This window comes from Mesoplodon densirostris, chromosome 8 (genome assembly GCF_025265405.1).
Source record: "Mesoplodon densirostris isolate mMesDen1 chromosome 8, mMesDen1 primary haplotype, whole genome shotgun sequence".
In the NCBI taxonomy this organism is placed as follows: domain Eukaryota; kingdom Metazoa; phylum Chordata; class Mammalia; order Artiodactyla; family Ziphiidae; genus Mesoplodon; species Mesoplodon densirostris.
In genome coordinates, this window is record NC_082668.1 from 11485945 (window position 1) to 11558033 (window position 72089).

Sequence of the window (72089 nt, forward strand, 5' to 3'; positions counted from 1 at the left end):
AATGAGGTGGAGATAGGCAACCTTCCAGAAAAAGAATTCAGAATAATGATAGTGAGGATGATCCAGGACTTTGGAAAAAGAATGGAGGCAAAGATTGAGAAGATGCAAGAAATGTTTAACAAAGACCTAGAAGAATTAAAGAACAAACAGAGATGAACAATACAATAACTGAAATAAAACCTACACTAGAAGGAATCAATAGCAGAATAACTGAGGGAGAAGAACAGATAAGTGACCTGGAAGACAGAATGGTGGAATTCACTGCTGTGGAACAGAATAAAGAAAAAAGAATGAAAAGAAATGAAGACAGCCTAAGAGATCTCTGGGACAACATTAAGCACAACAACATTCATGTTATAGGGGTCCCAGAAGGAGAAGAGAGAGAGAAAGAACCCAAGAAAATATTTGAAGATATTATACTCAAAAACTTCCCTAACATGGGAAAGGAAAGAGTCACCAAAGTCCAGGAAGTACAGTGAGTCCCACATAGGATAAACCCAAGGAGAAACACGCGGAGACACATAGTACTCAAATTGGCAAAAATTGGGCTTCCATGGTGGCGCAGTGGTTGAGAGTCCGCCTGCCGATGCAGGGGACACGGGTTCGTGCCCCGATCCCGGAAGATCCCACATGCCGCGGAGCGGCTGGGCCCGCGAGCCATGGCCGCGGAGCCTGTGTGTCCGGAGCCTGTGCTCTGCAACGGGAGAGGCCACAGCAGTGAGAGGCCCGCGTACAGCAAAAAAAAAAAAAAAGAAAAAAAAAAAAAAAAAATTGGCAAAAATTAAAGACAAAGAAAAATTATTGAAAGCTGCAAGGGAAAAACAACAAATAACATACAAGGGAACTCCCATAAGGTTAACAGCTGATTTCTCAGCAGAAACTCTACAAGCCAGAAGGGAGTGACATAATATACTTAAAGTGATAAAAGGGAAGAACCTACAAGCAAGATTACTCTACCTGGCAAGGATCTCATTCAGATTCGATGGAGAAATCAAAAGCTTTACAGACAAGCAAAAGAAAAGAAAATTCAGCACCAACAAACCAGCTCTACAACAAATGCTAGAGGAACTTCTGTAACTGGGAAACACAAGAGAAGAAAGGACCTACAAAAACAAACCCAAAACAATTAAGAAAATGGTCATAGGAACATACAATCGATAATTACCTTAAACGTCAATGGATTAAATGCTCCAACCAAAAGACGGAGACTGGCTGAATGGACACAAAAACAAGACCCATATATATGCTGTCTACAAGAGACCCACTTCAGACCTAGGGACACATACAGACTGAAAGTGAGGTGATGGAAAAAGGTATTCCATACAAATGGAAATCAAAAGAAAGCTGGATTAGCAATACTCATATCCGATAAAATAGACTTTAAAATAAAGAATGTTACAAAAGACAAAGTAGGACACTACATAATGATCAAGGGATCAACCAAGAAGAAGATATAACAATTATAAATATATAGGCACCCAACAAATGAACACCTAGATACATAAGGCAACTACTAACAGCTATAAAACAGGAAATCGACAGTAACACAATAATAGTGGGGGACTTTAACACCTCATTTACACCAATGGACAGATCATCCAAAATGAAAATAAATAAGGAAACAGAAGCTTTAAATGACACAATAAACAAGATAGATTTAATTGATATTTATAGGACATTCCATCCAAAAACAGCAGATTACACTTTCTTCTCAAGTGTGCACGGAACATTCTACAGGAGAGATCACATCTTGGATCACAAATCAAGCCTCAGTAAATTTAAGAAAATTGAAATCATATCAAGCATCTTTTCTGACCACAACACTATGAGATTAGAAATCAATTACAGGAAAAAATATGTAAAAAACACAAACACATGGAGGCTAAACAATACATTACTAAATAGCCAAGAGATCACTGAAGAAATCAAAGAGGAAGTCAAAAAATACCTAGAGTCAAATGACAATGAAAACACAATGATCCAAAACCTATGGGATGCAGCAAAAGCAGCTCTAAGAGGGAAGTTTATAGCTATACAAGCCTACCTCAAGAAATAAGAAAAATCTCAAAAAACAATCTAACCTTACACCTAAAGGAACTAGAAAAAGAAGAACACACAAAACCCAAAGTTAGTCGAAGGAAAGAAATCATAAAGATCAGAGCAGAAATAAAAAAAATAGAAACAGAGAAAACAATAGCAAAGATCAATAAAACTAAAAGCTGGTTCTTTGAGAAGATAAACAAAATTGAGAAATCATTAGCCAGACTCATCAAGAAAAAGAGGGAGAGGACTCAAATCAACAAGATTAGAAATGAAAAAGGAGAAGTTACAATGGACACCGCAGAAATACAAAGCATCCTAAGAGACTACAAGAAACTCTATGCCAATAAAATGGACAACCTGGAAGAAATGGACAAATTCTTAGAAAGGTATAATCCTCCAAGACTGAACCAGGAAGAAATACAAAATATGAACAGACCAATCACAAGTAATGAAATTGAAACTGTGATTAAAAATCTTCAACAAACAAAACTCCAGGACCAGATGGCTTCACAGGTGAATTCTATCAAACATTTAGAGAAGAGCTACCACCCATCCTTCTCAAACTCTTCCAAAAAATTGCAGAGGAAGGAACACTCCCAAACTCATTCTATGAGGCCACCATCACCCTGACACCAAAACCAGACAAAGATACTGTAAAAAAAGAAAATTACAGACCAATAATACTGATGAATATAGATGCAAAAATCCTCAACAAAATACTAGCAAACAGAATCCAACAACACATTAAAAGGATCATACACCATGATCAAGTGGGATTTATCCCAGGAATGCAAGGATTCTTCAATATATGCAAATCAATCAATGTGATACACCATATTAACAAATTGAAGGATAAAAAACACATGATAATCTCAATAGATGCAGAAAAAGCTTTTGAAAAAATTCAACACCCATTTATGATAAAAACTCTCCAGGAAGACGGCATAGAGGGAACCTACCTCAACATAATAAAGGCCATATATGACAAACCCACATCAAACATCATTCTCAATGGTGAAAAACTGAAAACATTTCCTCTAAGATCAGGAACAAGACAAGGATGTGCATTTTCACCACTATTATTCAACATAGTTTTGGAAGTTTTAGCCACAGCAATCAGAGAAGTAAAAGAAATAAAAGGAATACAAGTTGGAAAAGAAGTAGTAAAACTGTCACTGTTTGCAGATGACATGATACTATACATAGAGAATCCTAAATATGCCACCAGAAAACTACTAGAGCTAATCATTGAATTTGGTAAAGTTGTAGGATTCAAAATTAATGCACAGAAATCTCTTGCATTCCTATACACTAATGGTGAAAAATCTGAAAGAGAAATTAAGGAAACACTCCCATTTACCACTGCAACAAAAAGAATAAAATACCTAGGAATAAACCTATCTAGAGAGACAAAAGACCTGTATGCAGAAAACTATAAGATACTGATGAAAGAAATTAAAGATGATACAAACAGATGGAGAGATATACCATGCTCTTGGATTGGAAGAATCAATACTGTGAAAATGACTATACTACTGAAAGCAATCTACAGATTCAATGCAATCCCTATCAAATTACCACTGGCATTTTTTACAGAACTAGAAGCAACAATCTTAAAATTTGTATGGAGACACAAAAGACCCCGAATAGCCAAAGCAGTCTTGAGGGAAAAAATGGAGTGGGAGGAATCAGACTCCCTGACCTCAGACTATACTACAAAGCTACAGTAATCAAGACAACATGGTACTGGCACAAAAACAGAAACATAGATCAATGGAACAAGATAGAAAGCCCAGAGATAAACCCACACACCTATGGTCAACTAATCTATGACAAAGGAGGCAAGGCTATACAATGGAGAAAAAACAGTCTCTTCAATAAGTGGTGCTGGGAAAACTGAACAGCTACATGTAAAAGAATGAAATTAGAACACTCCCTAACACCATACACAAAAATAAACTCAAAATGGATTAGAGACCTAAATGTAAGACCGGACACTATAAAACTCTTAGAGGAAAACGTAGGAAGAACACTCTTTGACATAAATCACAGCAAGATCTTTTTTGATCCACCTCCTACAGTAATGGAAATAGAAACAAAAATAAACAAATAGGACCTAATGAAACTTAAAAGCTTTTGCACAGTAAAGGAAACCATAAACAAGATGAAAAGACAACCCTCAGAATGGGAGAAAATATTTGCAAATGAATCAACAGACAAAGGATTAATATCCAAAATATATAAACAGCTCATGCAGCTCAATATTAAAGAAACAAACAACCCAATCCAAAAATGGGAAGAAGACCTAAATAGACATTCCTCCAAAGAAGACATACAGATGGCCAAGAAGCACATGAAAAGCTGCTCAACATCACTAATTATTAGAGAAATGCAAATCAAAACTAGAATGAGGTATCACCTCACACCAGTTAGAATGGGCATCATCAGAAACTCTACAAACAACAAATGCTGGAGAGGGTGTGGAGAAAAGGGAACACTCTTGCACTGTTTGTGGGAATGTAAATTGAAAGAGCCACTATGGAGAACAGTATGGAGGTTCCTTAAAAAATGAAAAATAGAACCATATGATCCAGCAATCCCACTACTGGGCATATACCCAGAGAAAACCATAATTCAAAAAGACACATGCACCCCAATGTTCATTGCAGCACTATTTACAATAGCCAGGTCATGGAAGCAACCTAAATGCCCACTGACAGACGAATGGATAAAGAAGATGTGGTACATATATACAATGGAATGTTACTCAGCCATAAAAAGGAACGAAACTGGGTCATTTGTTGAGACGTGGATGGATCTAGAGACTGCCATACAGAGAGAAGTAAGTCAGAAAGATAAAAACAAATATCATATATTAACGCATGTATGAGGAACCTAGAAAAATGGTACAGATGAACTGGTTTGCAGGGCAGAAGTTGAGACACAGATGTAGAGAAAAAACATATGGACACGAAGGGGAGAAAGCCATGGTGGGGTGGGGATGGTGGTGTGATGAATTGGGCGATTGGGATTAACATGTATACACTGATGTGTATAAAATTGATGACTAATAATAACCTGCTGTATAAAAAAAATAAATTAAATAAAATTCAAAAATTAAAAAAAAAAGAATCTGGAAAAAAAAGAAGAAAATACTCTGTATGATACCATAATAATGGATTAATTTCATTATACATTTGTCCAAACCCATAGAATGAACCCTAGTGTAAACAACGGACTTTGGTTGATTAGGTGATTATGATGTGTCGATGTAGGTTTGTCACTTGTAACAAAGGTACCATTCTGAGCGGGATGTTGATGGTGAGGAAACCTCTTTGGGGTGGGGGTGGGGATGAATATGGGAATTTTCTGCACCTTCTTCTCAATTTTGCTATGAACCTAAAACTAAAAAAAAAAAAAAAAAAAAAAAAAGTCAATATAAATAAACTGACAGAAACCTGGATATGATGAAAACGTAGGAGAGTAGGGTGACCATAAAAACACACTCTAGCTGTACACATATCCCTGATATTGTCAGAAACCCAGGTGAAGACTGCAGACCTTGGAGAATCCCACTGCAGACTGAGTTAGAACCTAAGGAACAAAACAATCACTGGCTCACACCATATAATACATGCACTGTGGCCTATGGTTAGTGAATGAGGGTTGGATGTTCTGCCTATAGTGTAAACTGTGTGGTTTACAGGGCTGGACCAGGTCACTGAGAAGTATGAATTTCATTCATACAGTATAATCATCCCCTTTCATCACACAGGTCAAGGAGCATAGAAATAATGACTTCTCAGAGCTTTGAAACACTCTCTCTCCTTTCTTTTGTTTCTTTTGTTTATGTCCTGGGTCTATTGGTTTGCTTCGCACTTTGAGTGCGATCCTCATTGCTCTGGGGGTCTCAAGGAGCAAAGTCCCAAAAGAAGAACCTCAATAATGACCTCGAAGACCTCACAGAGGCCTTCATCACAAAGAGGAGAAACGTTTAAGGGTAGACTTAACTGAAAAGCATCCCAACATGGGAAAGGAGGAAGGCAACTTACAGACAACCTAGCCAAATCCTTTGCTTTATAGTAAGGAACCCAAGGTTAAAGAAGGCAAGTGGCTGACCCCGAGTTGGTCAGCTGGTTGGAGTACAGCCCCACTTGCTGATCAGCCCTGAAACAACTCCACTCACCTACTGTGAAACATGCATCCACCTCCTTCAACAATTCCACCATGTTCTCTAGGACTCTTTCTGACATGGAGGGAATTAATACTCCTCCAAAATCCAGCAGCCTTTTTCTTCAGCTGAGTGTGTTCCCTGCACAAGCTCGTGTGAGCAAAACAGAACTTTGACAAAGCCCAAAGTTCCATGGACTCGTGATCAATGGGAAAAAGGAGTTCCAGAAATGAGGAAACGCTAAGGAAAACACCTATCCTACAAGGCTGGCAGAAATTACCAGAAGTCATCATGACAGTGCCAATTGTGATGATACATAAAATTAAAATGTGAAGTATAATAAAAAGCTGCTACTCAAAATGTATTTTCAGCAAACAAATGTTTTGTTTACTAACAGGTAGAATTCCTAAAGAATTCTAAAGGAAGCATTTTCTCTGACCAAATAACACTTCCTAAAGCTAAAACATTTGCTTTTGGGGTAGGTCTTATATTTTGCAAATATTTTCAGAGCTTTTAAGTTTTCCTCCTGGACTAAACAAGATCCCCTGAGTCATCCAGTTTGACTAATATCAAAGAAAATGTGGTGTGGTCTGCTGAATAATGGCCCCAAAGATGTTCGGGTCCTGATCTCTGGAACCTATGAATGTGACCTTACATGGCAAAAGGGACTTTGCAGATGTGTTTTAGTGTTTTGAGATGGGAAGGTTATCCTGGATATCAGGGCAGGTCCTAAGTGTAATCTCAAATGGCCTTATGAAAAGGAGGCAGAGGAGACTTCACTACAGAGGAGGAAGAAAGTGATGTGACCATGGAAGCAAGAGGTTGCAGTGATTCCAGGAAGGGGTTATAAGTCAAGGAATGAAAGAGGCCTCCAGAAACTGGAAAAGGCAGAGAAGTTGATTCTCCCCCCAGAGCCTCCAGGATGACCCAGCACTGCCAACACCTTGATGTGAACCCAGTGAGGCTGATTTCAGACTTCTGGCTGCCGGAACTGTAAGAGAATAGATGTGTGTTGTTTGAAGCCAAGTGGTTATTTGATACAGTGGCAAAACTTGTGCAAATACAGGTGCTAAACCTAATTAATCTCCACAGGGTGAGCCAAGGCGTGTTTTCTTTTTCAGTTGAAATATAGTTGACTTACAATGCTATATTAGTTTCAGGTATACAACATCATGATTCAATATTTTTATAGATTATACTCCATATAAAGTTACTATAAAATACTGGCTATATTCCCTGTGCTGTATATTACATCCTTGTGACTTATTTATTCTATTCATAGGATTTGTGCTTCTTAATTCCCTTCGCCTATCTTGCCCCTCACTCCTCCCCTCTCTCCACTGGTAACCACTAGTTTGTTTTCTGTATCTGTGAGCCTCTTTCTGTTTTATTACATTAGTTTATTTTTTAGATTCCACACATAAGTGAAAACATACAGTATTTGCCCTTTCCTGTCTTATTTCACTAAGTATAATACTCCTCAGGTCCATTCATGTTGCTGAAAATGGCAAAGTTTTCATTCTTTTTTATGGCTGAGTAATATTCCACTGAGATATATACATATATATTTCACATCTTTATCCATTCATCTCTTGATGGACATTTAGGTTGCTTTCACCTAAAGATAAATAGAAACAAACTTTTATCATGTAGGAACTAACAGAACAAAGTAGGAACAAGGCACAGAGGAATTCCACATCTCTGGACTGGCCCGTGAAGCCTCACTTAGAATCCCTTTGCACAGACTCCAGGACATATTTCTCCCACTTCTTTTCTAGGTTCCCTAAGAAAGTTTCCAGGACTTAAGGATTTCCAAATTAATAAATGAGCACAGAATATAATGTTACTGACAAACAATAAACAACAGAGGAACAATTTCCTAGCCACTCCCTTTAGATACTGTTTGAAATAATGAGAAAATTAAAAATATCAACAGTATTCAGCAAAAGCGAATCTTCCCATGAACTTTAGCAGAAAAAGTGTCAGAAAATGGCACTGTTCCACATTTTACTATTCCAGAACTTTCTTTTGAAAGTCGGATATCAGATAGTCACCCCTGGGAGTGAGGCAGTCCGGTCCTGATCCATTAACATCACAAGAGAATCTATGTTTAACCAGGCTCTCACCTCCAGCCCACTCTCTGGTCTCTACCTCGGCTCCCAGGACTCAGACTCCAGCCACCACCAGCAGCCATGGAAGAAAGATCACTCCCTTTAGGAACAATGTGGAGGTGTAGTCACGTGAGTGTTTGTCAGTGGCAGGAGAGTTCGTTTCACCTCTTTATTCTGCTACTTAATTTTTTTAACACCTTTATTGGAGTATAATTCCTTTACAATTGTGTGTTAGTTTCTGCTTTAAAACAAAGTGAATCAGCTATACATACACATATATCCCCATATCTCCTCCCTCTTGCATCTCCCTCCCACCCTCCCTATCCCACCCCTCTAGGTGGTCACAAAGCACCGAGCTGATCTCCCTGTGCTATGAGGCTGCTTCCCACTAGCTATCTATTTTACATTTGGTAGTATATATAAGTCCATGCCACTCTCACTTCATCCAGATTACCCTTCCCTCTCCCTGTGTCCTCAAGTCCATTCTCTATGTCTGTGTCTTTAATCTTGTCCTGCCCTTAGGTTCTTCAGAGCCTTCTTTTTTTTTTTTAGATTCTATATATATATATATATGTGTTAGCATACGGTACTTGTTTTTCCCTTTCTGACTTACTTCGCTCTGTGTGACAGACACTAGGTCCATCCACCTCACTACAAATAAGTCAATTTTGTTTCTTTTTATGGCTGAATAATATTCTATTGTATATATCTGCCACATCTTCTTTATCCATTCATCTGTCAGTGGACACTTAGGTTGCTTCCATATCCTGGAAATTGTAAATAGAGCTGCAAGGAATATTGTGGTACATGACACTTTTTCAACTATGGTTTTCTCAGGGTATATGCCCAGTAGTGGGATTGCTGGGTCATATGGTAGTTCTATTTTTAGTTTTTTAAGGAACCTTCATACTGTTCTCCATAGTGGCTGTATCAATTTACATTTCCACCAACAGTGCTAGAGGGTTCCCTTTTCTCCACACCGTATCCAGCATTTATTGTTTCTAGATTTTTTTATGATGGCCATTCTGGCTGGTGTGAGGTGATACCTCATTGTTGTTTTGATTTGTATTTCTCTAATGATTAGTGATGTTGAGCATTCTTTCATGTGTTTGTTGGCAATCTGTATATCTTCTTTGGAGAAATGTCTATGTAGGTCTTCTGCCCATTTTTGGATTGGGTTGTTTGTTTTTTTGATACTGAGCTGCATGAGCTGCTTGTAAATTTTTGAGATTAATCCTTTGTCAGTTGCTTCCTTTGCAAATATTTTCTCCCATTCTGAGGGTTGTCTTTTCGCCTTGTTTATGGTTTCCTTTGCTATGCAAAACCTTTTAAGTTTCATTAGGTCCCATTTATTTATTTTTGTTTTTATTTCCATTTCTCTAGGAGGTGAGTCAAAAAGGATCTTGCTGTGATTGATGTCATAGTGTGTTCTGCCTATGTTTTCCTCTAAGAGTTCTATAGTGTCTGGCCTTACATTTAGGTCTTAATCCATTTTCAGTTTATTTTTGTGCATGGTGTTAGGGAGTGTTCTAATTTCATTCTTTTACATGTAGCTGTCCAGTTTTCCCAGCACCACTTCTTCAAGAGGCTGTCTTTTCTCCATTCTATATTCTTGCCTCCTTTATCAAAAATAAGGTGACCATATGTGCATGGGTTTATGTCTGGGCTCTCTATCCTGTATCATTGATCTATATTTCTGTTTTTGTGCCAGTACCATACTGTCCTTGTTGGGGTTTTTTTTGGTTTTTTGTTTTTGTTTTTTGCAGTACCCGGGCCTCTCACTGTTGTGGCCTCTCCTGTTGTGGAGCACAGCCTACAGACGCACAGGCTCAGAGGCCATGGCTCACGGTCCTAGCCGCTCTGCGGCATGTGGGATCTTCCTGGACCGGGGCATGAACCCGTGTCCCCTGCATCGGCAGGTGGACTCTCAACCACTGTGCCACCAGGGAAGCCCCATACTGTCTTGATGACTGTAGCTTTGTAGTATACTGTGAAGTCCGGGAGCCTGATTCCTCCAGCTCCATTTTTCTTTCTTAAGATTGCTTTGGCTATTCCAGGTCTTTTGTGTTTCCATACAAATTATGAAATTTTTTGTTCTAGTTCTGTGAAAAATGCCATTGGTAGTTTGATAGGGATTGCATTGAATCTGTAGATTGCTTTGGGTAGTAGAGTCATTTTCACAGTATTGATTCTTCCAATCCAGGAGCATGGTATATCTCTCCATCTGTTTGTATCATCTTTAATTTCTTTCATCAGTGTTTTATAGTTTTCTGCATATAGGTGTTTTGTCTCCTTAGGTAGATTCATTCCTAGGTATTTTATTCTTTTTGTTGCAGTGGTAAATGAGAGTGTTTCCTTAATTTCTCTTTCAGATTTTTCACCATTAGTGTATAGGAATGCAAGAGATTTCTGTGCATTAATTTTGTATCCTGCTTCTTTACCAAATTCATTGATGAGCTCTAGTAGTTTTCTAGTAGAGTCTTTAGGATTCTCTATGTATAGCATCATGTCATCTGCAAACAGTGACAGCTTTAATTCTTCTTTTCCGACTGGATTCCTCTTATCTCCTTTTCTTCTCTGATTGCTGTGGCTAAAACTTCCAAAACTATGTTGAATAATAATGGTGAGAGTGGGCAACCTTGTCTTGTTCCTGATCTTAGTGGAAATGGTTTCAATTTTCATTGTTGAGAACAACGTTGACTGTGGGTGTTTCATATATCGCCTGTATTATGTTGAGGTAAGTTCCCTCTATGCCTACTTTCTGGAGGGTTTTTATCATAAATCAGGGTTGAATTTTGTCAAAAGCCTTTTCTGCATTTATTGAGATGATCATATGGTTTTTATCCTTCAGTTTGTTAATATGGTGTATCACATTGATTGATTTGCATATATTGAAGAATCCTTGCTTCCTGGGATAAACCCCACTTGATCATGGTGTATGATCCTTTTATCGTACTGTTGGACTCTGTTTGCCAGTATTTTGTTGAGGATTTTTGCATCTATGTTCATCAGATATATTGGCCTGTAGTTTTCTTTCTTTGTGACATATTTTTCTGGTTTTGGTATCAGGGTGATGGTGGCTTCGTAGAATGAGTTTGGGAGTGTTCCTCCCTCTGCTATATTTTGGAAGAGTTTGAGAAGGACAGGTGTTAGCTCTTCTCCAAATATTTGAGAGAATTCACACGTGAAGCCATCCGGTCCTGAGCTTTTGTTTGTTGGAAGATTTTTAATCACAGTCTCAATTTCAGTGCTTGTGATTGGTCTGTTTATATTTTCTATTTTTTCCTGGTTCAGTCTTGGAAGGTTGTGCTTTTCTTAGAACTTGTCCATTTCTTCCATGTTGTCCATTTTATTGGCATAGAGTTTCTTGTAGTAATCTCTCATGATACTTTATATTTCTGCAGTGTCAGTTGTTACTTCTCCTTTTTCATTTCTAATTCTGTTGATTTGAGTCTTCTCTCTTTTTTTCTTGATGAGTCTGGCTAATGATTTATCAATTTTTTTTATCTTCTCAAAAACAAGCTTTTGGTTTTATTGATCTTTGCTATTGTTTCCTTCATTTCTTTTTCATTTATTTCTAATCTGATCTTTATGATTTCTTTCCTTCTGCTAACCCTGGGGTTTTTTTTTTCTTCTTCTTCTTTCTCTAATTGCTTTAGGTGTAAGGTTAGGTTGTTTATTTGAGATGTTTCCTGTTCCTTGAGGTAGGATTGTATTGCTATAAACTTCCCTCTTAGAATTGCTTTTGCTGAATCCCATAGGGTTTGGGTTGTTGTGTTTTCATTGTCATTTTTTTCTAGGTATTTTTTGATTTCCCCTTTGATTTCTTCAGTGATCTCTTGGTTATTAAATAGTGTTTTGTTTAGCCTTCATGTGTTTGTAGGTTTTACAGATTTTTTCCTGTAATTGATATCTAGTCTCATAGTGTTGTGGTCAGAAAAGATACTTGATACAATTTCAATTTTCTTAAATTTACCAAGGCTTGATTTGTGACCCAAGATATGATCTATCCTGGTGAATGTTCCATGAGCACTTGAGAAGAAAGCGTATTCTGTTGTTTTTGGATGGAATGTCCTATAAATATCCATTAAATCCATCTTGTTCAATGTATCATTTAAAGCTTGTGTTTCCTTATTTATTTTCATTTTGGATGATTTGTCCACTGGTGAAAGTGGGGTGTTAATGTCCCCTATTATGATTGTGTTACTGTCGATTTCCCCTTTTATGGCTGCTAGCATTTGCCTTATGTATTGAGGTGCTCCTATGTTGGATGCATAAATATTTACAATTGTTATATCTTCTTCTTGGATTGATCCCTTGATCATCATGTAGTGTCCTGCTTTGTCTCTTGTAATAGTCTTTATTTTAAAGTGTATTTTGTCTGATATGAGAATTTCTACCCCAGCTTGCTTTTGATTTCCATTTGCATGGAATATCTTTTTCCACCCCCTCACTTTCAGTCTTTATGTGTCCCTAGGTCTGAAGTGGGTCTCTTGTAGACAGCATATGTATGGGTCTTGTTTTTGTGTCCATTCAGCCAGTCTCCGTCTTTTGGTTGGAGCAGTTAATCCATTTACATTTAAGGTAATTATCGATATGTATGTTCCTAGTACCATTTTCTTAATTGTTTTGGTTTTGTTTTTGTAGGTTTTTTCCTTCTCTTTTGTTTCCTGCTTAGAGAAGTTCCTTCAGTATTTGTTGTAGAGCTGTTTTGGTGGTGCTGAATTCTTTAGCTTTTGCTTGTCTGTAAAGGTTTTAATTTGTCCATCAAATCTGAATGAGATCTTTGCTGGGTAGAGTAATCTTGGTTGCCAGTTTTTTTTACCTTTCATCACTTTAAATATGTCCTGCCACTCCCTTCTGGCCTGCAGAGTTTCTGCTGAAAGATCAGCTGTTAACTTTATGGGGATTCCCTTGTATGTTATTTGTTGTTTTTCCTTTGTTGCTTTTAATATTTTTTCTTTGTATTTAATTTTTGATAGTTTGATTAATATATGTTTTGGCATGTTTCTCCTTGGGTTTATCCTGTATGGGACTCTCTGTGCTTCCTGGACTTGATTAACTATTTCCTTTCCCATATTAGGGAAGTTTTCAACTATAATCTCTTCAAATATTTTCCCAGTCCCTTTCTTTTTCTCTTTTTCATCTGGGACCATTATAATTTGAATGTTGGTGTGTTTAATGTTGTTCCAGACGTCTCTGTGACTGTCCTCAATTCTTGTCATTCTTTTTTCTTTATTCTGCTCTACAGTAGTTATTTCCACTATTTTATCTTCCAGTTCACCTATCCGTTCTTCTGCCTCAGTTAATCTGCTATTGATTTCTTCTAGAGAATTTTTAATTTCATCTATTTTCTTTTCCATCAGTTTGTTTGCTCTTTAGTTCTTGTAGTTCCTTGTTAAATGTTTCCTGTATTTTCTTCATTCTATTTCCAAGTTTTTTGATCACCTTTACTATTATTATTCTGAATTCATTTTCAGGTAGACTGCCTATTACCTCTTCATTTGTTTGGTCTGGTGCGTTTTTACCTTGCTCCTTCATCTGCTGTGTGTTTCTCTGTCTTCTCATTTTGCTTAACTTACTGTGTTTGGGTTTCTCCTTTTCGCAGGCTGCAGGTTCGTAGTTCTCGTTGTTTCTGGTGTCTGCCCCCAGTGGCTAAGGTTGGTTCAGTGGGTTGTGTAGGCTTCCTGGTGGAGGGGACTGGTGCCTGTACTCTGGTAGATGAGGCTGGGTCTTGTTTTTCTGGTGGGCAGGTCCACGTCTGGTGGTGTGTTTTGGGGTGTCTGTGACCTTATTATGATTTTAGGCAGCCTCTCTGCTAATGAATGGGGTTGTGTTCCTGTCTTGCTAGTTGTTTGGCATGGGTTGTCCAGCACTGTAGCTTGCTGGTCGTTGAGGGGAGCTGGGTCTTAGCACTGAGATGGAGATCTCTGTGAGAGCTTTCGCTGTTTGATATTACATGGAGCTGGGAGGCCTCTGGTAGACCAATGTCCTGAACTCAGCTCTCCCACCTCAGAGGCACAAGCCTGACACCCGGCCAGAGCACCAAGACCCTGTCAGACACACGGCTCAGAAGAAAAGGGAGAAAAAAGAAAGAAAGAAAAAAATAAAATGATGTTATTAATATTTTTTAAAAACTAATTATTTAAAAAATTGAAAAAGAATAAAAATAAGGAAAATAGAAAGAAAGAAAAAAGAGAGCAACGAAACCAAAAAACAAATCCACCAATTATAACAAGCACTAAAAATTATATTTAAAAAACTAAAGGAAACGGACAGACAGAACCCTAGGACAAATGGTAAAAGCAAAGCTATCCAGACAAAACCACACAAAGACGCATACACTTACACACTCACAAAAAGAAAAAAAAGGATATATATATATATCGTTGCTCCCAAAGTCCACCTCCTCAATTTGGGATGATTTGTTGTCTATTCGGGTATTCCGCAGGGTACCTCAAGTGGATAGTAGAGATTTAATCCTCTGCTCCTGTGGCTGCTGGGAGGGATTTCCCTTTCTCTTCTTTGTTCGCACAGTTCCCGTGGTTCAGCTTTGGATCTGGCCCCGCCTCTGTGTGTAGGTCGCCTGAGGGCGTCTGTTCTTCGCTCAGACAGGACGGGGTTAAAGGAGCAGCTGATTCGGGGACTCCGGCTCACTCAGGCCGGAGGGGTACGGATGCGGGGCGAGGCTGCGGCGGCAGAGGCCGGCGTGATGTTGCACCAGCCTGGGGCGCGCCTTGCGATCTCCCAGGGAAGTTGTCCCTGGATCCCGGGACCCTGGCAGTGGTGGGCTCACAGGCTCCCCGGAAGGCGGGGTGTGGAGAGTAACCTGTGCTTGCACACAGGCTTCTTGGTGGCGCCAGCAGCAGCCCCACCATCCCGTGCCCGTCTCTGCGTTCCGCGCTGTTAGCCGCGGCTCGCACCCGTCTCTGGAGCTCCTTTAAGCGGCGCTCTTAATCCCCTCTCCTCGCACACCAGGAAACAAAGAGGGAAGAAAAAGTCTCTTGTCTCTTCGGCAGCTCCAGACTTTCCTGGACTCCCTCCCGGCCAGCCGTGGCGCACTAACCCCCTGCAGGCTGTGTTCACGCCGCCAACCCCAGTCCTCTCCCTGCGCTCCGACTGAAACCCGAGCCTCAGCTCCCAGCCCCGCCCGCCCCGGCGGGTGAGCAGACAAGCCTCTTGGGCTGGTGAGTGCCGGTCGGCACCGATCCTCTGTGCGGGAATCTCTCCGCTTTGCCCTCCGCACCCCTGTGGCTGCGCTCTCCTCCGTGGCTCCGAAGCTTCCCCGCTCCGCCACCCGCAGTCTCCGCCCGCGAAGGGGCTTCTAGTGTGTGGAAACCTTTCCTCCTTCACGGCTCCCTCCCACTGGTGCAGGTCCCGTCCCTATTCTTTTGTCTCTGTTTATTCTTTTTTCTTTTGCCCCACCCAAGTACATGGGGAGTTTCTTGCCTTTTGGGGGGTCTGAGGTCTTCTGCCAGCATTCAGTAGGTGTTCTGTAGGAGTTGTTCCACGTGTAGATGTATTCCTGATGTATTTGTGGGGAGGAAGGTGATCTCCGCCTTAATCTTCCGCCATCTTGAAGGTCTCCCCCTATTCTGCTACTTACTAAATAGAAATAGCTGAGTAGTAAGACTGAAGAAAGCTGACAATGGTTAAAGGCATTTGTTAGAGAATAATCAACCAGTGAGACTCCCATGTCGTATGAAAGCTCTTTTGAGGCCTCCCCTATTGTACCTGAAGGCAATAAAAATTAATGTCTTATAACTGGGGGGAGTAATGTGAGAAGAGGAAAAATGTTGATATTTCTTGACATTTGAGACCAATACGTCTCATCACTGGCCCAACAATCTGCAGTTTGTTCCACCCACTTAAACAAAGGTTCCCACGCCACCCCTGGTATAAGCAAACATTGTTATTTTTCAAAACCAGTGGAGAAACTGAACCAAGCAGCGTTCTAAAACCACAAAGCTTATTTCTAGCAAATGTGAGCTAGCTGTGCCTTACCCACGCTGCGTTGCTCGGTTGTTCATTACATCAGGCACACAAGAGTGTCTTTCTCTTTAAAGAATCTTCATCTTTAATTGCATCAGCCTTCTAGACATTAACCTGTGGTTTTTCTACCTAAAACTGGTATCCCAAAGTTGCAAACTCTTCTTAAACATTGGCTTTGCCCCAAGGAAAGAAAGTAATGTATTAGAGTCTATGCAAGCTTTCAATGCATGAAGAGTCTGTGAATTCCTATAAGGCAGTTTTCTCTCTGTCCTTCAGATCCTCGTGTGTGTGAGTGTGTGTGTGCGTGCACATGCATTTTTTTTCTTAAGAATCATTACATATACATATGTATATATACATATATAATGGTTCTCAAGAAAATGGTTCTCAACAGTCAGCCAGGGGTTATCAGTTAGGGGAAACAGCTCACTTTCACCCAGACAGCACAGTGGGATTTTAGGGGTCAGGAGGGGATGTATCTCCACCTGGGCTGAGACTGTAGTCAAAAGCTGCTGGACAGAGTGAGGGGTCTGCAGGCATCCTGGAGAAGTGGTCCTTCCCCCTCCACTCACCCACCCACACACCACAGTGCATCTGCAGCACTATTCTTAGAACTGCCGTCTGTTTTCTGGCAGTTCACTGCACAAATGGTGGAGAAAAATTCATCTCTTGTCAAGAATCCATCCAAAAGTCAGGTGTAAGAAAGGATTTTTCTCCTCTTAGATCAGTTCAATAAGTGATTTTTAAGCACCTGGCCTAGTTGTCCTGGAGGAGTAATATTTACTGCACAGTTATGGCTTCCCACTGGTGTTTGGATAAAGGCAAAATTCTTAACAAATCCCCAAGCCCTGGGTGGCCCAACCCCTGCCGACTCTTCCAGGCTCATTTTGCTCAAGCCCCACTCCTGCCTCTGTCCTGAAGCCATGTGGTCTGTGGAAGAAAACAACTATCCCAGGAAAAGCCATCTTTTAGTCACTGACTGATGCTGTACTCAGATCAGGGGGTGGCAAACTTTTTCTGCAAAGTGCCAGATAGTAAATTTTTTAGGCGTTGCAGGTCATAGGGTCTACGTCGCAACTACTCAACTCTGCCATTGTAGCACAAGAGTCCACAGATGACAACCGCCTGAATGGGAAACTCTGGGTTCCAGTGAAACTTGATGACACTGAAATTTGAATTTCATATACTTTTCACATCAAAAAATATTATTTTCCCTTGATTTTCTTCCAACCAATTAAGATGTAAAAACTGATCTTAGCTCATGGGCCAAATAAAAGCAGGTGACAGGTCAGATTTGGCCCATGAGCCATGGTTTCTAACCCTTGCTCTAAATGACCTGCCCTTGCAAACTCCGGATGAGGTCTTGACACTGACAGAAAAAGGGTTAATGGCAGTAAAGCTCCCTAAGCTACCCCATCAATGGGATAAAATGTTAGGCATTAGATGACCTAGAGTCTGTCAGAGAAACTATTCACATTATTCACTCATTATCACTGTGAGTTATCATTTCACAAAGATGCCTGTATTAATTTGCTTGGGCTGCCATAACAGAGTACCACAAACTGGGTAACTTAAAAAACAAAAATTTATTGTCTCACAGTTCTGGAGGCTAGAAGTCTAAGATCAAGGTGCCAGCGTGGTTGATGTCTGCTGAGACTTCTCCCAGGAGCTGGCAGATGGCCACCTCCTTACAGTGTCTTTACATGGTCTTTCCTCTTGGGGTATTGTGTCCTAATCTCCTGTTCTTAGGACACCAGTCATATTGGATTAAGGCCCACCCTGATGACCTCATTTAACCTTAATTATCTCTTTAGAGATCCTATGTCCAAGTACAGTTCATTCTCAGGTATTAGGGTCGGGACATGAATATATGAATTTTGTGGGGAGGACACATTTCAGCTCATAACAATGCCTTACAGTCATCCTTTTGTCAAGACCCGAGACCCAAAACACTTGGGGATAATACGCACAGGAAATGACAAGACTGGTCATTCTCACAGGTCAACTGGTATTGACCCTTTGGCTCCAAAAAAGACCTCCCTGATCTAATCCCACCCAGAGCACCCAGTTTCCTGTCTTGGCCAAAAACTCTTGTCAAGGCTACTGATCCACGTGTCCAAACTTGTTGGCCTAAAATAACCTCGTGGAACTTTCAGGCTGGCAGCACATGGACTCTCAATGTAAGGTTCCCCCTGGCAGCCCCACGTTAGCCCACCACACTGCACACTCCTCCGAGGAAGCAGGGGAAATAGAGCAAGTGTCACCGAGGCTGCAGCGTGTCTGTGACAAAAGACAAAGGCTGGGGGTCCTGGGGAGGAGGGTTGATTCTCTTCCCTTCACATCCCTGGTTTTCCACTTGACAAAGCTATATGACACTAAGAATGGGCTCTTTCTCTCCACATTCACGTGCACATTTTCCAAAACGGCCTTCTGTGCACTGGTAACCCCAGTATCCCAACCTCGTCAGGAAGTTCTGAGACCCTGTGGGAGGGCCGGTTTCGCTTTCAGTCCTAGAAATATACAAGGATCTTCTCCCAGAAGAAAAGGAAAAGATGGGCAGATTTGTCATGTTACCCACGCACGGCGCCTTGACTGTAGCCTTTGTGCCTTGCAGTGTGTTGCTGCCTCTGCCTGGAATGCCTTCCAGCCCAACCTTCCTAATTTCTGCTTCAAGGTCACATCCTCCAGGGAGCCTGCTCTGAAGTCCCGAGGCGGACTGGCGGGGGCACACCTCTATTATTGCACTTCCCAACTTCAACCACAAGGTGGCAGCACAGGGCTGTGTTTGAGAGCCCAAGCTGCCTAAATTCAACCACCAGTTCGGTCAACTACTAGTTAAATGACCCTGGGAAAATCAACTAACGCCTCTCTGTGCCTCATTTTTTTTTTGGTCTGAAAGATGGACGCAAAACAGAATCTGCTTCATAAAATCGTTGCGTGGATCATACGAGTTAATATGTGAAAAAGGCTCAGAAAGTCCCATGATAAATGCTCAGTAAGAACTAACTGTTAATTTCAATTTTCTATTGAGGTATCTGTCCCTCCCAGCCGACTGTGATTAGTATTTCATGTTTAAACATGAATAGGAGAGAATCTATTTCATAGGAGCTGCTTACTTCTATCCTAGGGGTTTCACATTTTCAAATTACTTGCGAATTTTCTTGGCCGGTTATAATTACCCCCTCTTCTTCCCCTCCCCCCTGCTTCCTTCCACCCTCTGTGAACTGCTTGGTCAAACACTTTGTTTTTTTATTTCCTCATCGGAGGGAACTTTTGAGAGCAGCTCTAATCATGCCACTCCCCTGCTTCAAAGTCCGGTCTGGTTCGCCGTTGCCTGGAGGGTAAAGTCTGACCACCTCAGCTCAGTTTACAAAGGTCCACCGGGGGTCTGGATTAACTCTAGAGAACCATGAGGTCCTTTTCATTTCCCTTTCAAGAAGGGAAGAGGTCAAGTGAAGACAAGAGGCCTGAGACTAGGAGAGGGAGAGAGGCCGACGCCTCCTGCCACGTGGAACCTGGAGGACCCACTGGCCATCTGAGTGCAACCAAAGGACACAGACATTAGAACCACCAAGCTGAACCCTGCCAGCTCACAGAACTGCAGGGGGTCATAAAGCAGCTGTTGTTTTAAACCACTAAGTCTTGGGGTGCTTCAGTGAAGCAACAGTAGATAATAGAAACATTTTCAATTACTAGTGGGTTTTCTGAAGACTTCCACCTCTGCCTCTTGCTGACTATTCTGAATTTTGACTGAGCAGGGCTGCCCTAGGCTGACGTGTGGTCAGTGTCCACAGAAAGCAGACTTTTTAGAAGACCCAGTGTGTCTAGATCTGGCACTAGCCTGACGTGCTCCTGGGCAAGGACAGGTGCCTTTAATCCTTCTCTGAGCTCAAGCCCTGAAAATAATCAACGCCCATTAAATATGTAATAAATTGAGCTGAACTGAACATAACTTCCTGCAATTTGGCTCTAAGTTCACTATTTCTATTTTCTATAGAAATAAAGAAAAATTGGTAGCCTAAGGATAATTCTTTACATTTAAAAACACGTATTACATTTCCATTAGAAATTGATTGGCTAAAGAAAAAATAACATTTATTTGATTAATCACACTAACAATTTTATGAAATTTTTAGTTTTATTCATTTTACTTATTTTTATGCCCCACAGACCCCTGCGTGCTTAAAATCTAAACTTGAGACTTTAGTCAGAGGTGAAATCTAAGTATATGACCCTGACCAAGTAACAAGGTATGACTGTTAAATCATAGAAAAGAAAGGGAACACAGAAGATTGCCACTTCCTGGTGTCCAGAGGCTGGATGGTGATGGTCAAAATACATGTGTAGATCTGACCGGGGACACCCCAAGCATTACCTACATGGCTGAGAACTCCAGTATTTTGATTCCAGCCATTGCCTACATCAAAGAAGCAATAAAGTCAAAAGCATATAAACGTCATCATCATTCATTCATTCACTCACTCATTCAATAAAGCCTTGTCGATCCTGCTGGTCAGTTTCTACATGCCAAGCCTGGTATAGCTCTGGGGATACGACCTTACTAGCCACAGTTACACATTCAACCAACAGCAAATCATTCTCCAGAGAGATAGTGAACATCCACTGTATTCGTTTTTTACTGCTGCTGTAACAAATTACCACAAACTCAGTGGCTTAAAATACAAATGTATTACCTTACAGTCCCAGAGCTCCAAAGTCTAAATGGGTCTCACTCAAGGAGGTCAAGGTGACAGCAGAGCCATGATCTTCCGAGGCTCTGGGAGAAGATGGGTGCCTTTTAGAAAAGCTGCCTTGCCTTGTGGTCCATCTCAGTACAGAATCACAGTCACCCACGAAAAACTGACAATATGAATTATCAATTCATATGGAAAAATAAATAAATAAATCTTCCCTACAACCTCTTAGCAAAGTTCAAGGTGGGAAACGGATCACAGAAGCCAGAAAAAAACATCCTAAACATCTTCATCTCCTGACTCTCCAGTGCCCTCCACGCCAGAGTGTGGCCAGACTTCTCGTGTCTCCCCCCGTCTCTCAAAACTACCCCCAAATTTCCAAAGAACTCAGTCTGGGCTTTCGTCTCTCATGAACCACCTATTTTCTTTTTTTTTTTTTTTTTGCTGTACGCGGGCCTCTCACTGCTGTGGCCTCTCCCATTGCGGAGCACAGGCTCCGGACGCACAGGCTCCGCGGCCATGGCTCGCGGGCCCAGCTGCTCCGCGGCATGTGGGATCTTCCAGGATCGGGGCACGAACCCGTGTCCCCTGCATCGGCAGGCGGACTCTCAACAACTGCGCCACCAGGGAAGCCCCTATTTTCTTTCATTGTCTAATCCTTCCCTGTTCTCCAGATATACATTGATTTTGTCTTTTTGAACTTCTTTCATTCTCTGCTCTCAGAACTAGCAGGCAGACTCAAAAACTATGGGGTGGAGGGGAGGATGTCATTTTTACCCATAACTCGCTTTTATCTGTGTAACATATGTGACACCTTATCTAAGATACTGTGCACACCCATATATATGTACCATGATGATCCCACTTCTGTAATTTTACCTAGAAATAGGTGGCATGCAAGGGGCTAAGTGCAAGAAAAGAAAACAAAGCATTTTCTATGTTTTTGTTAATGTTTGATTTTAAATACACACAGAAACATGTTTCCACACATATTCAACAAAATACCTCATGCTCTTTTGAAGACAAAAAACATAGCTATGACTGTGTTAGTCATTTAAGAAGCTATTTTCTCCACTGTGAAAACAGAGCCTGGGAACTTCCGGGTAAGATGGCGGAAGAGTAAGACGCGGAGATCACCTTCCTCCCCACAGATACACCAGAAATACAGCTACACGTGGAACAACTCCTACAGAACACCTACTGAACGCTGGCAGAAGACCCCAGACCTCCCAAAAGGCAAGAAACTCCCCACATACCTGGGTAGGGCAAAGCAGAGAGATTCCCGCACAGAGGAGCGGTGCCGAGCGGCACTCACCAGCCCGAGAGGCTTGTCTGCTCCCCCGCCGGGGCGGGCGGCGCTGGAGCTGAGGCTCGGGCTTCGGTCAGAGCGCAGGGAGAGGACTGGGGCTGGCGGCGAGGACTCAGCCTGAAGGGGGCTAATGTGCCACAGCTAGCCGGGAGGGAGTCCGGGAAAACTCTGGAGCTGCCGAAGAGGCAGGAGACTTTTTCTTCCCTCTTGGTTTCCTGGTGCGCGAGGAGAGGGGATTAAGAGCGCCGCGTAAAGGAGCTCCAGAGACGGGCGCGAGTCGCGGCTGAAAGTGCGGAGCCCAGAGACGGGCGTGGGACGCTGGGGCTGCTGCTGCCACCGCCAAGAAGCCTGTGTGCGAGCGCAGGTCACTGTCCACACCGCCCTTCCGGGAGCCTGTGCAGCCTGCCACTGCCGGGGTCCCGGGATCCAGGGGCGGCTTCCCTGGGAGAACGCACGGCGCGCCTCGGGCTGGTGCAACGTCACGCCGACCTCTGCCGCTGCAGGCTCGCCCCGCACTCCGTGCCCCTCCCTCCCGCCCGGCCTGAGTGAGCCAGAGTCCCCGAAGAGGATGCTCCTTTAACCCTGTCCTGTCTGAGCGAAGAACAGACGCCCTCCGGCGACCTACACGCAGAGGCGGGGCCAAATCCAAAGCTGAGACCCAGGAGCTGTGAGAACAAAGAAGAGAAAGGGAAACCTCTCCCAGCAGCCTCAGAAGCAGCGGATTAAAGCTCCACAATCAACTTCATGTACCCTGCATCTGTGGAATACATGAATAGACAACAAATCATCCCAAATTGAGTAGCCAAGAATCAGTGCTGTGCCTCTGAGGTGGGAGAGCGAACTTCAGGACACTGGTCCACAAGAGACCTCCCAGCTCCACATAATATCAAACGGCGAAAATCTTCCAGAGATCTCCATCTCAACACCAGCACCCAGCTTCACTCAACGACCAGCAAGCTACAGTGCTGGACACCCTATGCCAAACAACTAGCAAGACAGGAACACAACGCCACCCATTAGCAGAGAGGCTGCCTCAAATCATAAAAAGTCTGCAAACACCCCAAAACACACCACCAGACGTGGACCTGCCCACCAGAAAGACAAGATCCAGCCTCATCCACCAGAACACAGGCAGTAGTCCCCTCCACCAAGAAGCCTACACAACCCACTAAACCAACCTTAGCCACTGGGGACAGACACCAAAAACAACGGGAACTACGAACCTGCAGCCTGCAAAAAGGAGACCCCAAACACAGTAACATAAGCAAAATGAGAAGACAGAAAAACACACAGCAGGAGAAGGAGCAAGATAAAAACCCACCAGACCTAACAAATGAAGAGGTAATAGGCAGTCTATGTGAAAAAGAATTCAGAATAATGATGGTGAAGATGATCCAAAATCTGGGAAATAGAATAGACAAAATGCAAGAAACAGTTAACAAGGACCTAGAAGAACTAAAGACAAATCAAGCATCGATTAAAAACACAATAAATGAAATAAAAAATACTCTAGATGGGATCAATAGCAGAATAACTGAGGTAGAAGAACGGATAAGTGAGGTGGAAGATAAAATAGTGGAAATAACTGCTGCACAGCAAAATAAAGAAAAAGAATGAAAAGAACAGAGGACAGTCTCAGAGACCTCTGGGACAACATTGAACGCACCAACATTCGAATTATAGGGGTTCCAGAAGAAGAAGAGAAAAAGAAAGGGACTGAGAAAATATTTGAAGAGATTATAGTTGAAAACTTCCCTAATATGGGAAAGGAAATAGTTAATCAAGTCCAGGAGGCACAGAGAGTCCCATACAGAATAAATCCAAGGAGAAATACACCAAGACACATATTAATCAAACTGTCAAATATTAAACACAAAGAAATCATATTAAAAGCAGCAAGGCAAAAACAACAAATAACACACAAGGGAATCCCCATCAGGATAACAGCTGATCTCTCAGCAGAAACTCTACAAGCCAGAAGGGAGTGGCAGGACATACTTAAAGTGATGAAGGAGAAAAACCTGCAACCAAGATTACTCTACCCAGCAAGGACCTCATTCAGATTTGATGGAGAAATTAAAACCTTTACAGACAAGCAAAAGCTGAGAGAGTTCAGCACCACCAAACCAGCTTTACAACAAATGCTAAAGGAACTTCTCTAGGCAAGAAACACAACAGAAGGAAAAGAACTACAATAACGAACCCAAAACAATTAAGAAAATGGGAATAGGAACATACATATCAATAATTACCTTAAATGTAAATGGACTAAATGCTCCCACCAAAAGACACAGACTGGCTGAATGGATACAAAAACAAGACCCATATATATGCTGTCTACAAGAGACCCACTTCAGACCTAGAGACACATACAGACTGAAAGTAAGGGGATGGAAAAAGATATTCCATGCAAATGGAAACCAAAAGAAAGCTGGATTAGCAATTCTCATATCAGACAAAATAGACTTTAAAATAAAGACTACTAGAAGAGACAAAGAAGGACACTACATAATGATCAAGGGATCAATCCAAGAAGAAGATATAACAATTGTAAATATTTATGCACCAAACATAGGAGCACCTCAATACATAAGGGAAATATTAACAGCCATAAAAGGAGAAATCGACAGTAACACAATCATAGTAGGGGACTTTAACACCCCACTTTCACCAATGGACAGGTCATCCAAAATGAAAATAAATAAGGAAACACAAGCTTTAAATGATACATTAAACAAGATGGACTTAATTGATATTTATAGGACATTCCATCCAAAAACAACAGAATACACATTTTTCTCAAGTGCTCATGGAACATTCTCCAGGATAGATCATATCTTGGGTCACAAATCAAGCCTTGGTAAATTTAAGAAAATTGAAATTGTATCAAGTATCTTATCCGACCACAATGCTGTGAGACTAGATATCAATTACAGGAAAAGAGCTGTAAAACATACAAACACATGGAGGCTAAACAATACACTACTTAATAACGAAGTGATCACTGAAGAAATCAAAGAGGAAATTAAAAAATACCTAGAAACAAATGACAATGGAGACACGACGACCCAAAACCTATGGGATGCAGCAAAAGCAGTTCTAAGAGGGAAGTTTATGGCAATACAATCCCACCTTAAGAAACAGGAAATATCTCGAATAAACAACCTAACCTTGCACCTAAAGCAATTAGGGAAAGAAGAACAAAAACATCCCAAAGTTAGCAGAAGGAAAGAAATCATAAAAATCAGATCAGAAATAAATGAAAAAGAAATGAAGGAAACGATAGCAAAGATCAATAAAACTAACAGCTGGTTCTTTGAGAAGATAAACAAAATTGATAAACCATTAGCCAGACTCATCAAGAAAAAAAGGGAGAAGACTCAAATCAATAGAATTAGAAATGAAAAAGGAGAAGTAACAACTGACACTGCAGAAATACAAAAGATCATGAGAGATTACTATAAGCAACTCTATGCCAATAAAATGGACAACCTGGAAGAAATGGACAAATTCTTAGAAATGCACAACCTGCCAAGACTGAATCAGGAAGAAAGAGAAAATATGAACAGACCAATCACAAGTACTGAAATTGAAACTGTGATTAAAAATCTTCCAACAAACAAAAGCCCAGGACCAGATGGCTTCACAGGCGAATTCTATCAAGCATTTAGAGAAGAGCTAACACCTATCCTTCTCAAACTCTTCCAAAATATAGCAGAGGGAGGAACACTCCCAAACTCATTCTACGAGGCCACCATCACCTTGATACCAAAACCAGACAAGGATGTCACAAAGAAAGAAAACTACAGGCCAATATCACTGATGAACATAGATGCAAAAATCCTCAACAAAATACTAGCAAACAGAATCCAACAGCACATTAAAAGGATCATACACCATGATCAAGTGGGGTTTATTCCAGGAATGCAAGGATTCTTCAATATACGCAAATCAAACAATGTGATACACCATATTAACAAACTGAAGGAGAAAAACCATATGATCATCTCAATAGATGCAGAGAAAGCTTTTGACAAAATTCAACACCCATTTATGATAAAAACCCTGCAGAAAGTAGGCATAGAGGGAACTTTCCTCAACATAATAAAGGCCATATATGACAAACCCACAGCCAGCATCGTCCTCAATGGTGAAAAACTGAAACCATTTCCACTAAGATCAGGAACAAGACAAGGTTGCCCACTCTCACCACTCTTATTCAACATAGTTTTGGAAGTTTTAGCCACAGCAATCAGAGAAGAAAAAGAAATAAAAGGAATCCAAATGGGAAAAGAAGATGTAAAGCTGTCACTGTTTGCAGATGACATGATACTATACATAGAGAATCCTAAAGATGCTACCAGAAAACTACTAGAGCTAATCAATGAATTTGGTAAAGTTGCAGGATACAAAATTAATGCACAGAAATCTCTGGCATTCCTATATACTAATGATGAAAAATCTGAAAGTGAAATCAAGGAAACACTCCCATTTACCATTGCAACAAAAAGAATAAAATATCTAGGAATAAACCTACCTAAGGAGACAAAAGACCTGTATGCAGAAAATTATAAGACACTGATGAAAGAAATTAAAGATGATACAAATAGATGGAGAGATGTACCATGTACTTGGATTGGAAGAATCAACATTCTGAAAATGACTCTACTACCCAAAGCAATCTACAGATTCAATGCAATCCCTATCAAACTACCAATGGCATTTTTCACAGAACTAGAACAAAAAATTGCACAATTTGTATGGAAACACAAAAGACCCCGAATAGCCAAAGCAATCTTGAGAACGAAAAACGGAGCTGGAGGAATCAGGCTCCCTGACTTCAGACTATACTACAAAGCTACAGTGATCAAGACAGTATGGTACTGGCACAAAAACAGAAAGATAGATCAATGGAACAGGATAGAAAGCCCAGAGATAAACCCACGGACATATGGTCACCTTATCTTTGATAAAGGAGGCAGGAATGTACAGTGGAGAAAGGACAGTCTCTTCAATAAGTGGTGCTGGGAAAACTGGACAGGGACATGTAAAAGTATGAGATTAGATCACTCCCTAACACCATACACAAAAATTAGCTCAAAATGGATTAAAGACCTAAATGTAAGGCCAGACACTATCAAACTCCTAGAGGAAAACATAGGCAGAACACTCTATGACATAAATCACTGCAAGATCCTTTTTGACCCACCTCCTAGAGAAATGGAAATAAAGACAAAAATAAACACATGGGACCTAATGAAACTTCAAAGCTTTTGCACAGCAAAGGAAACCATAAACAAGACGAAAAGACAACCCTCAGAATGGGAGAAAATATTTGCAAATGAAGCAACTGACAAAGGATTAATCTCCAAAATTTATAAGCAGCTCATGCAGCTCAATAGCAAAAAAACAAACAACCCAATCCAAAAATGGGCAGAAGACCTAAATAGACATTTCTCCACAGAAGATATACAGACTGCCAACAAACACATGAAAGGATGCTCAACATCTTTACTCATTAGAGAAATGCAAATCAAAACTACAATGAGATATCATCTCACACCAGTCAGAATGGCCATCATCAAAAAATCTAGAAACAATAAATGCTGGAGAGGGTGTGGAAAAAAGGGAACACTCTTGCACTGCTGGTGGGAATGTGAATTGGTACAGCCACTATGGAGAACGGTATGGAGGTTCCTTAAAAAACTACAAATAGAACTACCATATGACCCAGCAATCCCACTACTGGGCATATACCCTGAGAAAACCATAATTCAAAAAGAGACATGTACCAAAATGTTCATAGCAGCCCTATTTACAATAGCCCGGAGATGGAAACAACCTAAGTGTCCATCATCGGATGAATGGATAAAGAAGATGTGGCACATATATACAATGGAATATTACTCAGCCATAAAAAGAAATGAAATTGAGCTATTTGTGATGAGGTGGATGGACCTAGAGTATGTCATACAGAGTGAAGTAAGTCAGAAAGAGAAAGACAAATACTGTATGCTGACACATATATATGGAATTTAAGAAAAAAATGTCATCAAGAACATAGGGGTAAGACAGGAATAAAGACACAGACCTACTAGAGCATGGACTTGAGGATATGGGGAGGGGGAAGGGTAAGCTGTGACAAAGTGAAAGAGCGGCATGGACATATATACACTACCAAATGGAAGGTAGATAGCTAGTGGGAAGCAGCCGCATAGCACAGGGAGATCAGCTCGGTTCTTTGTGACCGCCTGGAGGGGTGGGATAGGGAGGGTGGGAGGGAGACGCAAAAGGGAGGGGATATGGGAACATATGTATATGTATAACTGATTAAATTTGTAAAATAAAAAATAAATAAATTTAAAAAATAAAAAAAATAAATAAAAACAGAGCCTGGGGAAATGGCTGTAAAGATGCTTTACAGTCAGTTATGAAACTTTGCCCTTTCCTCGTCTGGTGCACTTTACTCTCTTGTGCTGTGTGCAAAGGGTCAGCACCCTTATTTTGCATAATTGTCATTCAAGCAGGTGAGCATTCTTTGTGCTATCTATGCAGCCAGCTTTCTTCTGTAGACCAGAACTTGTGTGCAGAACACCACAAAAGTGCTCCAGCCCCAACTAGTAACCGTAGCTGATGTTCCTTCAAAGGCAAACCATACCCCATTTAAAGTAAAATGTTAAATGAAAATATACCTGGGACCAGCTGCCTTTCATGTATTCACACAGATTTTAGTAACTGACTTCTGCTATCAAATGGTTCCTGGGTGTAGGTTTTGGAAAAGAAAGGGAACATATGAGTCACTGAATACAGGTGAAAGCATGAGCTCTCCTCCTCTTTCACCCCATCAACATAAAGCACAGAATGGGGATGGGGTGAGGACACCAAGACCAACCATGATCTTCTTCACCAATTCCTCAGGCCAACCCTCCAAAATACCATCCTGAATGCCAGCCAACTGCCTCTCATAAATCAACATAATTGGGATATAGTCCAGCAACCCTGCACACACCTATGCACGTGGAGGCATCCACATCCTATGCTCCAGGAAGCTAACTGTCTATATGATTTACTAAACAGCTCCTTTGCCCCTTTCCTGTTTGTTCATCCTTGTTTTCCTTAGACTTTAATCATAAAGATGAGATCATTAGGCTACATTTAACTTAGCTCCTGATTTCTGCTTTTCTAAATGTACATAATACCTTGCCTAACGTGTTGATTCCTTTCCTGGATAAGCAGGAATAAGAATGAAGAATTAAGTAAAGAATGACTGACTCTCTACCCCTAGACTCCCCTAGGAAAATTTGCAGGTGGACCCTGTGGGTGCAGGCAAACCACAGAGCCAAGAGAACATCCAACTAAAGGTGGACCACATGAGCAGGACAGCATCCCAAGGAAGATCCGTAGAAGTCAGCAGTCCTGCACGCAATGGAAAAATGACCTCCTGCCTTAATGGTTAACTGAGATTGTTTCCCATTTTTTTCTTTAAAAATTGTCCTGGCTGAGCAAAATCTTGGGAGTTGGTCTCTGGATGCAAGTGCACCTTCTCCCCAGATTGCCAGCTTTTCTGGATAAAGCATCTTTCTTCTCTACCAAAGCTTGCCCCTCGATTTCTTGGTTGTTGAGTGGCCAGCAGCCCAACCTGAGTTCAGTTACACTAAGTATCTTCACCTGTAAATTTAAGTTCTGGAAATGGGAACGTGCTCACTGAATCCCAAACACATCAAGAAATGTTGTTGTGATTAGAGTCTTAGCCAAATAATGGCCAAAAAAAAGAAAGTTGTCTACTGAATGGAGAATACATATTGACAATGTGGTTGTGAACATATATAAGTAATAAGCTATTTTTTTCAAAACTAATAAAACTTTGTGTTTCTATGGTTTTATTTTTAATATCTTTATTGGAGTATAATTGCTTTACAATGTTGTGTTAGTTTCTGCTGTATAACAAAGTGAATCATCTATATGTATACATATATCCCCATATCTCCTCCCTCTTGCATCTCCCTCCCACCCTCCCTATCCCACCCCTCTAGGTGGTCACAAAGCAACGAGTTGATCTCCCTGTGCTATGCGGCTGCTTCCCACTAGCTATCTGTTTTACATTTGGTAGTATATATATGTCCATGCCACTCTCTCACTTCATCCCAGCTTACCGTTTCCCATCCCCGTGTCCTCAAATCCATTCTCTACATCTCTGTTTTTATTCTTGTCCTGCCCCTAGGTTCATCAGAACCATTTTCTTTTTTTAGATTCCATATATATGTATTAGCATACGGTATTTGTTTTTCTCTTTCTGACTTACTTCATTCTGTATGACAGTCTCTAGGTCCACCCACCTCACTACGAATAACTCAACTTCATTTCTTTTTATGGCTGAGTAATATTCCATTGTATATATGTGCCACATCTTCTTTATCCATTCATCTGTCGATGGACACTTAGGATGCTTCCATGTCCTGGCTATTTTAAATAGTGCTGCAATGAACATTGTGGTACATGACCCTTTTTTTTTTTTTTTTTTACTTTAGCATGAAATGTATTTTCAGTATTTTTCACAGAATTGTGTCCTTACTTTTAATAAATGCAAAACTGAAACAAACTTTAACAAATATGGTATGATACCACTTATATGTGGAATCTAAAAAAATGATACAAATGAACTTATCTACAAAACAGAAATAGACTCACAGACATAGAAAACAAATTTACAGTTACCAAAAGGGAAAGGAGGTGAGGATAAATTAGAAGTTTGGGATTAACATAGACACATTACTATATATAAAATAAACAAAAGTACCTACTATATAGCACAGGGAACTATATTCAATATTTTGTAATAACCTATAATGGAAAAAAATCTGAAAAAAATGTATAACTGAATCAATTTGCTGTATACCTGAAACATTATAAATCAATTATACCTCAATAAAAAAACTAAAACAAGCTTTAGCATTTTGTTTTAATTATCAATGTAAATATTTTTTCAGCTTTATACTTATTAACCTCTTAATTTCAATATATATATGTTACATATCTATATACATCTATGTGTGTCTATTTACAACTTTAACCATTAGGTAATTCTTTGTAACTTTGGTCTGATTAGTTGATGTGGTCCTAATCACAAGACAATGTGATAAGAGCAGAAGGTAGGGCTAAGTCCTTACAAAATAACATTTGATGCTCGAACCACACGGGTTTGAATTCTGAGGGTCCACTTATACTTGGATTTTTTTCAGTAGTAAATACTACAGTACAGTACGATCTGAGGTTGGTTGAATCTGAGATTTGCAACTGCAGGTATGTAGGGTCAGCTATAAGTAATATGCGGATTTTTGACTGTGTGGTGGGTGGGTACCCCTAAAAACTGTGTTGTTCAAGGGTGAACTGCAGTCTGATTCTTGTTCATTTCTGCTAATAATGAGTCCAAAAATGCTTGATTTTGATCAGAAATTTGAAAATGATGACAACTGGAATTTCCAAGCATATCTGAAACCACATAAAAATTACCACTGACAAAGAAAATAGGCTTGTATTAAATAGTGTTAATTTTGAAGACATTTCAAACTTCCATGAAGGATAATCTTACAAGTGAAGTGTTCAATGTAGAAACCAGTACAAATTTTGGTTAGCTTGTTCAGAAACAAAATGTTCTAAGAATGTTCTGAATATTACTTTCATTATTAAAGTGAAGATAATTTTTATAGTCGTTTGAGGTGCTGTAATATGTCTATTGATACTCCCAGCTGTTTTACCAAACTGGCTGTCTGTTCTAAAATCCAAGTGAGGCTTGGGTTTTCAGAATGTGCACACTCCTCTGTTCTACAACATTCTAAAGACGAACAATCTACCCCACTAAGATTCTTGCTACAGTTTTTGTTAAACTCAGCATTATTTTCATAGAATCTTTCATCTTTAGCTTCATCAATCTTTTCCTCAGCTGGAGCTATATGACAAAGGTCCATATCCTGAATGGAGTCCAATAAATCTACAACATGGGGCTGTGGAGTGATTGATTTCAGATGTATGAGCACATAGTCTTCACACTGGCCCATTGCATCCAGAAGATTATTTATTTTACTGATCAAAGCCAAACTATTATCATGAAGGTGACACCAGGAGAGCAAAGCACTCAATGTTCCTCTGCGTTGTCCATAGTTTATAACGACTTCTGCACCTTCCTTATAACCTTGATTGAAACCTTGTTGAAGAGTAACTGCTTTGCCAGCATCTATTCCATCTCTATAGCCTTCTTTGACTCGTCTCTGCATGTGGCTCTGCCATTCCCGCTGCACCAGGACCGACTCGACAGCTACCTCATCAAACACGTACCCCTCCTCTCCAGGACCTTAGACCAAAGGCACATGACACTTTTTAAATTATGGTTTTCTCACGGTATATGACCAGTAGTGGGATTGCTGTGTCATATGGTAGTACTATTTTTAGTTTTTTAAGGAACCTCCATAATGTTCTCCATAGTGGCTGGATCAATTTACTTTCCCACCAACAGTGAAAGAAGGTTCCCTTTTCTCCACACCCTCTCCAGCATTTATTGTTTGTAGATTTTTTGATCATGGTCATTCTGTCCGGTGTGAGGTGATACCTCATTGTACTTTTTTTTTTTTTTTTTTTGTGGAACACGGGCCTCCCACTGCTGCGGCCCCTCCCATTGCGGAGCACAGGCTCCAGACGTGCAGGGTCAGTGGCCATGGCTCATGGGCCCGGCCGCTCTGTGGCATGTGGGATCCTCCCGGACCAGGGCATGAACCCATGTCCCCTGCATCAGCAGGCAGACCCCCAACCACTGTGTCACCAGGGAAGCCCTCTCATTGTACATTAGATTTGCATTTCTCTAATGATTAGTGATGTTGGACATCCTTTCATGTGTTTGTTGGAAATCTGTATATCTTCTTTGGAGAAATGTCTATTTAGGTCTTCTGCCCATTTTTGGATTGGGTTGTTTGTTTTTGTGATATTGAGCTGCTTGTAAATTCTGGAAATTAATCCTTTGTCAGTTGCTTCCTTTGCAAATATTTTCTCCTATTCTGAGAGTTGTCTTTTCATCTTGTTTATGGTTTCCTTTGCTGTGCAAAAGCTTTTAAGTTTCATTAGGTCTCATTTGTTTATTTTTGTTTTTATTTCCATTTCTCTAGGAGGTGAGTCAAAAAGGATCTTGCTGTGATTGATGTCACAGAGTGTTCTGACTATGTTTTCCTCTAAGAGTTTTATGGTGTCTGGCCTTACATTTAGATCTTTAATCCATTTTCAGTTTATTTCTGTGCATGGTGTCAGGGAGTGTTCTAATCTCATTCTTTTACATGTAGCTGTCCAGTTTTCCCAGCACCACTTATTGAAGAGGCTGTCTTTTCTCCATTCTATATTCTTGCCTCCTTTATCAAAGATAAGGTGACCATATGTGCATGGGTTTATCTCCTGGCTTTCTATCCTGTTCCATTGATCTGTATTTCTGTTTTTGTGCCAGTACCATACTGTCTTGATTACTGTAGCTTTGTAGTATAGTCTGAAGTCAGGGAGCCTGATTCCTCCAGCTCCATTTTCCTTTCTCAAGATTGCTTTGGCTATTTGGGGTCTTTTGTGTTTCCATACAAATTGTGAAATTTTTTGTTCTAGTTCTGTGGAAAATGCCAGTGGTAGTTTGATAAGGATTGCATTGAGTCTGTAGATTACTTCTGGTAGTATAGTCATTTTCACAATGTTGATTCTTCCAGGCCAAGAACATGGTATATCTCTCCATCTGTTTGTATCATCTTTAACTTCTTTCATCAGTGTCTTATAGTTCTCTGCATACAGGTCTTTTGTCTCCTTAGGTAGGTTTATTCCTAAGTATTTTATTATTTTTGTTGCAATGGTAAATGGGAATGTTTCCTTAATTTCTCTTTCAGATTTTTCATCATTAGTGTATAGGAATGCAAGAGATTTGTGTGCATTAATTTTATAACCTTCTACTTTACCAAATTCATTGATGATCTCTAGCAGTTTTCTGGTAGTAGCTTTAGGATTCTCTATGTATAGTATCATGTCATCTGTAAACAGTGACAGTTTTACTTCTTCTTTTCTGATTTGGATTCCTTTTATTTCTTTTTTGTCTCTGATTGCTGTGGCTAAAATTTCCAAAACTATGTTGAATCATAGTGGTGAGAGTGGGCACCCTCGTCTTCTTCCTGATCTTAGTGGAAATGGTTTCAGTTTTTCACCACTGAGAACAATGTTGGCTGTGGATTTGACATATATGGCCTTTATTATGTTGAGGTAGGTTCCCTCTATGCCTACTTTCTGGAGAGTTTTCTGTCAAAAATGGGTGATGAATTTTGTCAGAAGCTTTTTCTGCATCTATTGAGATTAACATATGGTTTTATCCTTCAATTTGTTAATATGGTGTATCACATTGATTGATTTGTGTATATTGAAGAATCCTTGCATTCCTCGGTTAAACCCCACTTGATCATGGTGTATGATCCTTTTAATGTGCTGTTGGATTCTGTTTGCTAGTACTTTGTTGAGGATTTTTGCATCTATGTTCATCAGAGATATTGGCCTGTAGTTGTCTTTTTTGTGACATCTTTGTCTGGTTTTGGTATCAGGGTGATGGTGGCCTCGTAGAATGAGTTTGGGAGTGTTCCTCCCTCTGCTATATTTTGGAAGAGTTTGAGAAAAATAGATGATGGCTCCTCTCTAAATGTTTGAGAGAAATTGCTATGAAGCCATCTGGTCCTGAGCTTTTGTTTGTTGGAAGATTTTTAATCCCAGTTTCAATTCTAGTGCTTGTGATTGGTCTGTTTATATTTTCTATTTCTTCCTGGTTCAGTCTCAGAACGTTGTGCTTTTCTTACAATTTGTCCATTTCTTCCAGGTTGTCCATTTTATTGGCATAGAGTTGCTTGTAGTAATCTCTCATGATCCTTTGTATTTCTGCAGCGTCAGTTGTTACTTCTCCTTTTTCATTTCTAATTCTATTGATTTGAGTCTTCTCCCTTTTTTTTCTTGATGAGTCTGGCTAATGGTTTATTAATTTTGTTTATCTTCTCAAGGAACCAGCTTTCAGTTTATTGATCTTTGCTATTGTTTCCTCCATTTCTTTTTCATTTATTTCTGATCTGATCTTTATGATTTCTTTCCTTCTGCTAACTTTGGGGGTTTTTTGTTTTTCTTTCTCTAATTGTTTTAGGTGTAAGGCTAGGTTGTTTATTTGAGGTTTTTCTTGTTTCTTGAGGTAAGATTGTATTGCTATAAACTTCCATCTTAGAACTGCTTTTGCTGCATCCCATAGGTTTTGGGTCGTTGTGTTTTCATTGTCATTTGTTTCTAGGTATCTTTTTGATTGCCTCTTTAATTTCTTCAGTGATATCTTGGTTATTAAGTAGTGTATTGTTTAGCTTCCATGTGTTTGTATTTCTTTCAGATTTTTTCCTGTAATTGATACCTAGTCTCATAACATTGTTGTTGGAAAAGGTACTTGATACGATTTCAATTTTCTTAAATTTACCAAGGCTTGATTTGTGATCCAATATACGGTCTATCCTAGAGAATGTTCCATGAGCACTTGAGAAGAAAGTGTATTCTGCCACTTTTGGGTGGAATGTTCTATAAATATCAATTAGATCTATCTGGTCCATTGTGTCATTTAAAGCTTGTGTTCTCTTATTTATTTTCATTTTGGATGATCTGTCCATTGGTAAAATTGGGGTGTTAAAGTCCCCTACTATGATTGTGTCACTGTTGATTTCTCCTTTTATGGTGGTTAGCATTTGCCATATGTATTGAGGTGCTCCTATGTTGGACACATAAATATTTACAATTGTTATATCTTCTTCTTGGATCGATCCCTTGATGATTATGTAGTGTCCTGCTTTGTCTCTTGTAATAGTCTTTATTTTAAAGTCTATTTTGTCTGATATGAGAATTGCTACTCCAGCTTTCTTTTGATTTCCATTTGCATGGAGCATCTTTTTCCATCCCCTCACTTTCAGTCTTTATGTGTCCCTAGGTCTGAAGTGGGTCTCTTGTAGACAGCATATGTATGGGTTTTGTTTTTGTATCCATTCAGCCAGTCTACGTCTTTTGGTTGGAGCATTTAATACATTTACTTTTAAGGTAATTATCTATATGTATGTTTCTATTACCATTTTATTAATTGTTTTGGTTTTGTTTTTATATGTCTTTTCCTCCTCTTATGTTTCTTGCCTAGAGAAGTTCCTTAGCATTTGTTGTTAAGCTGGTTTGGTGGTGCTGAATTCTCTTAACTTTTGCTTATCTGTAAAGGTTTTAATTTGTTCATTGACTCTGAATGAGATCCTTGTTGGGTAGAGAAATCTTGGTTGTAGGTTTTTCACTTTTATTACTTTAAATATGTCCTGCCACTCCCTCTGGCTTGCAGAGCTTCTGCTGAATGATCAGCTGTTAACTTTATGGAGATTCCCTTGTATGTTGTTTGTTACTTTTCCCTTCTGCTTTTAATATTTTTTTCTTTTGTAGTATTTGTATTAAATACAAATATTTGTATTTAATTTTTGATAGTTTGATTAATATGTGTCTCGGCTTGTTTTTCTTTGGGTTCATCCTTTATGGTACTCTCTGTGCTTCCTGGACTTTATTATTTCCTTTCCCATGTTAGGGAATTTTTCAACTATAATCTCTTCAAATATTTTCTCAGAACCTTTCTTTTCCTCTTTGTCTTCTGGGACCCCTACAATTCAAATGTTGGTGGCTTTAATGAAGGGGAGAGGCAGCACGTCCAAAAGAGGGCCTCAGGAGTGTGGAGTTCCAGATTTTGGGGGTAGGGCACTGAATGAGGGTGTGTGGGTAGGGTTTAGGCCCAGTGCATTGGAAGAGGTCTCTGAGTGTAGAGCTCAGGCCCTGGGTGGGGGTGTAGGGGTGGGGCTTGTGTTCTGTACCCCAGGAAGGAGGCTTCGAGGGCAGAGGATTAGGCCCACGAGCCCAACAGGATCCCAACTCCCTAAGTGGACAGGGAAAACACTGGCCACATTCCTTTCCATTCCTTCATGCCCCTCCCACACTGTCTCCCCCAGGGTCTCCCTTGTCACCACTGGACCCCTAAATATGGGTGGGTTCCACTGTGTGTGGGAACTCCTCCCCTCCCCCAGCCACCCCTCAGGGATGCCAGTCCTGGAGGTTCAGCATTTACTTTTGCTCCCCCTTCCCTCCCTCCCACTCCCTCAGGACCTGAGAGGCTGGAGGGGGCCTCAGTGGGCAGAAGATCAGGCCCAGGATCTCAGCAGGTTCCTGGGACCCCAGTGGGCAGGAGAAACCTGGCCTCACTCCGTTTTGATCTTCTGTCCTCCCAATGGTCCTCTAATTTCCCCCTTCGGGCATGGGATACCTTCCCCTCCTCCAGCCGCCGCTCAGGGATGCCAGTCCCCTTCCCGACTCCACTTCTTCCCCTCCACTCTCCCCACACCCCATCTCCTACCCAGTCACTGGGGGTTCCTCCCAACCCCTTAGGTGTCCGTGGTCCCCCACCAGTGCCTGGTAGGTACCCTAGTTGTGAGAAGATGTGAATTGCACATCCTCCTAGTACTCCATCTTGACCGACCTTTGTTTTTATTATTACCAAAAAAAGCCATCAGGAAAGTTATTTTTGTCTAGTGTGAAATTTTTAAAAATATACTTTTCTAATGTTGTGTTTTTTTGTTATTAGTTGTGTGCCACTTTATTCCACAAGATTTTTTTTCAAGTACAGAAATAAGAATGAAGGAATAACTAGGAAAGAAAAGGTAGAGTGAAGTCAAGAGTGAGTCTTATACAAAAAGAAAGGGTGCTGTTAGGTCCTACTTAATAAGGGATCTCAAAATTTAAGTTTGATATCTCCAAAAGCAGTACTACACAAATGATATGAGAAAACATTATGGAGCTGTAATTTGGACTTTTGAGACTGGTCATAGGATGGGAAGGCAAGAGGCAGATGGTTAAACTTCCAATTGGATCTCAGAACAAGAGGCAATGGTATGTCTCGGAGGAGATTCAGCCAAACCATTTTTCTCAAAACCTTTGTTGACAAGTATGGCCTTGAGGGATGGCAAGTGGTACAAGAGAAGAACAATATGTGGAAAAGATGTCTACATTGAAGGAGAATAATTGACATAGATCATCAAAAACACAACTTATCTGAATGTCCACAAACAAGGTATGAGTATGAAGCTCCACCTCTGGAAATGAGAGGAAAGCTGGTCATTAATCATTAATGGTGCATGTGAAGTTCATCTCTTCCAATCTCACCTAACCTGCCTCTCTTTGGCATTATTCACAATTTACTGTTTTGAAGAATTATTGGATCCTTTTCTTTACCATGCATCAAAATAAAATAGGTGGAAGTTTGGGGGAAATGAACATAGAGAAAGGTTTTTCATAAAGTACACCCTTTTCCTGCAGGAAGAAAGATTTCAGGGTGGATCAGTAGGAACCAATTAGAGAAGTTGAATTCTTGGGAAGCAACAGCAAAGAAAAGTAAACCACCAACATTTTTCTTGGCTCAAGTGCAGATGGCTTTTGTTGATTGCTTATTTTCTTTCTTGCTTATTTATGTTCCACTTTATTTCACAAAGGACTTGAGATAGCTTTCAGAAAACACACAGAAAGATAAAGAGTTGAAAAAGTAATGGCAAAGGGAAAATATAGGTGTGTAAATCAAAGCTAAGAGGATAGATTAATACAGAGAAATATACATTATTCAGTGCTACCCACCACTAGAGTCAATAAAAAGATTTTAGGCTTCCTTCCAATCAAAGTCAGGCAGAGAGAGTTATGAAACCCATTTAACATTGTATCCTTAGTGTTTAAAGTATATACTTTAAAAAAAAGTTTTTAGAAGTTTTTCTGGTAGATGACTTTTGCAAGAAGGGGCACTAGACTGTAACCCCTTCTCAATAAACCACACTAACTGATTCTTTCATGGACCACAAAGACAATCATAAAGTTGCTGTGTCTTTCTGATTTTAAAAATAATTTTTAAAATAATTTTATAGTGTGTATATGTATCCATACCAATGTATAGTAATGTTGAGGAAGGTCTTATATGCCATTTAAATTATGTAAATTTTATAATGCTATGTCTTGCTGCATTTACTCATTGTTTCTGAGGTCTATATCCATGTTGACTTGGTTGACTACAGATGGTACCTGATTTAAGATGATTTGATTTACAGTCTTCTGACCTTGGGATGGTGCGAAAGCAATACGTATTCAGTAGAAATCATATTTTGAATTTTGAATTGTACTCTTTTCCCAGGCTAGTGATCTACTATACCATACTCAGTATCCTCTCATGTGGCATCAAGCCCCAGCTCCAAGTCAGCCATGCACATGACCATTCTGTTTTCCATGTTCAGTACAGCATTCAATCAATTACATGAGATAGTCAACACTTTATTATAAAATAGGCTTTGTGTTAGCCCAACTGTAGGCTAATGTAAGAGTTATGAGAATGTTTTAGGTAAGCTAGGCTAAGCTATGATGTTCAGTAGGTTAGGTGTATTAAATGTATTTCAATGTATGATATTTTCAACTTATAATAGGTTTATCAGGATGTAGTTTAATACAGGATCTGTATTTAACTGTTATATAGTAATCCATCATATGAAAATATTACCATTTATTTGTTTAGAAATTTTTCATTCAAATTGTGCCATTATACATATTGCTGAAATAAATATCTTTGTACATATTTTCTTGTGTAAATTTAAAAGTTATTTTGAAACATGAACTTAAAAATTTAATTGCTGATTTGGACTGTATGCACAAGAGAAAAGATATTGCCAAGTTGCTTTCCAAAATGTAGTTATATCAATTTATACTCCCAACAGTGTATGATATCTACTGTTTCCTTGAATCTTTACTAACTAGAATCTCTCCTCTCTCCCCCACCCACACATACTCACTCTAATCTGAGAGGTATAATATGGCATGTCATTACAGTTTTAACTTGAATTTCCTTAAGATTGGAAATTATTTTATTTGAATTTCCTTTTCTGTAAATGGTCCATATGTGTAGTTTATTTGATTTTTTCTGTTGGGTTCTAGGCATTTTTAAAATTATCTTTGGTTGGGTTTTATATATACCTTAAAAAATCTGTTGAAATTTTGTTTTGGAATTACATTAAAATTATATATTTATCTGAGAGAAAACAGACATCCTGACAAAACCATCCTCTTTTCATCCATGAACCTTGCATATTGCTTTGTTAGTTCAGGTTTTCTTTTATGCCCTTTAAATATTTTGTTATTTTCCCAGTGATGGTCTTCCACATTTTCTCTAAATTTATTCTTAGATACTTATAGCTTTTGTGAGAATAGTAAAAGGTGTCTTTTTCCCTATTACATTTTTGTTGGTTGTTGCTGATGTATAAAACAGTATTAATTTTTATGTCAATTTCCAGCAATATTTTCATCTTATTCAGGGGTTAGAGGTTCACCCTGGTTTACTAGAGACACATTTATATCATCCATAAACAATGATGATTTGTTTTTTCCATTTTGATACTTATCCCTCTCATATATTTTTCCTTGTCTTAGTAGCATTGACTAAGACCATGATTACTGTGGAAGACAAATGGTGACAACACCCACAACACACAAAAAAAAACAATGAAATTTACATCATACTTCTAAACAGCAACACTGGTAGCAAAAATACAAAGAGGTACTGTTTTAAAATTTTGAAAGAAAAACTTTTTGAATCCAGAATTTTATGTCTAGTTAAATTTTCCTTCAAAAGTAACAGTGGAATTTTCTCAGGCACACAAGATCTTAGAAGTTTTGTCACACACACACACACACACACACACACACAAAACCCAATAGTGAAAATATTCTTGGAGGAAGTATTCAACAAGAAGTGGAAAAGCTTGAGGAGAATTAAGACACATCCAAAATAACACTGTAAGAAATGAAGAAATTAGAGGTGAAAATTAAAATAAAATAGTGGTGAAGAGGGGTCACTGAGGTCTGGCTGCCTGGTCCAAACACTGGACAACAGCTATGAGATGTGTGACTCCAGGAAAGTTACAGAATAGCTTCATGCCTCAGTTTTCTCCTCTGCACAAAAAAAGTTACTGTGAGTTTATCAAGCCAACACCCTCAAAGTCATTCTGAACTTTTCTATATTTCTCACACCTGAGTCCGTCTTCTAGAAAACCCTGTCTCTAGTCTCAAACTCTATCCAAAAGCTATCCACTTCTACTTTTTATCTCTCCTGCTTCATCTCTCACCTGAATTATTATAGAGCCTCCCAACTGGTCTCTCTGCTTCTCCACTTGGTCCCCAACTACCTACCCATAGTACACTTGCAACAAAGTGTCCTGGGTGATCATTTTAAAAGATAAATCATAACACTTCAATCCTCTGCTCAAATTCCTACAAAGTAGAGATTTAAGTGTTTACAATGACCAAGAAAGAGAGAGAGAGAGAAAGAAAGAAAGAAAGGAAGAAAGGAAGGAGGAAAAGGAGTGAAAGAAGGAAGGGAGAGGAGGAAAGGAAAGAAGGAGGGAAAAAATCAACTGCAGGCAGTAGTAGACAGGTTTTTTTTGTTTGTTTTTTGGGGTTTTTTTTTTTTGTTTGCTTTGTTTTTTTGCTGTATGCAGGCCTCTCACTGCTGTGGCCTCTCCCGTTGCGGAGCACAAGCTCCAGACGCGCAGGCTCAGTGGCCATGGCTCACGGGCCCAGCTGCTCCGCGACACGTGGGATCCTCCCGGACTGGGGCACAAACCCATGTCCCCTGCATTGGCAGGCGGACTCTCAACCACTGTGCTACCAGGGAAGCCCTAGACAGTTTTAATAATTGCTATCTCATAGATAATTTTTTCCTGTATAACCTAATTCATTCATCTTCCCCCAGATTATTCTGAAACAAATCTCAGACATTATATGTCACATCCTTTTAGTAGAAGTCATTCTAAAATTATTTTATTAAGTATCTCTAAAAGATAAGAATTCTTTTTTAACTAAATTATCACACCAAAAATGTAGGTATATATATATATACCTATATAACTATATATACATATATGTATGTATATATATATATATATCTGTGTGTTTGTATATATGTGTGTGTATATATATATATACATATATATATGTATATATATACATATATATGTATATATATACGTATATATATAGTTGGTTAGTTTGAATCAGGATCCAAACAAGATCGCATATTACAATTGGTCAATATGTTGCCCAAATCTTTTTAAAATTATAGCCACTCCCCATCCTTTTTTGTTTTCCTTGTAATTATTTGTTGAAGATACTGGTTGCTTGTACTGTGGAGTTCCCCACCATCTGGATTTTTATTATTGTGTCTTCATGGTATTATTTAGCTTGTTCTCTTGTGCTCTGTATCTCCTATAAATTGGTAATTAGATTTTCAGCATGATCATATTTAAGTTCAATATTTTCTGTAAGAATATTATAGGAGGTTTGTGGCACATACTGTTGGTTATCTCATGTTTGTGATTTTTATCAGCCATTGATACCTCTTAATATTGATATTAGCCATTGACAATTATTGCCCAAATCCATGATTTCATTTCAAAGTGAAAAATGGTGATATTCTAATTTTGTCATTTCTTTTTCTATTAGTAGTAGGAATATTTGTCTATTAAAAAAGAAAACCCTTGTCAACTCTTTGATAGCCCTGAGATACAGTTCATAAAGGAAAGTCAGGATAAATGCTTATTTACTAGTAGTTTTCAAAATAATCAGTTGGTTCCCTAGCATCTTCCAAAGTACGATCAATAGGTTGTTTTGGCTTTGTTTAATTGTCATTGCAAACTCATGGGTTTAAACATAATTAATATCTCAATTCATTGCCATAACATTCTTATTAATACTCAAACTGTCTTACATTCAGCCAGTGGGAACCTCTCTAAGTGGTTCCTAAGTCCTCTTAACAGCTTTTTAGAAGAAAATGGTATTTAGAGACCACAGTCTATGCCCTAGGAGCATTCATTGCTAGTAGGCTGATCACTGTTTCTAGATCTTCTCGGTGGACAGAGTAGGACAATTTAAATCTCCCATTAGTTCATCTTCTCATTCAAAATCAAGACTACAGAGGTTTTACCAACTGTACTTACATAAGTCCTCATTTGTTTTATCCCATAGCATATACACAACCTAAGAATACCAAACCACCACCAAACAATACCAAACCACCACCAAAAATTGTTCACCAAACACCAGTTTTGTTTGGTTTTGTAGTCCTTTTGTGCTTAGAGTATATTTCACTAGAAACGTACAAGTCAAATAAACTACTATGCTTTAAAGTCACTTGCAATAGTTTCTGTGTGGTTATGCTGCCTACTCAATTCACATTTAAGCTCATTTGTTTCCTTTTATTTTCAATTTCAAGTGTTAATTGTGCTGAATAATTATGTAAAATATTCACATGGTTCCAAAGTCAAATGCACAAGACAAGATATGTTCAGAAAAGTGCAGCTTCTGTTCCCTCTTTCTCCAAACTGGGAATCAATGTTTTTATCTTTTTAATATACTTTGCACTTTTTGAAAATTATAAGCAAATACATACATTTTCAAACTCCTCTTTCTTAGATAAACCTACCAAATTCTTTAAAATACTTAATTCCTTCCTTAAAAATTTGTGTTAGAAAGTAGAAAAAAAAAGTGAAAGCTGCCTTCATCATTTTGGGAGAAGAATGTAATATTGATTCCAAACTAAGGGTCATGCCAGAGGAGAAATGTGTAGGGACATTCCACTTATAAAATTCACTACTTCACTAGATTGAAGGAGAAAATTTAAAAGACTATCTCAATGTTTTTATGCAGAAAAAAATTTTCATAAAATTTGAAAGCTGTTTATGGTTTATGAAAAGAATATCTCTTATCCACCTAGAAATGTCTAGTTAACTTACAACAAACATTATGTTTAACAAAGAGACTTTAGCTGTATTCTAGTTACTGTCAGAAACAATACCAGGATGCCTAGAAATATTAATAGAACCAACTGATAAATCATTAGATCTAATAAGAGAGCTTAGAAAGGTGACCAGATGTAGGATCAAATAGAAGAAATCAATAGCAGTTCTTTATATACCACTCTTAAATGCAGGATATTCAACCCCTATAATTTCCTAGGATTGCTGTAACAAAGTGCCACAAACTGGGTGAGTGAAAACAACAGAAATTTATTCTTTCGCAGTTCTGGAGGCCAGAAGTCTGAAATCAAGGTGACGGCAGGACCATGCTCCCTCTGAAACCTGTAGGAGAGGATCCTTCCTTGCCTCTTCCTAGCTTCTGGTGGTTTTCTGGCTATCTTTGGCATTCCTTGGCTTGAAGCTGCATAACGCCAATCTCTGCCTTCATTATCACGTGGTGTTCTCCCTGTGTGTCTCTCTTCATATGGCCATCTTCTTATAAGGACAGCAGTCCTATTGAATTAGGGGTTCACCCTACTCCAGTATGACCTCATCTCAGCTAATTACATCTACAATGACCCTATTTCTAAATAAGGCCACATTCTGAGGTCCTGGGGGGTTGGGACTTCAACATATGAATTTTTGAGGGGGGAAGACACCATTCAACCCATTACAATGCTCACCTGCAGCAGAATATAGCAAGTGCCCTAAGAGTGGGCCAGGCAAAAGGCTATGGGTAAGAGACAAGAGTGATTCCTTGTACCCCAGCACATTATGAAAGGCGGAGAGAGCACTTCAAATTGACTTTGTAGGGACTTCCCTGGTAGCACAATGGTTAAGAATCTACCTGCCAATGCAGGGGACATGGGTTCAAGCCCTGGTCTGGGAAGATCCCACATGCCACGGAGCAGCTAAGCCCATGCGTCACAACTATTGAGCCTGTGATCTAGAGCCCACGAGCCACAACTACTGAGCCCACGTGCTGTAACTACTGAAGCCCACATGCCTAGAACCCATGCTCCACAACAAGAGAAGCCACTGCAATGAGAAGCCCGTACACCACAACAAAGAGTAGTCCCCGCTCGCTGCAACTAGAGAAAGCCCAGGCAGAGCAACTAAGACCCAACACAGACAAAAATAAAATAAATAAATTTTTAAAACAAATTGACTTTGTAAATTTGGTGATGGCAGAAAGTATATTCCAGGTGGAGAAAAATCATCGAATTCTTGACATCAGAAATAGTGGAAGAAAGTGTGTGAGTTAATACAAATATAGATTGAATGAAGAGAAATTGAAAAAATTAAATTCAGAAAAATGGCTGAGGAGGGTCTTGAAGGCATTGGTACTTGAGCAATTAGGAAATCGGACTCTTCCTCGTTTTGGCAGGAAAATGCCTTTTGCAGGAAAGAGCTCTCTGCAGGAGGCCCCTTTTGTCTTGTCATGAACCTTAAACCAGGCACCTCCATGCTCCACTCATCTCTGGCCCTAGCACACCTTTCAAATCTTTTGATCACACAATACCTTGACTAACCTGTTAGTTCTTTCCATAGATCAGAGAAGTAGAAATGAAGAATGAGGAATTAACAGATGACCAGATCTCTTCCCTACCTCCCGCTTCAGTCATCTTGTGAAAAAACAGTGTGAACAAAATAGCATCAAGAGAAAGATTGCAAGAAGTCAACAAACCAGCACACAAGCCTGCACACAGTGGGGAATGACAACTCTGACCCCTTATCTCAATGACTAACTGAGATCATTTCTCTTTTTCCTTTTAAAAACTTTCATGGCTGAGCAGAATCTTTGGAGGTGGTTTCTGGGGGACACTGAGTCCACCATCTCCCCAGATTGCCAGCATTCTGATTGAAAGCAACTTTCCTTTCTACCAATATTTGCCTCTCTTGGGTATTGATTTTCAAGCAGCAAGCAGCCAGATCTGAGTTCAGTAACACTAGTCCAATCTCTACAGACATTCAGTTACTCGTTCTTTTTATTTTTTTCACTCTACTGATTTGTATTTTTCCTGTATAACCTAATTCATTCATCTTCCCCCAGATTATTCTGAAACAAATCTCAGACATTATATGTCACATCCTTTTAGTAGAAGTCATTTCTCGCAAGACCTTTTATTTACTTCCTTCTTGAGTACCTGTGCCATGATAACTTGCTAGTTTTAGCAAGCAGCCTCATAACCTTGAGCTTTCTGTTAGGGATGAAATAGTTGTGTGTTACATCTTTAGTTCAGAAGTAGGAAAGTGATGGCCGACGTGTAGGGAAAAAGCAGCCCCAGGGGTCTCAGAACATTGCCTGCATCTCAGACACAACTATCGTAGATGGTTCGAGTTCCCACAAGTGCAGAGGAGGTTCTCCACGATGCCGGGCACCCGAACTGGGGGCTGGGAGAGTCATGACAGCCTGCCGGTGGGTGAGAAGTAGATCAAAGCAGGGCATTTTCAGGCTTCTTCCTCTCACTTTCAAAAGGTAAACTTGGGCTTCCCTGGTGGCGCAGTGATTGAGAATCTGCCTGCCAATGCAGGGGACACAGGTTCGAGCCCTGGTCTGGGAAGATACCACATGCCACGGAGAAACTGGGCCTGTGAGCCACAACTACTGAGCCTTCGCGCCTGGAGCCTGTGCTCCTCAACGAGAGAGGCCGTGATAGTGAGAGGCTCGCGCACCGCGATGAAGAGTGGCCCCTGCTTGCCACAACTGGAGAAAGCCCTTGCATAGAAACGAAGACCCAACACAGCCATAAATAATTTTTTTTTTTAAAAAGGTAAACTTATCAAAGAGGTGCCAGTTGTCAATCCAGGGACACCAACATCCTGGGAGAAGCACGGACCCGCCAAAGCCCGGGCATCTCAGATCCAGAAGCTGCAGTGTAAGTCTCGAGGGAGACTGTGCAGTGGGTCCCTCCCCTGTGAGCTGCCTGGAGCCCTGGGACCAGCCGGGCAGGCCTCAATTTTTAAGACAGTCAAGCAAGAAGTATTTCTATGGACTACCTTTCACACCTGCAGGCTACCTGGGGAGAAAGAAGAATGCTGAACAAGTAGAGCCAGCCAGATGGAGACCAGTCATTTCAAATAAACATTCCCTTGGGCCATGACCAGACTGAAACGCTGGGCTGGCCACCGGTCTTAAACCTGGGGAAGCATGAGAGAAGGCCAGCCACTGGATGAAATCTTTCTTATTTTTGTTTTCCCAATTAATTAACAGACAAACAACAAGTAGGAACTTTCCTCTCAGCAGATGACTTAGGAGTAGGTTACACAAAATTATACTTTTAGCATCTGACATCACACAAGTTTTTTGTTTTGTTTTGTTTTGTAATTTTTAATGATCAAGCAATTCTTCTGGTGAACAAAGAATCTCAGGGAGCCAGAAAAAAACATAGCTGTGTTCTAAGGTGAGGTATAATATGAGATATAATACATTTAGGGATGCTGACTCTTTCCCTTTTGGGTCTGGCTTTTCACTTATTTTTCCAAGAGGTTTTTGTAACTTAGGGGTTAATAATGAATCCCAGTAGAGAGAAAAACACTCTTGTTTTTTTTTTCTAAACGATGATGACTAAGAAGTATATGTAGAAACATGGGACTTTTACCTGGCTCTAGATTCAGACTCTATGGTTATACAAAATGAAGATTATTTTAAAATCTTCAATGCAGGCATTTATTTAATTCAACAGCTGACTGTTGAACACTTAGGATGGGCCAGGTACTACTCTAGACGCTGGGGCAAAACATATTGTACATGCACATTTAAGTTCTTACGGGCACAGAACTCTTAGGAGTGTGTTCTAATTCAAATATAGATTTAAGAGACAGGTAAAGGTTAAAATAGCAATATTCACTGGACAAGACCTCAATAAGGAAGGACGTAAGAGGCCTCATGAGGTCTTTTATAAGAAGTGGGATCTACAACAAGGCACAAGCTGTGTATTCTGGGCTCAGCCCCTGAAGATGGTATATAAGAGCCTCGCCAGCAGAAGGCGGCATCAGACCTCCCTCCCTCCTGGGTCTCCCTCCTCACCTCTCCCCACACCGTGGGCAGCTGTGGCTGTGGAAGCTGTGGTGGCTGCCTCGGCTGGGGTGGCGGCAGCTGCGCCCCGTGAAGATGCTCCCGGGTCGGCTGTTGCCCCAGCTGCTGCCCCTGCTGCTACGGCTGCCCTGGGGGCTGCTGCAGCGTCCCCGCGGTCTGCCGCCATCGCCGCACCTGGAGCTGCAGCCCGTGTGGCTGCGGCTGCGGAAGGGCTGCTGCCAGCAAGAGAGCTGCTGCCGGAAGCAATGCTGCTGCTAGGTAACCGATGGGCTCCGCCTCTAGGGTAAGAGATGCTGGGAGCTCAGCTCACAGCATTAGGTAAGACTCTCCTGCATCCCTCCTGCCCACTTCCTCCTGTCCCAGGTACCTTGATGCCTTGGAACTGCTCGTCTGCCCCTTTTAGGCTTGTTCTTTCCCTTCAGTGTGGTGTCATGATGACAATTTCTTCTCCCTGTATCTTCAGAACTTAACATAAGGAGGTATTTATTCTCTGTCATCCTTGTAATCTTGTCCCACTTGGAAAAAAAAGATGAAAGACCAGCATACATTACCAACATGAGTGCGTGGGAACACAGCCACTCGTGTCAAAAATCTATTTATGTTATAAACATAACGAAGTAAAATCATGATAGGTAATATTTCCTTTTTTTGCAAACATTACATACAATGGATTTTTTGTTCTTTTCTGTTGTACATTTACTAACTTTTTCCCCATTTCTATGTTTTGTTAAAAAAAAAAGGAACTCTTTCTTAATTAAAAAATGATCTTTCCTTATTCTAATGTGTCTCTCTGTTCTGTGAGATGTATACCAGCCCATGGGTGAGGCCAATGGCACAGAAGACGAAGAGTGATACTCAAAGATCGGGATAGGTTTCAGTTAATGGATGATTGGTCCTCTACTGTCCTATATCTGGTTTTACAATAAAGATAGAAATTTGGGGGGAAATCCCCAACCTTTAGTTGTCAATATCATTGAGGGAAATTCCTGTGCTCTCCTACAAATGCCGCTGTGACGTCTGTGTCTGCATCTGAGTTCTGGTTTTAAGAGTTGACAGCCCCAGTGTGGCTGGTCAGAGCTTCACTCTGTGACTCTATGTGTTTTTTACTCACCCATTCAGACAGCAAATACGTACTGTATTAGGCCAGATATTCAGCCAAGCACTAGAGGTCTGAGGCTAAAAATCACTTGCTTTCAAGGAGTCAACATCAGAGAGGGAAATGGAGAGTCAATTACAACACAGCTTTCTACTTCAGTTTTCTTTGTCTGGTAACCTTTTTTCAGTGATTGATCCTATATCAGCAATTCAAATAGATTTTGGGGTACATTATTGCCGCCACTTTGATGAGTACCAATGTAAGAGATACTCAATTCACTTCCTGTATAAGCCAACCAAGGGAATAGTTGACACCTTCCACAGGACTTTTCATCCAGCCTCCCAGCAACAAATGACACAGTTGACCACTCTCTCCTCCCTGTTAACACCACCGCACCCTTTTTTTTTCTCTTTCCTATTCAGCCTTTGCAGGTCCTTTCCCAGCATTGGTACCCAAGGCTCAGGACTTTGCCCTCTTCTCCATCATTCTACACCCTCATCTGATCTCTACTCTTTTTTCTTTCCCATAGTACTCACCACTTTCTAACATACCATAACATTCATGACTTTACCATGCTTACCCTTTGTCATTCTCTCTGCCTCACCCCACACCCAACTAGAATGTACAAAGCTTCTCATTCTTGTTCACTGACATTTCTCTAGCACCTAGAACAGTGACTGGCACATAGTATGTACTCAAGAAATAGCTTCATAATGAACTGATGATTTTTTTAACTTTTTTAATCATAGAAAATGTCAAACACACACAAAAGTAGAGAACAGTACAAGAAATTCCTAAGAACCATCACCCAAGACAACAGCTGTTAACACATGGCTCATCCCTTGTTATCTATGCCCTCACCCACCCCCCTCCCACAACTGGATCATACAGAATGGAGTCCTCACATCATCTCCTCAGCAAATATATTTAGGTTTCTATGAACGAAAGAATTCTTCATCATCTGTCTCTGGCTAAGAGATTCGGAGAAACACAGCAGTAAACTTCTCAAGGTCCAAGGTGAGGAGGTCTCTCAGGGAGATGTGTAGAGGAAATACATGACACCCTCACCTTTAAGAAAATTTCAGTTTTCCCTGGGAGGGCCCTACAATTTACTCATTGCCACTCCTGTGGTGCATCCTGGTAATTTATAGGCAGACTTCTTAAAAGTCACAGGAAGATGAGAATAGAAAATCTAAGCCAGTAGGACTTAGTGACCCAAGACACCTGGGGAGACTTTTAATCAATTCCATTTTCACTAGGAGCCTTTAGAAACCAAGCAGTGTTCATCTTTGGAGAGAGTTTTCTATTTCCAGCAACAGATAAAGAAAAAAAGTTTAAAAACAAAAATCTATTTTAACCAATGAGAACTTCATAATGCTTTTTAAAAAATATCTGCTTAATAGAAAGTATTTAATAAATGGACTATTTGTATTAGAAAATTCTCAAAGCTCCAGAAAAACACCACCTCACCACCTTTAAAAACAAAAACAAAACAATGGCTGTAAACATTGGCTCTGGAGCCAGGATATTCTGACAAAAATCCAGGCTTCTCTATTTACCAATCTTATTTCCTTCAGCCTCACTTTATTTGCAACATGGGAATCATGACTGAGCCTCTCTCGTAAATTTTTGGAATAAATGGATTTATACGAAATGACATATTTATAAGCAGATGATCGACACTGCATTCTTCTCATCTTGCTTTATTTCGTTGAGTATCAACATACTACAGTGTTGGTCTTTTCAGGTACAGAGTTGTTTGCCCGCAGACCGCGGATTCCCGCCTCTAGTTCAAAGGTTCTGGAAGCTTGTAAAGAGCCCACACAAAACTTGGGGGCGGGGCCACCGGCTCCGAGAAGGGCCTGCCACGCCCTTCCCCCGCCTTCGGTCCCGCCCCCGCTGCTACCTTTAGAGCCTGGCTTCATCATACCCGACTGCTGAGGGTGCTGGTCCCGGGGGCTTGATATCCCGGGCTGTGAGCAAGTTGGCGATCAGAAATCCCCTCCTATAGGTAAGAATGTCTCCAGGAGGTAAATTAATTGAAGAAATACCTTCATCCCTCGGCCGGCTCGCCACTCCTTCCCCCAGTTTCGGGAGCTTGAGCCGGGCGGGTACCTGCGCTGTAGCAGGCGGGTTCAGACTGGCCTGGGTTACATCCCTGGGCCCTTGGCGGACAGCCAGCTGCTTCCTGCTGCTGCTCCCCCTAGGATCCATAGCTCTGCCATCCACAGTGCTGAGACTCGCCCAAGTAGGTTTGGCTAGAATTGCTACTTTCAACCATCTGGAAAAGCAGATTAAATAAAACCTGAATTCTGGTAAAGGGCCAGCATTCCCCATAGTTACATCCATGGTCACAGCTTTTAACTAAAAAGAAATCTTAGCGCACAATTCCAAATCCCCATCCAAGAATGTCGAAAAGGTCCTAGTGAGGAAATCAAAGGGGACTTTAAAGGTAAGAGATCCGGGACCCTATTGAGACTACTTTAACGGAAATTTTAAAATAATACAGTCGTACCTTACGATAATACTTCTGGAAAGGATACCTAATTCATTAAAAACGTGTAACAATTACTTATCAAGTCCATGTTGCTGCCGTAAATATGCAAAAGGTTTGAGCTTGTGGAGCGCTTAAAATTTGAAAAGGGTGAAGGAAATAATGTTTTCTAAAAATACACAGAAGTGTTTTGCTTCTGCAGACAACAGAACATATTGGTGTATCGTAAGGCAAAAGGTATGTTTTCGTTAAGGTACGTATTTTAAGTAGACCAAAACATAACTTCCAAATACAGACATACTTCCCTTTATTGAGTTTTTTAAATACTTTTGTTCACTTCTGTGTCTCTGTGTCACATTTTGGTAATTTTCACAGTATTTTCAACTTTCTTATTATTATTGTATTTGTTATGGTGATCTGTGACTTTTGATGTTACTACCACTACTTGCTGAAGGCTCAGATGATGGTTAGCATTTTTTAGCACTAAAGTATTTTTAAATCAAGGTATGTACATGGGTTTTTTAGACAACGCTATTGCACACTTAATAGGATACGGTATAGTGTACACATAGTTTTTATATGCCCCGGGAAACCAAAAAACTCCTGTGACTCGCTTTATTGCAATATTAGCTTTATTGGGATGGTCTGGAACCAAACCCACAGTAGCTGGGAAGTACGCTTACATGTTTGTTTTTTTTTCAAACTGTCTTGGACAGTTTGAAAATGGACAAAATACTAATTTCTTTTGGTCATTATTGGTTATGGGCCAACAGTGGTTTCTCAAGGTTAGGTAATGGTAAATGCAATTCAAGCCTAAGTATTTAAAGATGAATTGATTTGGCTCACTGCCCCTTGGCAGTTTAGGTGAAATTATCTACTGTGTACCTTTCTGAAATTACTGTCTCTGAACTATGAGGGCCCAGCTGTGTTCATTCTGGTTGGATATGCAATGCATGCTTGCATGAGGGAGACGGGAAGGAAGCTGTGTTGAGCACCTCACATGGGCCAAGAACCAGATGGAGCAGTTCCTGATATAACCTTATGGAGTGGGTGTGATTATCCCCATTTTTTAAAAAATAATTTATTTATTTTTGGCTGTGTTGGGTCTTCATTTCTGTGTGAGGGCTTTCTTTAGTTGCGGCGAGCAGGGGCCACTCTTCATCGCAGCGCGGGCCTCTCACTAGCGTGGCCTCTCTTGTTGCAGAGCACAGGATCCAGACACGGAGGCTCAGTAGTTGTGGCTCACGGGCCCAGTTGCTCCGCGGCATGTGGGATCTTCCCGGACCAGGGCTCGAACCCGTGTCCCCTGCATTAGCAGCCAGATTCTCAACCACTGCGCCACCAGGGAAGCCCGATTATCCCCATTTTTAAGAGGAGGCTGGAAAAAGTTAAATGCCTGCCATCAACAGGCGGGGCCAGGAGGAACATGGGCTTCAGACTCTAAACCTATGCTCTTTCCACGGGACCACACTGGCTACCGCAAACACAAACCTAGGGAAAAGAATTAAATAAACAAAATATGTACAAAATAGATAACTAATGAGAACGTGCTATATAGCACAGGGAACTCTGCTTCACTTTGCTGTACAGTAGAAACTAGGACAACATTGTAAAACAACTATATCCCAATAAAAAAAATTAAATAAACAAGCTTAATGCTGGGTAGTCTGCAGTGAGATGTCAAAAGATCAAAGCTCATTCGGTAATTTAACAACTAGTTGCAAATCATTTAGATTCAGAAGAATAAATTGGAGGTTATTTGCATGGGCTGGAGGGACAGTGAATACTTAAGTATTAAAAGATACTTTTCAGAAAGAGATAGTCATGACTCTCATACAGATTGAAAAATAAACACACGTTAAAGGTTTTATTAACTCATGAATGAGGAAATTGGTAAGGCTGTTAGAACCAGATCAAAGGAGAATCCAAAGGATTGGTAACATTTATAGGTCAGGAATGTTGAAATGGAGGTAAAACTGGTTTTCCATGGAGGTGAGGAGAAGGTTATACCTTCCTTGGACAGAACTCATTTTCATATCTACAGACAAGAGTTATTTCACATTGCCTATGAGTTACTACAATTACTGTGCAGAGTTGCAAAATAGCTCAGACAATGCCTAGTTTTTCCTTGAAGCACTTTTTCCCTCCACCCCCACCCCATCCCGTGCCTCTGACTAATTACCACACTGCATTTCAGTGGTTGGATGTGATGGGGTGACTTCGCCAGGGTGATGGTTTGATAGGCATATTTCTCCAGCTGCACCTAAGACCAGATTGATCTAAGCATAGACATACAGAGAATAAACAATCTGGGAGGGGATGATTAATTCCTCAGCGTATGTTTCGTGCAAGTAAAAAAAGAGTGGCACATATGATAAAATGGAATTCGAAGGGTATAGTTTAAAGGTCACCTGTATCTACTCTTGCTGTGGTTTTGACCAAAAGCAGAACTATTCGAGCCTGCATATTAAATATCTGGACCTAATTACCTTTTAAAGTTGTGTGGAGTTTTGAAGTTGTGTGTGTGCTTCATTTCAGTGATGATTCCATGGTTTTGGTCTCACTTTGGTTTGGTTTGGGGGAAGGGGGATACCTGAAGGATTAGGAGTGGGTGGTGGGTGATAGAAGGCTCCTTCATAGTTTCCTTAGAAGCTAAGTCACTTCATACAGAATTCTAGAGAGACTAAATTAGATTACTTTAGTAATAGCACTCAGAGGGAAGTGTTTTGTTATTTTTACCTCCTTAATCATCTGTATTTTAGAGAGATCTGAATCTCTTTGTCTGTTTTATTCAATGGCATTCTAAGGAGAGTGGCTACGGAAGAGGGTGGGTTCCAGAGTATGAAGCCATCAGAAGGGGGGTGAGGTTTGGTGCATATAAAGCCATTGCTTCTGACAACTCCATTCTGATGGAAGAGGGCTTGAAACGCCAATGAAAGGAAGGGGCACTGTGACAGGGACTCGCCGCAGCTGGCAGCAGGAAGGAGCTGAAGTTGGATCTGAAGGCAGGAAACCGGACTAGGTTCAGGACACAGAAGGAACAGGTAACTCTGATTCTATCTGTATTATTTTGAAGGATGTTATATGTGCCCAGACTTACAAAGTTTGTTGGCCTGTCCTAGATTTGATTTATGGGCACTGTTTCCATTCTAATATTCTAGGACAGACCCAGTTTCAAAGATGATGTTCTTTTTGGGGATTAAATAGAGACCTTGCCCCGAGGTAGAATTTGGAAAAACCTTAGTTGTTGCACCAATAAGAAAAGTCGAGGGCTTTGGGGAGTCCTACACAGTAAATGCTCTGATGGGGGGAAGGAGGTGTATTTCTTTTAACTGAGGTATAATGTATACACAATATAAAGTAGAGATTTTAAGTTTGAGTGTTTATAATTGTATACATCCATGTAACTATAGCTTATCAAGATATAGGATATTTCATCACCCCCAGAAAATTCCCTCATGCCCCTTTACAGACAGTTCCCACCCCACCTGCCCCCAGAGGTGACCACTGTTCTGATTCCTCTCAGTAGTAGAATCATATAAGGGTGTCCTTTTTGTGTCTGAATTCTTTTTAGGCAGCATAATATTTGAGATTTATTTTGTTTTATTCCATGTATCAATGATTCATTCTTTTTTTTTCAAATTATCTTTATTGAAGTATAGTTTACTTGCGTATAATAAAACATACATAAAATGCAAATGAATTTTGACAAATGTAAGTTTGTAATCACCGCTACAATCAAGATGTAGAGCATTTTCATCACTCCAGAAAGTTCCCTTGTATTCCACTGCAGTTAGTCCCTCCCTTATCATCTCCTACCCCAGGCAACCACTGATCCAATTTCTACCACTACAGATTAGTTTTGCTTGTTTTAGGACTTTATATGTATTAATGGAATCGTACAGTTTTAAGTCTTGATTCTTTGGGACAGCATAATGTTTTCCACATTCAGCCAAATTTTTGCAATAGTTCATTCTTTTCTATTGCTGATTAAATCAGTATTGGTTGCTTAAATATACAGCATTGTTTATTCATTCACCTTTTAATGGACATTTCAGTTGCTTCCCTTTTTTTTCTTTTGCTATAATGAATACTTGAACTTTCTTGTATAGATTGCCAAAAGGTTTTCCGAAGAGTTGGTACCATTTCACATTCTCACGAGCTACGTGTACAAACCCAGTTGCTCTAAATCTTTGTGAACATTTGTATGCTAGTGTTTTTGTACTTAGACCTTCTAGTGGTTGGGAAGTGTTCTCTGTGGTTTTTCTTTCCAGTTTCTTAATGGTATCTCTTGAAGAGTAAATATGGGTTTTTTTTGGTGAAATTCAGTTTATCACTCTTTTTCTTTTAAGTTGTGTCCTTGTGTCACTGCAATGAAATATTTGCCAGCCCTTAGGTCACAAAGGTATGTTTTCTTCTAGATGGTGCTCTATGATACTAGAGTTTATGATGTCAAATTAGTTTTTCTGCAGAGAGTGAGATAGAGGTAAGTAAAACGCATTTTAAATACGATGAAATCACAGCTAAAATGCAGTAGCTCACTAGAAACTGGTGCAATCACCCTCCAACCCTGATTTTGCAGCAGAGAACAGTAATTAAGTGATTCCCTGGAGTCACTTCCCCGGCCCTTCCTCCAGCACTGCCTTGCCTTGACTTAAGCAGACTGCAGCTCTTTGATCTGGATGTTTTACCCCAAATCATATTTTCTTCTAGTTTAGTAGTAAGTAGATTAAAAAGCATAATTAGTTGTTATACTCAATCAGCAAAAAGCGAATGTTTCAGGTTTTGATGATTAAATTTTTGATTTGCTTCTAGCTGGTGAGAAGCTTGGCCTGGCACTGTTGAAAACCTAAAAGGGGAGCTTGAGCTTTTTGGAAAATGTAACAAATATTGGTTCTACCTCTGTTTTTACAAAAGCTTTGGGCCTTGAGGAGTGAAACCTTTTGCAAACGTCATCTACGTGCCCCGCTGCCCAAGCCCTTTGGAATTTAGAGGCTGTGAGATTCATAATTATTTTAAATTATCAATCTCTTGCTCTGTTATTTGAGATAGGTGTTCTGACTACAGTGAAAGTTCTGAAAATTATGCCAGCCCACTTGTCAGGTGTTGGTCATCTTGTCAAGCACCCTCTCTGAGATGAATGGAATGATTAGTAAGGAGGGGTGGATAGGAACTGGGTGGAGACTGAGGCTTCTAGATAGTTTCCTTCAAAATTATTAGCATCTCAGTGACTTCTGGCAGCATCTTCTAAACAAGCATGGAAGAGGATATGATAAAATGATTGCTTTCTGCTGACCTAGTCCCTTATACTCCAGGCCCTCTGTTGTGGGAACCACTGCAAAACCAGTTTGGGGGAAGGTCTTTGCTCTAATCAGGTCACCTTGACCCCTGCCTCAGGGAGCCCCGCAGCTCTGAAAACTTTGGCTCTGGGAACAGAATTCCATCTTCTGGGAGTGGGTGGGGAGATGTGATCAACTAAGGTCCTTTTTAGCTAGGAAATCCACCCAGATCTGAGAGCCAGGAAGCCTGCTGGTGTGCGTCAACTTCTACAGTTCTTGCTTTTTAATAGCTGCCTGTCCTATGCCCCTGGAAATATGTATTTAGAAATTTGTGGCCATAAGATTTTTTATGAATATATACACAGCCTATGGATTAGGAAATAGGACACTGTCCATGCCTGAAATTTAGATGAAGTCCAAGTTGTCATAGGCCCAATATAGGTCCCTGTGGTATACAGGAATAATACATGAAAATTTTTATGTGCACAAACATGGAAAAGGTTTCTTTCACACAATGAGTCTACAAGTTAAGACTAACTGAAGGACATACAGCAAAGTGGAGGGCTCTGGACTCCCTGGTAGAGGAACCAGGAAATGTGCATTCTAGGTTAACCTTGAAACTCACTAAAAATGGGATCCTGGCAACAAAGTTAATATTTTTTGTTTGCTTTCCCTTAAAAAAAAGTTTTATTTTCCCCATACCATAGAATTATAATGACAAATGAACTTCTTTTGCAGTCAATATAAGAAAAATGGGAGTTTCAGGGATGATATTATAAATTAGGGAAACACTTAGGATTATTCCTAAAGCTATGCACATTCATATAGAAAAGAGTGTTGGCCTGAAACCAGTTGGAAAGATTTAAGGATGTGATTAAAGAACAAAAGAAATGGAAAAAGTCAACAACATAGTAATTATTGGAATAAAAGAGGAGAGGAAAAATTGAACTCTGATACCAAGACACTAAAAACAGGTAAGAGGTTGCATAGAAAGAAATTTTTCCAAGGCAGATGGAAACAACCAGCCCAACTTGATCATAGTTGACAGTAAGTCTTAATTTTTTTAGGAGATGAAGAAAAGTCTCCGAGCACCTCAAAATGAAGTCAGATTAGAAGGGGATTGTTATGTTAAGGAGGTTACTGTCTCCACATACCCTGAAGAAAAGGAAGCAGCAGTAAAAATGTGGGAGCTTCTAGGACTAGATCCAAATTAGAGATTGAGAGATGCTGAAGACTTTACAGTAGAATATGAAGGATCCCTGGTGGGATGGCTGTGGACTTTAAAGAAAAAAAAAAACATTATCTCCCTGCCAGCAAAAAGAGAAAGGAACACATAGATCCCAAAGTAATTTAGGTGGGTGGCTTCCCATCGCAAAGGTGTTGGTGGTCTTTGGGGTTCGTTCCAGGTCACATGGGCTGGCTGGTCACCCCCGTGGTGCACATGGCAGTGTATGCCCAGGGCCCGTGTGATGTGCCCCCAGTGTGTGCAGATAGCACAGCTGGGTCTGGCCTGCGGGGTAGGAGGCACAGGGAGACTGCAACCTGCCTGGGGCCACCGTGGCTCAGGAGTGACACAGAGGCTAAAGCTCAGGGCTCACCTGCTCCATCTGCTGTGTCAGCTGGAGTTCGCCCTCTGAAGAGTGCTCCAGGGCATCCCAGGCCACCAAGGAAGTCTCCATGGTAGATGTAGCTGCTCCAAATCTCTGCTGATTTATACAGCCTCTCATGTTACTTGTGCCGTCTTCATTGTAGATTTCAAGTCACGGTAACCAGATAGGCTGACTTTTGTTTGGAGACTGTCCTTTTTTTTTTTTTTCTCCTTTAACCTATTGCCCTTTAACCTTTTTTTTTTCTCCTTTAACCTATCACGGTAGCCAGACAGGCTGACTTTTGTTTGGAGACTGTCCTTTTTTTTTTTTCTCCTTTTAATCTATTGCCCGCACAGTGTCCTTGTACCTTTTTTAAAACGTGACGGAGCATGTGTGTAATGTGTGAGAATTACTGCCACAGGAGCAGCTTTGGAAATGATTATCTTATTTGGAAAGTGCAGAAAGGGGAAAGAAAAACATCTTCTTTCAAAAGTGCCAACTCAGAAAATCAACCTGATTCATGTCTTCAGGTTAGATTCAATGAAGCAAAGGGAAGCTTAAAGTACTCTTTAGGAGGAGGATAATTTTATGAAGTTCAAGTGGAATGATAAGTGGTCAAGTAGCAAAAAAAAAACCAGCTTGTTCCAGAATGGTGTGTTGCCCTGAAGGCTGTGGTCCTTCCAGATAGAATAGGCATTCTATGATGACGTAAACAGGTGTGCTTATGAGGGATGCCATTCAATATTTAGTCTTATTCTTTCCTCTGAAACTTCTAACCCAGTGGCTGTATCCACAGCAATATAATGTAAAATGTGGTCATATATATATACAGTTGACCCTTGAACAACATGGTTTTGAGTTGCACAGGTCTGCTTATTTATAGGCTTTTTTCAATACTAAATACTCCAGTAGTACCCAAGCTGGTTGGTTGAATCCACAGATCCAGAATCATGGATAGGGTGAAACTGCGGGCACAGAAGGCCGACTATAAGTTATACTTGGATTTTCAACGGCGAGGAAAGTAGGCACGCCTAACCCCCCGTGGTTCAAGGGTCAACTGTATTGATATATTCCAAACAGAAGTTTTGGAAAAAACAGGCATACTCTGCAGTGAGCTTTGATATTTAATGTTTTTCTGAAACATTTTTTAAAAATCCTGTTGGCAACCCACTAAAATTGTTTGATACTGACAATCTGAAAAACACTATTCTAAAATAAATTTGAATTGGAATTTTGAGGATATAGCCAGACACTCTCAACATAGTGTAAGAGGAAAGATTACTGAACTTGTAATTAGAAAAACTGAGTCCAAGTTCAGGTTTTAATGTTGGTTAAATGTGAAAACTGGCACAAATCTTATTGCCTCTGGCCCTCAGTTTCCTTATATATAAAACAAGGACAATATAACCTCCTCTATCTACTTCACAAAATTGTCAAAGAAAAATTAAAATAATTTGCAGCCATTGTGGAAAACAGTATAGAGATTCCTTAAAAACTAAAAACAGAGCTACCACATGATCCAGCAATTTCACTCCTGGGTATATATCCAGAAAAAATGAAAACGCTAATTCGAAATGACACCTGCATCCCAGTATTCATAGCAGCACTATTTATAACAGCCAAGACATGGAAGCAACCCAAGTATTCAGCAACAGACAATTGGATTAAGAAGATGTGGTATGGGACTTCCCTGGTGGCATAGTGGTTAAGAATCCGCTTGCCAATGCAGGGGATACTTGTTTGAACCCTGGTCCGGGAAGATCCAACATGCCACGGAGCAACTAAGCCCGTGCACCACAACTACTGACCCTGCTTTCTAGAGCCCGCGAGCCACATCTAATGAGCCCACGTGCCACAACTACTGAAGCCCACACACCTAGAGCCCATGCTCCACAACAAGAGAAGCCACTGCAATGAGAAGCCCGTGCACCGCAACGAAGAGTAACCCCCGCTTGCTACAAATAAGAGAAAGCCCGCATGCAGAAACGAAGACCCAATGCAACCAGAAAGAAAGGAAGGAAGGAAGGAAGGAAGGAAGGAAGGCTAATTTAACATGTTAAAAAAAAAAAAGATGTGGTATTTATATACACAATGGAATATTACTCAGAATGAAATACTACCATTTGCAGCAACATGGATGGACCTAGAGAATATTATGCTTAGTGAAATAAATCAGACAGAGAAAGACAAATACTATATGATATCACTTATATGTGGAATCTAAAAAATAATACAAATGAATGTATATACAAAACAGAAACACACTCGGACATAGAAAACAAGCTTGTTTTTACCCAAAGAGAGAGGGAAGGTGAAAGGGACAAATTAGGAGTATGGGATTAACAGATACAAACTACTATATGTAAAACAGATAAGCATCAAGGACCTACCGTATAGCACAGGGGACTGTTTTCAATATCTTGTAATAACCTATAACGGAAAAGATTCTGAAAAAAAAAAATATATATATATATAAACTTAATCACTTTGTTGTACACCTGAAACTAACACAATATTGTAAATCAACTGTACTTCAATTTAAATTTTTAAAATAATTTTCCAAATGTAAAAATTGTAGGAAGAAATTGCATAAGTAATTTGATTATCATAGTCATAGTCATGATGACAGAAAGAGCAGCATCTCCTCAATAAGATAAAAACAAAAGATGATAACTAGTACTTCCAAGCATTGTGAGGCCAGTAGCCTCAGGCTTCTCCAGTAAGAAAGAGAGGATTTGGGCGGGACCCAGGTTGTTCAGTTGGAATCCTAGAGCCCATATTGACAGTGCTTTTTGGGGTAGCTGGCAAGGAAATGAGAAGAAGAAAATGTCGAGATCGTGGACTTGGTGCCACGGAAGTAGGAGGCATCTACCTACCCCTCAGGGAGAAGTAAGATAAACTTGGAGCCAACAGACCCAACCCTGAACTCAGCTTTAACCTTTTTTAGCTGAGTGGCCATGAGCTCTGGGGAGGTTCAGTTCTCACGTCTGAGAAATTGGGGGCCATATATATATATATATATATATATATATATATATATATATATATATATATATACAGTCTATAATATAGTTGCTTTATATAATTATTTGTCTCTAATCCTTAGAACAATCCTAATTTTATGTAAATTTTATACATAATATATTGTATACAGATCTTCCTTGACTTACAAGGGTTAGGGTTAGGCCCCAGTAAACCCATAGGACGTTGAAAATATCCTAAGTCAACAATACATTTAATGCACCTAACCTACCAAACATCATAGCTTAGCCTCACCTACCTTAAATGTGCTCAGAACACTTACATTAGTCTACAGTTGGGCAAAATCATATACTACAAAGCCTGTTTTATACTAAAGTATTGACTGTCTCATGTAATGTTTGGAATACTGTACTGAAAGTGAAAGGCAGAATGGTTGTCAGGGTCCAGAAAGGTGGTAAGTGTGTCGGTTGTTCACCCTGATCGCCTGGCTGAGTGGAGGCTGCCGCTGCCCAGCATGACGAGAGGGGATGGGACAGACAACGTGTCACTAGCCTGGGAAAGGATCAAACTTCAGAGTGCAAAGTACACTGTCTACTGAAGGCATGTCACTTTCACACCATTATAGAGTCAAAATATCCTAAGTTGAACCATTGATAAGTTGGGCATTACTGTATTATATAATACATAATTATAATTAATTATATATCATATTATATATAAATAGATTGTATTTTATATGTAATATGTAAATATATATAAACATATTTTATGTACTATATAAACTATATATTATATATAACATAAATATATAAATTTTATAATATATAAATTATATTTATATATAATATAAATATATTATAAATATAATATAAATATATATTATAAATATAAAATATAATTTGATATAACATAAACATATAATAAAATATATTAACATATTATAATTTAACATAATATATATAAATGTTTAAAATGTATAATAAAAATATGTATACATATTTAAATATATATTAATCGCTGTGGTGACTGAAGGAGCCAGAGCCATGGTGCTTTGTTCAGGGCTGAACACAGACACCGTCGGATAAGCAGTTTAGGTTGGATGGGACAGGACAGGTCACAGACGGAGTGCTGTGTGCACGTCAAGGGGATAGTGGGTGGGGCAGGATTGGACAGTCTTATCTGAAACGTCTGGAATCCCCTGAGGATTCCTCCACCTGTCCTGAACTCTCCAAGGCCTAGAGGTCCAGCAGAAAATTTGGGGGTAATAAGTGTATGTGTAGGTGTGGGGAAGCTCCCTGGATGATTTCCTCCACTTCCCCCACCACACTGTGGTGTGGAGCTGTTCAGCCCAGTACATGGATAAGGGAGGAAGGGTTCTTGGGCCTCTGGCATCAGACTCACTCAGCGCCTATAAATGCAGATGCCCGGGCCTCACTGTGCCTACTGAATCACACTTTAGGGCTGGAGTCCTGGAAGCCGTATTTTCACCAAACCCCCGGTGATGATGACGTGAGTCAAGTTCACAGTCGTAGTAACTGGCCAGGGTTGAGAAGGGCTAAGCAGTGAGGCAAGTGCTTGATGAGGAGACCCTGGGTAGAGGGTGGGGGGAGGGAGAAGAACAGCCAGACATCAGCAGCCCAGAGTGTCAGAGTCTCCCAGGGGGCAGCAGGCAGCGGGTGGGGACAGGGGCCGTGGCCCTGGAGGCTGAAGAATCGCCAGCAGGTGAGACAGGGTCTCAGAAAGGGTGTAGGAGCTCCTGCTGCAGCTAAGCCAGGAGACTCCAGCTGCTCTACACAGCCCTCCTCGGTTAAAGGACTCCTGCTGGTGTTCGCTTAGATGCCTTCTCTCATTTTCTCTGGCAGAAAAACTAGCTTTGGAGCATGTGTCTGTTTCTGTGGGAAGGAGCTGGAAAAGGAGGAGGGAAGGAAGCCCAGCATCCTTGGGCTCACGCATGACCCCCTCACCCAGGTGTTTCTCAGTTGTTTTCAGCTAAACCCAGACACCCTCCCTCATTTTCTCCTCAGTAAGCCTGAATCACTGTGGGGCCTGCCACGTGGAGAGAGCCGAGGGAGTGAAAATGACATGTTTGAGCGGCAGCTCTGTGCCCAGCAAGGCGCCAAGTCCCTTCCAGGTATCAAAGCCCTTGGTACCCACAAAAAGTCCACACATGCAGGTAGCATTGTTATCCCACTTTACAGACGAGCAACTGAATGCAAGGTGCTTGTACAATTGAAAACCTCCTTGGCCTTTACCTGATGCTACTAGGAAGGGCCCTCAGGAAATCCAGACAGAGCTTTCCTGCTTCTCAGAGGTTCATCCCCTTCCTTCTACAAGACTTACTGTGTGGAGAGCTCTTCTAGGCACAGGGATAGAGCAATGACCCAAACAGACAAAAGGCGCTGCCCTCCTGCTTACATATACTGTCTTTCTCTGCTTGACCTTCCCAACTAAATCCAGTGGGGCAGCTCTATTAGAACAGCTCTGTCTATGGCCCTGGCACACTGAACGCACCCCATCTCACCTGATGTTGGAAGGTAAGCAGGGTCGGGCCTGGTTGATATCAATACTTGGATGGGAGGACAGTTATCAGATGGAAAGATAGATGATCCAGGGGTCTCTTAGCAGCCCAGGGGCCACGGGCATAGTCCTAGGTCTCTGAGATGCACAGAGAGGACAATGACTTGTGGAGTTAGTGCACAATCCACGGTCAGCAGATGGAGAGAATGTTCTAGATGTAGAGTCAGCAGATGTCACCCCATTAAGACTACCCTTTGAAAGATGGCCAAGCCTCAGTAATTGCCTACCCAGGATAGCCCTCTCTATAAGAACATTACTCACAAACCCTGGTAGCAACTCAGGAAGAAGATAAATCCCATGCATACTAGGCTGAGGCAGGAGCTGGAGGACCGTCAAATCCAATATGCTGTTGGCAAGAAGTTCACATTGTCACATTGCTCACATTGTTGTAATCCACTTCCATATCCATATCCTTCCCCTGATCTCTGTGCAGCCGCATCAAGGGTTTTGTTGACAGAAACAAACTTATTTAACTTAAGAGAGGAACGACGCAGCTGTCTGGGACCACCTTGTGAATGGGTCGGGTGGGTGGCAGGCCAGTGGTGTGACCCAGCAGGCCCCCCACCTCCTCAGCCCCTAGCAGAGTTCCCATCCCACCCAGGTGACTTGCTCTTCTGGAGTGAGCATCATCTCCCCTCTCTCTGGCCCACTTTCAACCTGTAATTGCCCCTGGAAGCTCTGGGTATTAAGCCATACTCTTCAGCATGAACATGTTCATAAAAACACTTCCCTCACTGTGGGGAGAGGATGTCATTAGGTTAATAACAGCAACCAAGGAAGAAGGCCACCAGAATGAGGCCAGGTGGAGCAGGTGACAGGACCCTGGAGCTGGGAGCCAGGAAGACCTGGATTCAAATCTTGACCATGTGGTTTGAAGCCAGTTGTTGGACATCTTGGATCTCCCATATCCTCACCTGGGAATTTGGGAAATTATTGTGTGTTATAGTTATTATGAGGATTTAGTTAGATTAGATACAGAAAAACATCATACAGCAGGTTAGTTTCTTTCCTAGGACTTATCTCAGAGAACTTAAACATGCCCAAGACCACCAAAAAAATGTGTCCCCTTTACAAAGTAAAGTTTGATCCAAACTATGAGGGCATAAGATTGAGTTTTCCCATTGCACATTGTAATCCACATGAAAAAGCAAGATGTTTTCAAATGTGGCCACCATATAATAAGGGCTTTGTTGCTCTTGCTTTTCTGTGCAGTGATAAATGAGATCCTCTACTGGAGTTGTTGTCTGAAATTTGAAGTTCAAGCAATTTTATTTCTGGGTTAGGAAAAAAGTATGAACTGAGTATGAACTGTTAATGAGCTACCTGCCCCACTGAGTGGTGTGAAACTTCAGACTTAGAGATGAGATGGGCCCAGTCAAAAAGAAAAGCAGAATAACAGTCTAAGACGTGACACCTTCTATTCCCAGCCCAGAGTTAGCACCAGGATGGAAAAGGGGGGAAATATGGAAAAGATGGTAAGTCAGAGCTTTATCCAGTTTAATTTTTTAACTGAAGAATTATAAATTCTCAGATCATAGACACCTAACAAAAATAACTTGGAGGTCTATTATGTGTCAAGCACAATACTAAACAAGGGAGAGCCTGATGGAGAGAAAAGGTGTAAATAAATACATTCAGTGTATTAAGATTTCTGAGTCAGAAGTTTCCATGCAAAATAAAGTGTACAGACAGAAGAAGCCTTGACCAACTCAGTCCCTGTTCTCTTGGTTTTGACCTCCTAGAAGGTCATGTCCAGAAAGACCTCATTTTATTGCACTTGACTTTATTGCCCTTCACAGATACTGCAGTTTTTACAAATTGAAGGTTTTTGGCAACTCTGCCTGGAGCAAATCTATCAACACCACTTTTTCAACAGCATTTGCTCACTTTGTGTCCCTGTGTCACATTTCAGTAATTCTCACAATGTTTCAAACTTTTTCATTTTTATTATGTTTGTCATGGTGACCTGTGACTAGTGATCTTGGATGTTAACACTGCAAAAAGATACAAGTCGCTGAAGGCTCAATTGATGGTTAGCATTTTTTAGCAATAAAGTATTTTTTAATGAAGGTACGCACATAGCTTTGTTAGACATGATGCTGTTTCACACTTAATAGACTACTACAGTACAGTGTAAACATAATTTTCATATGCAGTAGGAAACCAAAAAATTTGTGCTATTTGCTTTATTGTAATATTTGCTTTGTTGCAGTGGTCTGGAACCAAACCGGCAGTAACTCTGAGGTATGCCTGTACACCAGTAATTCACTAGCCAATGTTTTACTTACTTTTAAACATCCACTGGCCCATCGTTTACCAATTATTAGTAGCTACTTATTACCATGTTTAAGATGGAGAGCACTAAAGAAGTGGGACTCTTCCCCCAGCAATAATAAATAAGAATTTTGTTGGCAAAGGAGGGATGACTGATTCTCCTAAGGAATATTTGAAAGCAGTTATTCATCACTCACCTTTTCAGGTCAGCTTCAGATGGATGAAACTTTGTCCTTTCATTAAACATTTAGAAATAATCTTTTCCTGACATCCATCCAGGATGCCAGAAAGAATAAACATCAGTTAATTTTTGTTTTGTTTCCATTTGATCAGCCATGAGTTGTTTCCAAACTTCAGTGAGCCATTCCTGGATTTATCCCACTGTGATCCTCTGCCTGTTTGGATTTTTCTCCATGATGAGACCCTCAGAACCCTTCCTTATGCTGTATTTATCTGGGCCAGATAAAAACCTGACCAGTGAAGAGGTGAGTTAATATACATACATACCTTGATGTGGTTTAATCTTACAGGACTCGAACAAGGACCTAGAGTGGGGTTTTCATTCAACTGGAAATAAGATTAACACACTGACCTCAATGAATCCCATCTTCATAGTATGTGTTTTTTATAGAACTGTTCAAACTACTCTTTCCTCCTCACACTTGCAAAAATGGGAAACCAAAACACATTGCATGTGTAATAAATATTTTCACCTTTGTAGACTTCTAACATTAGGCTTAATGCATGGGAACATGTCAAGTCTTCATTGATTCTATTATACTAATCCTAAAATAAAGTCAATGCCAGGCACAGGATCTAGTCCTAATAAACTTTTAGCCTGCTGGGGTATAAGCAGAATCTGTTTAAAAATTGTAGCATTTCTTTAGGACACTAACTCCGTTTTGAAAAACTATTTATCAGCAGGTGAGACATTAACAGCTTTATCTCCCAGCTTTATCTTCCCCAGAAGTGGCAATTCTCTTACTCAAAGGATCCACCTCTTTTTTTTTTTTTTTTTTTTTTTAATGAAAAGTGCAACAAGAAAGTGCACTGCCCCAGTCGGAGAGTTACCCTGGGCTGGTTTTATAGTCTCCAGCCATAGCTAAGAAAACACTGTAGAGTGTGTGGCTTCACCTGAAAGGCTCACTGATGCTGCTTTATTTGGTGATAAGGTGGTATGGACGGAAGGGCAAGCTTATTCTGCTCTAGTGTAAAATCACTTAGGGACAACTCTGTTTCAGAGTTTCCCAGATGGAAGCATGTCACTATTAAGACAAAGCAAACAACAGATAGACATCCAAAATCAACCAGTGAGCCCCAGGGATCTGCTTCCTTGACCACTGTGGACCAGCTGGACCTCAAAGGTGCAGCCCAGTTACATTAGCCTTTCAAATCACTGAACTTTCCCCTGTCATTGAAACAGGAACCCACTGAGGTTGCTGGAGAAAGCAGGGGGGCACAGAACAAACTCTAATGCAGCTGACCTGCACCTGTACCCATCATGCCCCAAAGATCAACAACTTCTTCAGTCCTTTCTGTGAATGAACCTTGAGGTGCCATGCATTTCTGACTAAATCCATGAGATGACCCATATTAAACTGAGGCCAGAATTGAGTAAGCAGAGACAAATCTGTAGAATTGGAGGGAAACGGGGTTGGGAGCCCAGCAAATTTGGCCAGGAAGGAGATGAAATGCATTGCTTCTTCCCACACCATAATTCTGCAAGATGATTTACTCTGTGCTGTCTTCATGTGGGTGTTCATCCAGACTTGCAAGGGCTGAGATTTTTTGTCATAATGATGAATCACATAAAGGTAAAGGTTGCTGGATTATTCTAACACTGTAGCTGCTTTATCTAGTGTTGTTATCTCTGAACAAGAAGAGAATAGTATTTTTTAATAGCCTGAAAAACCCACAAGTGTCTGTTGAACAATTTTTAACTAGTTTACAGGCACACCTCAGAGATATTGCAGGTTTGGTTCCAGACCGCTGCAATAAAGTGAACATTACAATAAAGCAATCACGCAAATTTTTTTTAATTTCCCAGTGCATAAAACAGTTAGGTTTTCACTCTACTATAGTCTATTAAGTGTGCAATAGCATTATGTCTAAAAAAACTATATACTTTAATTGAAAAATACTTTATTGCTAAAAAAAATGCCAAAACAATTACAATAGTAACATCAAAGATTACTGATCATAGATCACCATAACAAATATAATAATAATGAAAAAGCTTGAAATATTGCAAGAATTACCAAAATGTGACAAAGACATAAGTGAGCAAATGCTATTGGAAAAATGGTGTCAATAAACTTGCTCAATGCAAGTTGCCACAGATCTTTAATCTGTAAAAAACAAAACAAAACAAAACAAAACACGGCATCTGCAAAGCACAATAAAGCAAAACACAATAAAATGAGGTACACCTGGGCTCTAGTGTACATACTATTATAAATTTAATATAGTTCAGATTGCACATTAAGCCAATATATTCTTCTACTAAGATGCATGTAAGTATATGAAGTGGGTTTTTTGGGGGGTTAGGGGGGAGCTCTCCTTTCCTACTGGTTTCCTTGAAAATCAGTTTTCTATTGTGCTTTCTCATAATATGAAGAATACCCTATTTGATTGGATGCAGAGTTTTGTATCGGGCAAGCGACATGTACCTTAGTAACACACAAATCTGAGAAAGGTAACCCTTCTCGCTTCCTGGTGCTTCATGGTCACAGGATCCATTTTTCAACTCTGCAGATCACAAATGAGATCTTCCCCGTGTGGACATACTCATATCTGGTGCTGCTGTTCCCTGTGTTTATCCTCACCGATTATGTCCGCTACAAGCCAGTCATCATCCTACAAGGGATTAGCTTCATCATTACCTGGCTGCTGCTCTTGTTTGGCCAAGGAGTGAAGACCATGCAGGTTGTAGAGTTCTTCTATGGGATGGTCACTGCCACCGAGGTGGCCTACTATGCCTACATTTACAGCATGGTCAGCCCAGAGCACTATCAGAAAGTGAGTGGCTACTGCAGGAGTGTCACGCTGGTGGCCTACACGGCGGCCTCAGTGCTGGCCCAACTCTTGGTATCCCTGGCCAGCCTATCGTACTTTTACCTCAATGTCATATCCTTGGCCTCTGTTTCCATGGCCTTCCTTTTCTCACTTTTCCTACCAATGCCTAAGAAGAGCATGTTTTTTCATGCAAAACCCAGCAAAGAAGCTCCTCCAAAGCCACCAGGAAAGGATGCTGTCTTAGAGGAACCTCAAAAAGATCATGAACCAGGTGGACAAGAAGTATTCACTGTTTCAGGGAACCCGTATGATGGCCAGTGGAGCAGCCCAAAGCCAGAAAATGTAGCTTTGAGAGTTTTTGTGCAGTGGTTACAAGATTTGAAGGAGTGTTACTCCTCAAAACATCTTTTTTACTGGTCCCTATGGTGGGCTTTTTCCACAGCAGGTTTTAACCAGGTTTTGAACTATGTTCAAGTCCTGTGGGATTACAAGGCACCAGGCCAGAGTTCCGTAATATATAATGGAGCAGTAGAAGCTATTGCCACCTTTGGAGGTAAGTAAACTTTGATCTTCCTTTGATGGGCTACCCCCCACTAAGTTCATTTCTCCAGTGGCTAAATTCTCCATGGTGGTAAATTAGGTCTGTTCAGAAGGCATATAAATCTTTTCCAGGAATAGAGGGCAGTGGGGCAAAAAGAGGGACATGACATTTCTATTTAATGTGTTGCAGTTACTGGTAACTCAAGAGCTCAGAATTCAGCACCAAGTGATTACATTCTAGCCAGATTCCTACGATTCCATTTCATCATCAAGAAAAGTGTTAATAATGCCCCCTGTTCTTTCAGGATTGTTTTTAATATCAAAGAGAACACAGGCATCTTGGATATAAACAAGGTGTTTTTATTATTTTAGAAAATGAACTGAACTATTAAGACTTCCAAATTATCACTGGAAGCGTTTATGTTAATAAAGAATTTGATTTAGCTAGTGCCCATCTTTAAATAATTCCAGGCTCTACACCACAAATTTTCAAAATTAGCTTTCTTATGAGATTTAAATCAGAAGTGGAAGATGTTATGTGAGTCAGGATTCTAATATCAGAGGAAAATTTGCCTTTGAAGTTCCCTCTTCAATAAATATTTATATCCTGGTTAATGGAAACTTAAATTCAACTATGACTTTGAAGGTATTTTTCTAGGAAGTAGGAGATTTCCACACCCTCTTTTACATAAATTTTCAGAGACCTAATGTGGTGTCTGTTTTATTATTGTCTTCCTTTTAGGAGATTTCAGTTTAACTCCTGAAAACCAAGACTGTATTAGAGTTAGTTCACTGAAATTATCTCTCCTACATTCCAAATTCTGGGAAGAAAAGTAACTTTATTTCTTTTGCAGTTCTTGCCTAGATCACATGTGGAAAAGTTAATCAAATCTCAGTAATTTGAAACATAAATATCTCTCACTTTGTTAAAGAGAACTATAATTGCTAACCCTAATTACTGTCAATTATTCAATCTCTTAAACTCTGTAAATTGTTCACCCAAAACCTCAAGTAAATTAAGCCAGATCTTGAAGACATTAAGATGGAGATTAGAAGTAAGATTAAGAAAGATTAGTAATAAAGACTAAAACTTACTACCTGATGCAATGTATCTGTTACCTATCACTGAGAAAAACAATAAAGAAAGGCAAATATGAACAAGCTAGGTGTACTGCCAGAGCAGTTGTTTCACCTTTATCTTTCCCTGCCTTGAGCATGTTTATTAAGTGACTGAGTTTATGTATCATTTCTCCCAACTCTGTGGGTGGTTAGGAACCTTTCTAGTCCCTCTGCATAGAACAGTGCTTGGCATGTAGTTGATGCTCATTAAAAGTCTGACAACTAAATGACTGAAAGATTAGAAATTAAAGAGAGTAGCCAAAGGAAAACATGCTTGAGAAATGGATAGATCCCCATTTAGGTAGATCACACTATTTTCATGAATTGAGAAAGCAGTATGTTTATCTTTCAGAATTACCTGAGACTTGAGTTCTTAAGAGAGCATGTTGATGTTTCCCATGAGCAAAGTCAATACGTTGATCTTCCTTAATGTTTCTCCTTTAGGGGCCCTGGCTGCCTTTGCAGTGGGTTATGTGAAAGTCAACTGGGATCTTCTGGGAGAGTTGACTCTGGCCATCTTCTCGGTTGTCAATGCAGGCTCTCTATTTCTTATGCATTACACGACCAACATATGGGCATGCTATGCTGGCTATTTGTTATTCAAGACCGGCTATATGCTTCTTATCACCATAGCAGTGTAAGTATTACTAAGCATTTCTTCCCACTCCTAAAACTAAACCATATTCTCTTTTCTGTATTCCTATAATTCTTTTGAGAACTTTGGAAGGATTTTAATCAATTGCAATATTAAATGTTGACTACTTCATATTAAATTAGGCACAATTTAGCCATTTTTCATTTAATTGCTCACCAAATGTTGCTAATATTAATCAGCAAGGAAAACAAGTTCTGTAAGT

The 72089-nt window shown here is 40.2% G+C and overlaps 2 protein-coding genes across 2 annotated transcripts in view; one reads left to right on the forward strand and one right to left on the reverse strand.

The window, feature by feature from the left end:
• Positions 1 to 32021: 32021 nt before the first annotated feature.
• Positions 32022 to 45853, reverse strand: LOC132494688 (protein YAE1 homolog). Its single transcript, XM_060105921.1, has 2 exons — positions 45838 to 45853; positions 32022 to 32668 (listed from the first exon to the last, which is right to left on the reverse strand). The coding sequence occupies exons 1-2, from the start codon at positions 45851 to 45853 to the stop codon at positions 32022 to 32024; spliced, it is 663 nt and encodes a 220-aa protein (XP_059961904.1).
• A 21040-nt stretch (positions 45854 to 66893) lies between these two features.
• The window catches only part of SLC19A3 (solute carrier family 19 member 3), a 7931-nt gene continuing 2735 nt past the window's right edge, over positions 66894 to 72089 (forward strand). Inside the window, exons 1-3 of the mRNA XM_060107084.1 lie at positions 66894 to 67043; positions 69313 to 70126; positions 71677 to 71869. Of these exons, the coding sequence (XP_059963067.1) occupies positions 66894 to 67043; positions 69313 to 70126; positions 71677 to 71869 (1157 nt within the window). The remainder of the gene's footprint in view (positions 67044 to 69312; positions 70127 to 71676; positions 71870 to 72089) is intronic.